Consider the following 72,089-nt stretch of genomic DNA (forward strand, 5'->3'; position numbering starts at 1 on the left):
ACAATCATTTAAGACAATCTACTAGTTCTCCATGAGGAAATCGTGAGTCTGTGGCATTTGAATCATGGCCACTCCTTTAAGAACTCTCCTCAGTTCTGTACTAGGGAAACACTGTTCTGGGCATTCTACTTCAGGCAGGTGCAGCTAGGAAAGTGGGACTCCCTGCCCTCTCATCTCCAGGTCTGGAGCTATAGTTTTACCCTAGGAATGTCAGGCCAATAATAGTTTTGTCCCCCCCGACTCCCACCTCAGCTTTCTGTTGCAGAGGTCTGTTCTAGGCAAGTATAGTGGAGGATTGGGTCTCCTTTTACCCACTCATTCATAGGCTAGCAGTATGTCTCCTGGTGTGGCAGGCTGAAATACTTGGTCCCCATTTGCCTGTATCTAAACTTGCTCCAGTTCAATGACAGGAGGGACAAGCCAAGAAAACTGAGGGCAAGCAACCATCCTACAGTCCATTGAGAGAGTGCAGTATCACTCTAGTAAGAGTATGCTTCCTTCCCCTACCTTTAATACAGTGCTACAATGATACTGCCCAAATGGAAAGGCAAGCCATAGGACTAAGGATTCTAGAGCTCTACAGGAGGGAACCAACTTTATTTTGAACAGAGCAAGGAGACTCCATGCCTAAAGGCATTGTCTAACATTGGACAGCTTGGGAGAAAGCAATTAAGAGGAGACTGTTAGCTCAATGATACTAGCAAAACAGTGGAGCAGCCAAAAGTTTAATTGAGAGAACCAGGAAAAGAAACAACCAAGAAGAGCCCAGAGCCCTCTTGGAATCATAGTCAACTCTGGGGGTTGAGAAGGTTATGCAGATGCACTAGGTTTGTATCCACTCAGAATCATTCAGAGCAAGACAAGAAAAATTTTTTCCACGCCACTCGCAACCCTATCAACACAGGGCTGAAGCCTCACTAGCACAAATGGCTCAAGCACACTCTCTAGTCAAACACTGAACAATAAACAACTCTAGCCAAGGGGTGACTCCTAGAAATCCAGGGTTAAAAATAAACTCACACTCAGCCCTGGTAACCTGAAAGACTATGTGAATGTCCAAGCTTATGTCCTCTGAAAAGGACCAGAGAAAGAACCTTTAAACTACTAGTCCCCAAGTGAATTTGGGGGGGGGGGGGAGGGGAAGTAAACTCCCTGATCTGTGCTAGCAGCCTCAAAAACATACATACATTCACAGTAAAGAATTAAAGTGTAACTGGGCAAATGAACTTAAGCATGACCTTTAACATACACATACATATATATATACACACACACATATATATATATATACACACATATATGTGTGTATGTGTGTGTGTGTGTGTGTGCTTGAGCCATTTGTGCTAGTGAGGCTTCAGCCCTGTGTTGATATGTATACACACACACACACACACACACACACACACATATATATATATATATATATATATATATATATATATATTTTACAGAAGAATGGCCTTAGATTTGAAACTAAAAAATTGTTACTAGAGATAAGGAGGGCCAATTCATAATGATAAAAGGATTAATCCTTTAAGAAAATACAACTATATAAACACAAATCCATGAGAGCTGCAAAATACATAAAGCCAAAATGAACAGAATTGAGATGAGTAAACAATATACCAAAATCTATAAACTGCAGCTAAAGCAGGGCTTTGAGGAAATCAAAAACTGAAAATGCCAATAATAAAAAAATAATAAAGGTTTTAGATCAATACCATAATATTCCATCTGAAGAAACCAGGAAAAGCAACACAAATTAAACCTAAACCAAGGACAAGGAAATAAATAATAAAGGGTAGAATGAAAATAAATTATATAGGGACTAGAAAACTAATAGTGAATATCAAAACCAAAAGTTAGTTCTTTGAATGACCAACAATATTGAAAACCTTTAGCTATATTGACCAAGGGAAAAAGAGAGGAGATTCAAATTAGCAAACTCAAAGATGATGAAGAGGACATCACTATAATCCCCGCAGAAATAAAAACAATATAAGAAAGTACTATAACAATATGCCAAAAAAACTTACTAAAGCAAATCAAGAAGAAATAGAAATCCTGAATACACCTATAACAAATATACAGATTAATTAGTAATTTAAAAATATACAGATTAATTAGTAATTTAAACTCACCAGTGAGTTTCCCACAAAGAAAACTCACTGGTGAATTCTACCAAACATGTAAAGAAACTCTTCAAAGGCATAGAAAGGGAATACTTCCAAATTCACTAAATAAGATAAGTATTAACCTTATATTAAAACCAGACAGATATATCATAAGAAAACTGGGGGCCAATACTTCTTATGAATATAGATGCAAAAATGTTCAAAAAAATTCTAGCAAACCCAATTCAGTGACATGCATAAGGAATTATAAGCATGCCCTGCTTTTTGAACGTTTGCATATGCCACTTAACTTTTTAGTACCTGTTTTTGCTGACTGAAAGAAATCCAAAGAGGATTTTACTTCTACAAAAAAAAAAAAAAAAAAAAAGGTCAAAAGCAAAAATAGTGTTAGCGTTTGTTTTTCATGAGCCGTCACTGAGGCAGTGCACACCCAGAGCAGTAGAGTAACTACACCAAACTCCTTTCCCAGGAACTACACTAAGCATGTCAGCATCAAGGTGCCATAGCTTTGAACTGTGTCTATGAGCATCTGTACTTTATCTCAATTTATTTTGTGCATCTGTTAGCAAGATGTGTCCTAAGGTACCAGAAGAGCCTAAGAGAACTTGTAAGGGTGTTATGCTTAGGGTTAAACTGGACATAATTTAGTGTGTTGGTATGATTTGGTAGGTTAGTTTTTGGGTCTGGGAATGCTCAAAACTTTTCCCACATATATTAATGATATATGCTTTTTCACTCTATGCTATTTCAGCTTACAAAAGGATTCATAGGAATGCTTTTTAATTGATTAATTAATTTTAAATATTGTTGAAAGTATTACATATGTCCCCTTCCCCCTTTCCTGCCCCCCATTGACTATTTTGAATAACAGGGGAGACCTGCATATACTATGACTAAGTGAGATTTATTCCAGAATGTAAGATTGGTACAATGCACATAAAGGAATCAGTGTAACACACCACAAAAATATCATATCATAAAGTACAATAATACCTAATCATGTTAATAGATGCAGAAAAAACATCTGACAAAACCTAACATACTTTCACAATTAAGACACTCAATACAGTAAGAATAGGAGTCTATACAAAGGTGCCCACAGCTGACATCATACTTAAGGGTGAAATACTGAAAGCTTCTATCCTAAAATCAAGAGCAAGACAGGAATGCTCTTGATACTTCTAACCAATATTGTGCTGCAGGTTCTAGCCAGGGCAATTGCTTTTTAACAAGAGTGTTGAGATCATTCAATGGGCAAAGACGGGTCTTTTCAATAAATGGTGCAAGAAAAACTGGTTAACCACAGGCCAAAGAATGAGTTTTAACTTCTTTCTATATCATATACCATGGATTTAAATATAAAAACTAAAGCTATAAAACTTAAGAAAATAAGAGAGCATGGTGAACACACAATACAGTGTACAGATGATGTGTGTGGAATTGTGCCTGTGAAACCTGTATAATTTTGTTAACCAGTGTCACCCCAATAAATTCAATGAACTAGGAAAAATGTAAAAGAAAATAAGACAGTAATCTTTGTGATTTTGAGTTAGGTAATGTTCTGTTGAATATGACACCAAAATCACAAGTGACAAAAAAAGAAAGAAATATATCGGACTACATAAAAATGAAAGCCTTTTTGCTGCAAACTATACCATAAAAAAAAAAGAAAAGTGGAAAACACAAAACAATCCCCAAATGGAAAATATATTTGCAAATTATATATCCAATAAGAGACTTATATGTAGAGTATATAAAGATATATTCTTATAACTCAGCAATAAAATAGATAACACAATCCTATATAATAAAAGGCTAATATGCAAATCGAATGAATGGTGTAACGACTGGTCACTATGATGCACACTGACCACCAGGGGGCAGACGCTCAATACAGGAGCTGCCCCCTGGTGGTCAGTGTACTCCCATAGGGGGGGCGCTGCTCAGCCAGAAGCCGGGCTCACGGGTGGTGAGCGCAGCGGCAGTGGCAGAGCCTCTCCTGTCTCCACAGCAGCAGTAAGGACCCCTCAGGGGATGTCCACGGGGAGCGGGCCTAAGCTGGCATATGGACATCCCCCGAGGGGTCCTGGACTGTGAGAGGGTGCAGGCTGGCCTGAGGGACCTCTCTCTCCAGTGCACGGATGTTGTGCACTGGGCCTCTAGTTTAAAAATAAACTATGTTTCTAGCTTTTATAAACCTGATGCTTGGACATCTGCCCTAGATGTATATGCTGGATATGCCATATTCTAGACAACTCAGTTACATACCTGAATCACCTGCCTCTCTCATCACCACCTGGAACTCTTCCTCCCTGGGGTGTAATTTTTAAATACATGGCAATCGATATAGAGTCCATACCTTCAACTACTTCCTTTATCATACACCTGCCCTAATCCCCCAGTACCAATAACAGAGACGGTTCCCTATGGCCCAGAGCCTGCTAAAATTATTCAAACTAGCCAATTCAAAGCTTGCTTGCCCTACTGTATCAGTTTCTTTCTCTGTATATTGCAAGGAAAGTTCTTGCTCACAGTTGCCTCCTATTTCCTCTCTTGACTCATGGCGACCTTGGTGCTTCCCCACGTGGCCTTTCCCACCATAGCATGTCCTCTCATCTTGAGAACTGTAATAAACTGTCTTTTTAATGACAATCAGCTCCTGATCTATGGGCCTTACTATACCTCACATTTTATGAATACAGTAGATTTTAAAACAAAAAGTGAGTCAAAAATTTGAATTAATATATCTCTCAGAAGATATACAAAGGGCCCAAAACTCATACAAAGGATTCTGAATATAATTATTCATTAGAAAAATTCAAATCAAAACCACAATTAGATGGCTATAATAAAACTAGTAGATGGCTATAATAAAAAAAGACAAGCAAGCAAGTGTTCACAGGGATGTAAAGAAAGTGGACCCATCATACAATGCAATGGGAATATAAAATGGTATAACCACTATGGAAAAGAGTTTAGCAGTTCGTCAAAATATTAATCACTAGAGGCCTGGTGCATGAAATTCATGCATGGGGGGGTGTCCCTCAGCCCAGCCTGCACTCTCTCCAATCTGGGACCCCTTGAGGGATGTCTGACTGCCTAAATGGGCAGTCGGACATCCCTCTCACAATCCAGGACTGCTGGCTCCAAACAGCTCGCCTGCCTGCCTTCCTGGTTGCCCCTAACCGCTTCTGCCTGCCAGCCTGATCACCCCCTAACCACTCCACTGCCAGCCTGATTGATGTCTAACTGCTCCCCTGCCAGCCTGTTTGCCCCCAACTTCCTTCCTCTGCCAGCCTGGTCACACCTAACTGCCCTCCCCTGCAGGCTTGATCGCCCCCAACTGCCCTCCCTTGCAGGCCTGGTCCCTCCCAACTGCCCTCCCCTGCTGGCCATCTTGTGGTGGCCATCTTGTGTCCACATGGGGGCAGCTATCTTTGACCACATGGGGCACCCATCTTGTGTGTTGGAGTGATTGTCAATCTGCATATTACACTTTTATTAGATAAGATAGGGGCCTGGTGCATGGGTAGGGGCCAGCTGGTTTTCCCTGAAGGGTGTCCTGGATCAGGGTGGGGGTTCCCTTGGGGCGTGGGGCAGCCTGGGCGAGGGGCCTGTGGTGATTTGCAGACCAGCCATGCCCCCCGGCGACCCAAGTGGAGGCCCTGACATCTGGGATTTATTTATCTTCTACAGTTGAAACTTTGTAGCCTGGGGTAGAGCCAAGCCTTCTGCTTGCTCTGTGGTGGCAGTGGATTTATTTATCTTCTATAATTGAAACTTTGTAGCCTTAATCGGAGGCCTGGGCCGGCCAGGGTGTGCGGAAAGCTTCGCTTCCTCCATCACCGGGGAAACCCAAGCCTCCCTCCTGCTCTCTCCGTGGCCGCAGCCATCTTGGTTGGGCTAATTTGCATACTCGCTCCTGATTGGCTGGTGGGCGTGGCTGGTGGTGTAGCAGAGTGATGGTTAATTTGCATATTACTCTTTTATTAGATAGGATAGACTTACCATATGACCTGGTAAGTTCATTTCTATATCTACCCAAAAGAAATAAAAACACATGTTCACACAAAAAATTGTACATGGATGTTCATAGAGGCATTATTCATATTAGCCGAAAAGTAGAAACAACCAAAATATCTATCAACTGATAGGTGAATAAACAAAAGGTGCTATATCCATATAACTAAATATTATTCAGCCATATAATGAAATAAAATGCCACATGAACAAACATTAAAAATATTATCCTAAGATACCACTCATATAAAATATCCAGAATAGGCAAGCTGTATAGAGACAGAAAGTAGACTAATGGTTGCCTAGGGCTATGGGGAATGGTGGGAAGTGGCTGCTTATGGGTATGGAGTTTGTTTGGGGAAAAAAAGAAAATATAAAACTAGATTGTGGTGATGGTTGCACAATCTAAATGTTAGTGAGTTTACTAAACATGAGTTGAATGCTTTACATAGATTAATTGTATAATATGTGAATTACACCTCTCTATAGATATTAAAATATTACAGAATCCTTTAGCATCTGAGTGAAGATGCCAAGTTTCTAGCTGTAGATATTAATTTGATAGGTATTTGCGCATGAGGAAATAGATGTGAGCTATCAGAGAGTGGCAAGAAGGTGAAAACAAGGGCTCAGTTGACTTTCTTCACTTTGCTAATTCATCAAAGTGAGGGATTTTTTCAAGCCTTGAATGTCTTCCTCACTAATTCTAATGAGTACAATTTTATTGTATTTATTATAATTGCAGTTGCTATTACATGTCTATTGTTAATAGCTCACTTTTCTGTAGGCTTTGCTATTTCAGTTGGCTTTAAAAGTGCCTTAATGGTATTATAAAGGTGGGCAAGATGATTAGCCCCCATTTGCAGACAATGTGCCTATTTGGGGAGTAGAGGAGAGAAAAGTAGAAAAGAGGAGAAGAGAGGGAGTAATAGAAATAGTAATAACTTAATAACTCCACTAACATTCTTTTATGAGTGTTTTCTATGCTTTGGCAACCATCCAATGAGCGAGATATCTGGTAATTGATGCTGGGGCAAGGGGAAAATGGAATCAACCAAATCATTAGTAACTTCAGTGACCAAATTTCAAACATAATCATTCCCCTTTTTTCATTTATGTCAGTTTATAAATGCAGAACTGTATCTAACAAGAGATACATTAAGTAATTTGAGTTTTATAATAACGAGTAAACTAGTATTTTTTTATTCATTGAAGGTATATTATTTCCTCAAGGACAGTTTTCAAGAGCAATAGATGCATCTGAAATGTCAGCTGAGTACACAGTAGCAGGTCCTCACAGGGGTGCTTTCCTCTAAGTAAAAATGCTGAAGACCTTTTGAATAGAATTTCAACTGTGCTTTAATTAACTCGCCTGAAGAGTACAAGTATAGTTCAAATAAAGTCTAGCAAAGTTGTTTAGGTATGTGTTTGAAAGAGCAGCTAATAATAAAAAAGGGGAAACCAACAAGACACGAGAATTTCACTTAAGGCAGTTAAAAAGTTAACCACTTGACTGCATTGATGTGGAGCATCTCACAATAGCAAAGACATCATCATGCCTACTTATTTGGGAATTATTCCTCAGATTTCAGCTTTTATGTTTTTCTTCTCTGTTCTCACCCAGCTCCCTAAATAGTAGACAGAGATTATGTGAAAGCACTCAAGTATTTTGAGATCCAGAAATCTGTTAGTCCGCAATAGCAAACCAGAATTTTTTGAAGAGGTGGACAGATAAGGTGTAATTTTAAAAACATATAGTATATTTATAGTCAGGGAAAGAAAAAAAACACACAAAAAACTACTGTTCTTGTAAGAGAAATTGTCAAGAATAAAGCTTAGCAATACCTTAATGACCAGGAGGCACATGTAGGAGATATTCAGAGTCTTCATGAAGGGAAGGCACTTAGATCAGAATACTAGAGGGCATGGTTTATGAAATTCTCAGTTTTATGTAAAGGGACACATGTCTTCAGAAGTTTGGAAACACTGATTTAAATAAATTACCTCTTGATTTATGAATATTGTAAGTTTGAATTTTCACAGGCCTTTTCCCCTTCAAGCATCTGTATAGAGAACACACACATATATGCATAGATACATATTTTAATTGTGGTAATAATTTAATTGAGAGAGAAAATTTTAAAATTAATTTACAACACTGACCTCCATTTTTCATAAAGAATTTCCAGTATATGTTAGGATATTATAATCATTTAAGACTATGTTAAAGGCCAGTATTTTCTATCCCTTCCAGTGGGGAAACATGTCTGGTTATTGGAAGATATTTCCATATTAGATCATGAATCAAAAATAACCATAAGTACCTGTCTTATTCAACTGCTTACATCTGCTCAGAACAATACTTTAAGTAACTCAGAATGGCAAGACTGTGATTAATGAAAACTCTCTAGAGGAAATATGCCTATAGCCTCAACTATAACTTATTGCCTTCACTCTATAAAAATTCTCTTTATATGTAAGTGGAATCACGGTTGATATACTGCATTTGCAGCCCATTTCTCTTTATTCTCTCCTCATGGAAGATAGAAATTTATTCACTGGCAACCATCTTTCAAATGATATCTATTATACATCACATTTCATTAAAAAATTTAGAATTAAGGAAGCACAAAAAAGTATTATTAAAACCTCATTGGCTTTGGGAAAATCCATATGGGTTCAATCTATAGGTTCTTCACTTATTAACTGTGTTAATATTACTCAATTAGTCTCTTGGTAATAAATGGTGGTAGTCAGATCTATCTCAGGGTTATTGCAAGGATTAAATGAGAAAACAAATGAAGTGTCTAGTACATCAGAACTATGCATAAATGATAGCTTTATCAATAGTATGGAGCAAAATTGATAAGGATTTCATAGACACTCTGCTTCCTCTCTTCTCATGAAGTAGGTAACTTTTGTCTAACAACCTTCAGCTCATGGATGACAGTCAGTCCTAGAACCTAGGCCTCCTGACTCTCCCCTTCACCAGCCTCCAAGGGCTTTCCAGTTCACAGAGGAAAAATTTCCAAATTTCTTAGCAAGTCGTAGGTATTCTAAGTGAGCCTGACCTACCTGTGCATGCTTATTTCCTGTTGCGCAATCCACATCTCAGTTTGGAGAATCACCCTAATATCTCATAGGATATCAAAACCTCCCAGAACTCCCAGACCTCCTGGCCCTCCCTCTTCCAAGCCACCCTGTGTTCTTCACAGCCTTCTATCATAACCCGGCAACTCTACTGTATCGGCTTGTTTTTATGTCGGCATCTCTGTAAACAAGTTCTTGCGGAAAAGCAGTACAGTTGGTGGCACTTCTGTTTCTGCTTCTGTTTCCATCCTTGAGATGATTTCAATGGAGAAATTCAGGCCACTTTGAAAGTGATCATTTTTGGTGTGAATATTCAGCAACAGCTAGGAGCATTCCAGTAAAGTCTTCTGAACAAACACGTATCTCTAAGCATCATGGGAGGTAGGGGGCCTGTGACAGTTATTCAAATAATTTTTTAAGTGGACTCAGATGATAAATATTTGCTCTCTTAGGAATAAAATGATTCGTTGAGTATATTATGCTCAACTGGGGATTGCCTCTGCTGTTTACTTCTCATCATATTCGTACTTGTTCTAATTGTTATTACTTTACTTTTATCTTTAATAAACATACTGTGTGTGTTTTTAAATCTTTCTTGTGTATGTAATTGAAAAAGTATACTTTTTAGTATGCCCAGTAGCATGCTCTAAATTTGTGACCTGTTATATACATCTCAGACCTACTTGGTAGCTGTTCTACACAAGCTTTGTTTATGTTAGGGAAAGTCTCTTTTTTTGTTGTTCTTCAAATCTCTTCTCTCTCTCTCTCTCTCTCTCTCTCTCTCTCTCTCTCTCTCTCACACACACACACACACACGAGTCTTGGTTAGTATCTCCCTCTTCACTCTGTTGAGCTACTGAGATGCTACAGAATGAATGACAGGAAAAGGAAAAAAAAAAAACTAACAAAGACCAAAAGAAAGTATGACATGCAGATAGAAGAAAAAAAAATTGAAAAGGAAAAACTGTAAGCAAAAATGAAATGAGTGAGTGGCAGGACTGAATTCTGAGATGTTGGCATAGATCCCAAAAACTGTCCAAAAACAAAGACCAAAATAATATAAATGTTTGGCTGTGAGCTCCACAAGGAAAGGAAATCAAGGATATATCAACTATATATCAAAAGGGCCCTCTTGCTCCAAAGGCAGGTAGACAAATGTCCATAACGTCTGTTCTGAGTTCATATAATTGAGCTTGTCTGTGTGGATATGTGTGTGCAGACAATTATGCTTAACTTTCTGATAATTACTATTATTTGCAAAATATTGAATTCAGGTAATCAAAAGATCATGCTCAGATACTTTTATTTCATGGGGCAATTGTTAGGCTCACACTCAGGACCTAATAAGTAAGCTAATAATCTGGTGCCCTTTTAAAATAATCTTTAAGCAATTTTCTTTCAAATTGACTTAGTAAAGATGGAGAGACACCAATTTTCTATTAATAAATATTGTATTCACATATAAATTTGCTTACTAATTCGCTTCCAGTGACTGCCGTAAAAAAGGCAACATGTACTCTAATTCTTGAGGTTTACATTCCACCTTCAGTTTGCTTTTCTGAACCAGGTATGTTTGGGAAGAAGCACAGTGAAGTGAACAAAATTTAGATAATAAAGAAAATCACTTGTTCCCAGTAAATAGCACTATGCAATCATTGTTTTGTTTTAGAACTTTAGCTGCTGCTGGCTGCCAAGTTCAGGTGACTGTCTACCAGCTAGCTTCAGAGTTGGCTGGCAAAGAGGGTTGTTTTTTTAAAAAATAAATTTCCATTCAGGGTACCACCACTTTGGTGGGAGCAGGACCAATATTCATTTTGCCAATAATATAAGGAATTGCTTGTGGAAACCTGAGTATTTTGGCACAGTATATTTGATTTATTCCACTGAAGTTTTAGAGCCCCTTACAGATTAGCACCCCTGGTGAGAACCAGCTGGTCCTTAATCCAGTTTGTCCCTCACTCAGAGGGCATGTGCTGTTCACCATTGTGCTGGACTTCTTAGCACATTAGACAAGGAAGAGGAGTTGTAAAGATTGGAAAGTGAAAAAACAAAATTGTCAGTATTTTTAGATGCTGTGCTTAGCTAAAGACAAAAAAATCCAAATGAATCTATGCAAACAAGTTCAGAGTTTAGCAAGGTCATAGGCCTAATGGTGTTCCTTTATGCCTTCAACCAGGAAGGATAAAAACTAATACGATCTTAAAAAGGACACATATGTAATACTTCCAACAATAAAGAATTTAAAACAAGCAAACATACAAACAAAAAAACTAATAAGATCATTCCATTCAGAAAGCAGTAATGTAGCCAAGAATGTTTATCAAAACATACAAAAAAGGTCTTTATGAGAAATTTAGAAAATAGACGGAAAGATATCAAAGATCCATCTACATAAAGTGGATTATGCATAAGGATGTTTATACTTGGTATCCATTATTTCCAATTTAATCGGTAAGTATAATATAATTCCAAGCAAAACCCCAACTTTTTCTAATGGAAATTTGCTGATTCTAAAATTCTTATGGGATGGTAAAGGGTCAAGAAGTACTAGTGATTTAAAAGAAAAATATTAAGAAATTAGCATGAACTCTAAGAGTAATAAATATATAATAGGAAATTGTGTTAAAAATTAAAACTGTATTGTATTGCAATAGAAATAGACAAAAAAATAATTGGACCAAATTAAAGAGCTGTAAAAGAACCTCAAGTATAAGGGAAAGGATGAAATAATAAATGGTGAAATTATGCAGAATTATGTCTGTCATTATAGAAAATTTAAATTACATTTCTCTCTGTTACAATTTTCAAAAATACATTCCAGATTGATGAACCCCTAAATGTAAAGAGTTAACCTTTAGCCTTAGCTCTTAGGCCTGCAGACTGAAGGGTCCCGGGTTGGATTCTGGTCAAGGGCACATGGCTGGGTTGTGGGCTCAGCTAATCAATGATTCTCTCTCATCATTGATGTTTCTATCTCTCTCTATACTTCTCCTTTCCTCTCTGAAATCAATAAAAATATTTTCTTAAGAGTAAGCCTTTAAAACATTTAGAAGAAAAAGGACAGACTTAGCTTATGACCTCCGCATAGAGAATAACTTTTGACAAAGACACAAAATGCCCAATTCATAAAGTAGAGCATTGATAAATTTGAGGGCATTACAATAACAGTTTCTTTATGATTAAAAAAGAATGCACAGACTGAAAGAAGATATCTGCGGTGCATACAACCAACAATGATTACTGTTCAGAATAAATAAATCAATAGATGTATAAATCATAAGGAAAGGACAACCAGCCAAAGAGAAAAAATCAGCAACAGATATGAACATACATTCAATTCACAGGAGAAAATAATTCATGGGCCCAACAAGCATTTGGAAGGTCCTCAGCTTCAAGTGCTCATCAGGCCCTCCCCGGGGAGAGTGGATTCCTTCATTCTGTATCCATTTCTCCCTTCCCATTTGGAAAGGGGAGAAAGCTAAACATACTTTTAGACCCTCTAGCTGTGAGGATTCCAGATGGAAATTAAGTCTGTCTCTAATTGTACCCAGGGGAGGTTCCAAAGGCAGAGAGAAGAGGGGTTCATTTTCCCTGTCCCTTCCGGCTGCTTTTGCTGGCACACGGTAGAGAGAAACGCGATCCTGCTTGAGACAGACTTCCCAAGTCCATTCTCTAGCCGCCTGGGCTGCGAGGAGTCCTTGCAGCGGCTGCAGTGGTACACGGGACTTTTTGGTTATGACTTTCTGGTCACTGATTGGCAGCTATGGAGTGTGTGATTTCAACTCATGACTTCCAGAAGTGGCCTCGGAATTGGTAGTCGCCTAAAAGGGCAGTTCTGCTTTGACCTGAGGGGTCCTGATCTCTCTATTAAATCTCTTCCTTCTCAATATACCTAGAGAGTCTTTTATTTTTCCTGCACTGAACACGGATTGATACAACAGATACATGCTAATTAAAAGTATGTCAATTTCACAGGCCTCCTATAGACAAAAATTTTAATAATGTCTTATTAATAATCACCAAACATTGCTGAGGAGAGTTGGAAGTAGTGTGAATGAGAAAGCTATCAGTTGTAATTTTTAAGATAAAAAATATTGAAAACAGACATTAGAGTTTAGTGAACAAGGGCATAGGTTCCAGTTCTGGGTATAGAATTGTTCACATCATGGCTCCCCTGCTCATCTGGACAAGTCCCTTGCTGTAAACTTCAGTATCCCCAGCTCTAAGATGTAGAAAATAATACCTACCTGTAGAGTGAGAATAAAATGCAATAACAAATATTATTTCTTGGGTCTGAAACTCCATAGTGGTTGATATGATTAGATTATAATTCTACAAAATGAAATGGAAAATGATAAAAATAAATGGGGGAAAATGGAGAAACAAAACAAAACAAAACAAAAGCAACCTTCGGATATATTAGAATTTAAGAGGAAATGAGAAATCTATACCTCCTGGCCTTTTAAACTGTGGCCAAAGAAAAAAGATTACCCAACCTCTTAATACATAAATTATGTTATAATTCCTCACCAATCTATCCTAATATATAAAAACCCTGGGTCCGTCACATCCACAATGACCTGAGGCTCGACCAACTGGAAGTTAGTCCTGCAGTCAGCGCTGGGTTGTCATGGTGACCTAGCACTGGCTGCTGCGGCTGCAGGCGTGGTGACCCAGCACTGACTGCTGAGGGGGCTGTGAATCAGGCCCGGAGAGAGGCCTGAAGAGCGAAGCAGGGTCTGATCTGTAGCCTCTGTGGCAGATGTTGATCAGTACTTGCCTCTCTCTTTCTCTCCGGGTCTGGCCAGCAGCTGCACCTCCATTTCTCTTCAGGCCTCCACTGGGGCTGCTGATCAGCCCTGCCTTTCTGATCAGGCCCCGTTGATAGGCCCAGAGACGCTGACTGGCATAGAAACCAACCAATCAAAACCAAATCTGGGTCAACTGTGAGGAGCCAATGGCTGCCTAGGAGGCGAAGCTTTTGTCGCTGACTGGCATAGAAACCGACCAATCAGAACCAAATTGGCCGGCAGAGGAGGGCCGTTGGGGGCGAGATCAGGCCGGCAGAGGAGGGCAATTGGGGGTGAGATCAGGCTGGCAGGGGAGGGCATTTAGGGGTGATCAGGCAGACAGTGGCAGTTGGAGTCAAGATCAGGCCAGCAGGGAAAGTAGCTAGGGGCAATCAGGCAGGCAGGCAGAGGGGTTAAGGGCGATCAGGCATGTAGGCATAGGGGTTAGGGGCAATCAGGCAGGCAGGCAGAGGCAGTTAGGGGCAATCAGGCAGGCAGGCAGGTGAGCAGTTAGGAGCCAGCGGTCCCAGATTGCAAGAGAGATGTCTGACTGCCGGTTTAGACCCAATCCCCTAAACCGGCAGTCAGACATCCCCCAAGGGGTCCCCAATTGTAGAGGGTGCAGGCTGGGCTGAGGGAACCCACCCCTCTGTGTATGAATTTAGTTCACCGGGCCACCAGTTTATTATAATCATCACCCCCAAACTGTACCCCTCAGGCTTTTTGTCTCAGTGTCAGCTTGTGGCCACTGCCATTGAACTTCATGGGATGGGTGCTCTGCTGGTCCCACTCTGGCCATTGAAAAAAGCACAGATCATTCAATTTTTCATAATATAATTCAGACAAAAGAAAGTAAACAGGGCTTGCTGAAGGCTTCAGAAAAAGATATATAACATACCAAACAGCGTATACCTACTTTAAGCTGTATTTCTTAGGACTCCTATATTCATAGCAAAAGTCAGAGCCCTTGCATTACTGCTAGGAGATCTTCACACAGAAGGAGTCACCTTCTCTCACCATCAATATTTGCAATTATCTCCACCCAGCAAAGCTCAGGCCCAATTCTCTTGTGGCCTCAGAAAGTGAATGTTCATTTCAGTTTTGCTCCAGGATGATTGTGGGAAATTTTAATTTATTTCAGGGAAAATTTTATACCCCAAAATTTTTGTTTTAATCTCACATTTGTTAATCAAAATGTTTTATACTGCTAAATTTTCTGATATTGAACTACCTTTACATTCCAGGATAAATAATTTTTGGTCAATGCATTATTCTTAGAATAGACTGCTGTGTTAATTTTATATTTATTCCCATAATGAAATTATCCACTAGTTAATCTATTCTATGACATTTTTGCCTAATTTCATATAAAATTACTAACCTCAATATTTTTACATAATTTGCCATCATTTTCCATATTGTGAGCCAAAATGTAAAAGAGATTATCTGTTTTGTGATGGTTTAATAGATCTCTTATAAAATCACCTTTGTTTGATGTCTTTTATAGGAGTTGTCTTTACCACCATTTTGCTTTCTTTTACTATAGTTAATCCATTCAGAACATTTTTATTAATTTATATCTCCCTAAATTTTTCCTTTTATCTAGACTTCCACATTTTTATTGAGTAATTTTGTTTATAATAATCTCTTATGAATTTTAATAAATCTATTCTCTCTAAGTTATTTCCTCTTTGCCATTCTTAAGGTTATTTATACTTTCTCTCTTGATTAATTTTCCAGGGATTTGTCTACTTTGTTAGTACTTTCAAGGATTTTTTTTTTAATTTGTTGGTTATCACCATTGGCTTTTGTATTCTATTTCAATATTTCTTCTGTTTTATATTTGTCACCTTTCATTTTATTTGGATTCATTTTATCTTCCTTCTGAGAGTATCTTGAGCTGAACAGTTCAATTAATTTTTTAACCTTTCAAATTTATTAAAATCTTATAGATGGTATTTTCATTGTCATTCAGTTATAAATGTTTATCAGTTTTATTTAGGTTTTCTTTTTAATCCTACAGTTATTTGTAAATGTGCTTAATTTCCAAATGGGGAGGCTTAGTGGTTAGTTGACCAGTTTTCTGAAAAAGACTTGAAGTTTTACAAACTGTATTTACTCAAATAATATTTCCTTCCATTATATGGTTTGTCATATGATGGATATGATGAATATGGTCCATCATAATTTGGTCATACTAGTATAATACTCCATAATGCCAATGTTCTATAACTTATATAATCCTCCTCCTAGCATTAGACTTTAGCTTGCTTTGCTTTGTTGTTAAAATTAATGCTTCAATAATTTCAGATACAATACCTTTTTTTTTCCTACTGGGGAAAATGCAGTTGGATATTAATAAGGGGAAATCTGGGAATGAAGGTCTTCAGTAGGGAAAATATTTAGGACAGTATCCTAACACAGGATTAAACGGGGGATCAAATGCTGTCAGCACCAATAAAGGAATAATTTTCTCTTTCAAAGAAGAGGAAATTAAGGGAATTAAGTATCATCAAATGTAGTAAATCATCATGATGACGGAAGGCAAATCAAGTAATGCTTTAAGTTCAGCACAGCAAGTTGTACAAATTCGTAGTATTCCTGCTTATGAAAATGGCTTCCTGGTCTCTCTTAGATTTTTAACACAGGCTGAGTGACCAGTTGCTGCTGTTTTCAAGGCTTCAGCAGTTAGGACCATTTTCCCCAAGCATTTCACACCTCATCAAAGCATCAGGGCAATGAGGCATGGATCTCACCACCTTTGGAGACCTCTTCACTCCTTGCCATTCCCCAAGGCTAAGAGTGTGAATCCTCTTCTCCTCAGAGCATTTTCACTCCTTCCAACTCCCCCTCCTTGAGGGCCTTTAAAAATAATAATTAATTTGTTTTGTTTATTGTATTCTATTTTCCTTTTTAACATTCATACCTTTGCAACAAAACAATGTAGATCTTTATTCTGGAGGGAAAGATTCTCTACTATTCTTCAACAGTTTACAGCAGCCAAAAACACCAAAATGCACGTTAACTTTTGTTTATCCTTAACCTTTTGCACTCAGATGTTGAGTGTGACGGTTATTGAATGTATCAATAATTTGAAATATAAAAAAAATCCAAATAAATAAGTTTGTATGAAAAGAAACTCCAGTTTTGTATTCTACTGCCGCACTTTGTAAAATCTGGGGTATTTAAAAAATTAAAACCCGAGTAGAATAAAGGAATTGAGAAAAAAGCAAGAGAGTGCAAAGGGTTAATAACTCTTGCAATATCCCATCAAGAAGCTGCTCAATGTCACCTTTCTGAGTGTCTCAGTGAAAATGTAAAGACAGCCTATGTCCTTGCTAAAGTCAAACTCGGGATATTTTGTTGATATTCTTTGCCTGAAAGGAATCTCTTACTTACCTCCCTCTGTTCTGTGTAACTTTGCCCAGCTCTGACCTGGAGCTTTGCCCAATGTCTACAGTCATCTATGGCAGAAACCGTGGATTTTAAATAATGTTTCCCTTCATGAGGGAGCTGAGAAAACAACACCATTGCGGCAGGTCGAATGTGATGTTTGTGCAGGTAATATTAGCGTTATCCTGGGAGGAAATTTGAAACGTGGTGGTCTCCTGAGTCACTCAAGTTAACATTTTAGCAGATTCAACATTAAAGGGGATTCAGGAACTATTAAGGGAGAACAGAGTGCTGCTGTTCTCAGGGCCTCCCTGTTTTCGGGAATTTTCTCTCTGCCTCCATGATCACGTGTCCTTCCTGGATCTATAAAGATGATGTAAAGATAATTTTAAAAGAGCAGTATCTAAATGAAAAAAAAAAAGATAGGAAAAAGAGATGATTTAAACAAAGTTGACATCAGAAAAAGAAAACAAACAGAAATGTAACTTAATGGAATAAAGCATAATAATAGAAAAAAGGTAACATTTTAAAACGTTGAAGAACAAAACAAACTAAAATAGCAAAATTTTATAATCTTATTTCAGACAAAAAAGTTAAAAAGGATACGCACAAGCAATTTAAAATTGATAACAGCGAAAGAAAAAAATGAAATTACAAATGAAAAGATTGAGAACAAAAAAATAGAGTGAGTAGTAAAGTGTTTTAACAAGCAAAATTTGTCTTCAACACTCAGAGCCCCTAGAGATGCTCCCTGCCTTGTTCTCCATCTCCTGGGTCCTAGGTAATGTTTCGTCTTGGTTGGCAGTGTCTTCGTAGGGACACCTTACCATTACATGCGGCTTCCATTCTTTCCAGGGATCTTGTCAGGACTGGTTGCACAGCAGGTTTTATTACATCGACTCTCTGGTTTACAGACATGTCTGGAAAAACAAAGTTTTTGTTTAAATTGAATGCCCTAGCCTGCCACCACTACTTTGTCATCTCTCTGATGCCCCCGAACTATCAGGTTCTGTATGATTGTAAAAAGGAGGGAGAAGAAATGGCAAGTCCTTAGGAAGGTGCTCTTGGGAGAAAAACCATGTGTCATTGCCAAGAGGAATTTGCCTCTGTGAATGCCTTGAGTTTCCCACCTTGAATTTCCAGGACTCTGGTGAGTTTTGAGGAGTATATGTTTGCAGGGGAATCCTGAGGGCTGGCTTAGTGTTGGGGGCTAATCTCAAACCCTAAAAAAGGGTGCCCTGGAGTTGACTGCAGCCCTGAATTAGTCCTGCAACTCCATTGCAGTCCCAGTTGTACTCAGATGATGGCTGCTGAAGTAGCTGGTATCCATCATGCCTTCTCCTCTAAATGTATGCCAGGAAACATAAAATCATATAACTAATACAAACAGCCTCAGGACAAATCCCACGGAGCTCCCTTTCCTCTCCAATTGCTGAGCCCAGATATGTCCAACGCAGAAATTCTGGAGCCACCATATGCTCCAGTAAAGCAGCGATGCCAACCACGGTGGCCATGGCATGGCCACGTCAGGGGATCACAGTACAGTGCCCATGCCAGAGCTGGACAGCTTCATTCTCTGAAGTGGCCTCATTTCTTTTGATAGCAGAAAACAGCAATAGCAGGAGTGACAAAACGCATATTTACATATTGGTACGAAGTGGAGAAAGTGAAGAGGGGCTGTGAGTATGCATGAGACATCTTCCTCGGACCCCAAGGCATAAAGAATGTAACTTAAAGTGACAGTAGCTTGAAGTCTACAATTGAGATGAAATCTGACATACATTGCACATCCTGTATTTATCCCTCTGCCCTCAGTTCTCCAACTCTCCTTAAGATTTTATTCTTAGGAAATTGCTCTCTGCAATGAAGTAATATCATCTTTTCCTTACTAGTTTGCAAAGAAAAAAGAATGTCATACTTACCAATTACTTGAAGAGGGTCCAAAAGATTCTAACAAAAATGATCAGGATTGTTAAAATGAGAAATTAGAAAAGTTAAAGGAATTAGAGCGATGTGTCCTTCAGAAAAGCAGGGATGCCTTTATAAAAAGTTCAGGTATTTCCTTTTTAGTCCTGAATGAGAGTGTTTGATAAGATAAAAGGGGGGAAGTTAAGGAATGTTAATGCAGTTGGGGGTGCCTTGAGGGATGATTCTGTAGGGAAAAAAACCACAGTAAAAAAATAAAGCACCTACAGAAAAAAGTGTTGGTGCTGCAATTCATCTTTCTGTATTAAATAATTAAAACCCTACATTAAATTCAAACTCAAAATTTAGAGAGCATTAGATAATATTTGAAATTTGGGGAGAGGATTATACTATTACTAGGGACCTACTAAGTAAGGGCATGGATTATTTGAGTCTTTGTGGGCCTGCAAGAGGTACTATAAAGAAAGATCTCTAGATAAAAGCAGGGAAGAAATATATTTCTAAACTTATTTCAGAGAAAGTGATTTGATATATGTAGAAAAATATATGAATACAACATCTGGAAAATAAAAAGAATTCCTGAACTGACATAAAGTTCATAAGCCTTGGGCTTAGCAAGCCTGTCTAACTTCTTTTTAATATAAAAGAGAAAGAAACAGTCATGGGAAGTTCTTCCTTAGGCAATTATGTATTTCACATGGCTGTTAGGCAGCTGTCAGTGTTGGTAACGACACTATGAAATGGATATCTTAAATGTAAAAAAAGGCCCTGTTTATATTGATAAGGAACCTCCACTAACCAACGGAAAGAAGCACAATAATGAGAAAATATATGAGCAGTGAACCAAATATACACTTCTTTCTCAAGCAAATTCTGATACAAATAAATGAATCTGAATTTGTAGTAGAAGATAAGAGATAATATCAGCTTTGAGTCTAAAGGAGGTGACTTATCCACCCACCTTGTTATTTATAACAATCCATGTGAGTTCACAGATGAAGATTTACAACACCACCGTTGTAATTAGCTAGTTATTAATAACTAGAGGCCCAGTGCATGATTGAATCATGCACATGTAGGGTCCCCTACACGCTTTCGCTTTTCGCGGTGGAGCTGGGTGCCTGTCCGCTGGTGCACCAGGCCTGGTGCCGGAGCAGACAGGCACCCAGCTCCCCCACTTTTGATGGTCCACGGCCGCTGAGGGGGGCTACCCTGCTGTTGAGAGGCACAGGGGGCGGGACTCCCGCCCCCTGTGCCTCTCAATGGCCAGATCCGTGGCCGCTGAGGGGGGCTGTCGCGGACACCTGGCTACCCTGCTGTTGAGAGGCGCAGCTGGGTGTCCGTGGCAGGCCCCCTCAGCGGCCACGGATCTGGCCATTGAGAGGCACAGGGGGCGGGAGTGTGCCTCTCAACAGCAGGGTAGCCCCCCTCAGTGGCAGGGGATCCGTGCCTCTCAATGGCCGGATAGGCCACCCCGAGTCCCACCCCCCAGCCTCCCGCCGCCCAATCATGGGCGTAGCGGAGTGATGGTAATTTACATGTTACTCTATTATTAGATAGGATAGGAAAGGAGAAAAAGAGAGTCCAGACATTATAAGCATGGGCATTTGGGCAGCTTCACCAGGGAGCTGCAATTTCACACGCCCCAGGGAACCACCAGCCATTCCCTGCAGGTCACTGGGGGAAAGGATCCAACAAAGGAGAGATGGGAGCATGTGCAATGAGTCATGGGACACAGGGAAAATGCCTGTCTGTTAAGGCTGGAAAACCAGGGATTGGCTAAAGTAGGCAGGGCCATTGCACGCCCGTGAAAATTTAGGGAATGCATAATCCCCCCTAAAAAAAGGAGTTCATTCTCTTGATTCTCTGGTTCCCTTGGCTTTGCTCCTACCCATGTTCCCTCCATGGTCATGTGGCCCTGGGACCCCACATGCAAAGGACTGTTGGACTGCAACTGGGAACACAAACTAAGTTAGCCTGATGCTGGACTGGACATTGCTTTGATATGGAGCAACAATTCTGGACACTGGCTCTGATTCCAGCTCTGCTGAAGCCACAGTTATCCTTTTCTCTTGGGGGGACCAAGAGAAATGAGACCTTGCAAGCTCAGGGGTTTGATTCCACAGAAATGAAGTTTTCTACAATACCTCATTCTCCCATGGGGGTCCTTTGGAAGTTCCTATTTCAGCGAGATGCCAAGAATCCCACTTCCACCAATAATATTTCCATGTCATCTTCCACATGCATTAGGCAAGAAATAGCATCAAATGACTGGCTTGGAAGATACGGTGTGAATCAAGCTCTTGCCTCCGCAGACAGGTGAATTTCTGCATTAGCTAAGTTTGTCCATCCTAGTTTTAAAGAGTGCCATTGTTACAACTCTGAAATTCCTCAGTGGTGCATCCCTACTTCAAGAGTTCTCCCATTAGTCTAATTGAAGTGTTAACATGTATAAATCAAAGGTATTTTCTCCATGAGAAACAGGCTGGTCTTTGTGGTTTATTTTCTGTTTCCCATAAGAAACAGTGACAAGTCCTATAATCTTTTGTCAGAGTCCCTTTAACCATGTTCTTGTCTAAATCACCTCCACATTCATAGGATCTCATGGCTTAGAAACTTAGAAATTTTCAAAACTATGACACTGTATTATGAAAGGGCTCAGGGCAATATATATATATATATATATATATATATATATATATATATATATATATATTATTGATTTTTTTACAGAGAGAAAGGGAGAGATATAGAGAGCCAGAAACATCGATGAGAGAGAAACATCGATCAGCCGCCTCCCACACACCCCATCCTGGGGATGTGCCTGCAACCAAGGTACATGCCCTTGACTAGAATCGAACCTGGGACCCTTCAGTCCACAGGCCGACGCTCTATCCACTGAGCCAAACCGGTTAGGGCTCAGGGCAATATTAATAAAACAGATAGTGTCTTACAATTATGCATTTGGGTATTTTTATTCAAAAATGCTACTTTGCTGGTCAAAATGAACTATCTTAAAATAGGCTAGATAGTATCCATGATGGTTGGTTAATAGATCAGGTTACCTGGGAAAGAAGAATCTTTTTAAAAAAATATCCACATTCTCTCAAATACATAACACTGAAAATAGAAATGAGTTCACGAAATACTTTCTTATGTCTATACACAGGAACAAAGTATTAATGGGAACCACAGTGAACTCTAATAGTAAAAGTGGGAAAGAAACAAAATGAATAAATGTTCTCCTTCTTTCCTCTTGTGGTTTTATATTCTTTCCCCTCTCACTCCAGGTATTTCTCCCCTCAGAGTCCACTGTCTGTCACTGAAGCCCTGTCAGAAAACATGGGCAAATTCAGTTCAGAGTGCACACCCCAGCCCCGACTTTCTCTCTTACCTATGCCACCTTGAGGCAGCATGACAAATCGGCACCAGACAGTTGCCTCGTTTCAAGGTGGGAAATGATCATATGCTGTACGTATTCACTCATGTGGCAGTTTAATAAAATTCTGGAGCAAATAAGATTGAGCGTTAATTTTGTATCAAGTGGCACGTAGCTATGTCCTCTTTCCTCTCCCTGGGCTTCAGGCCATGGCCTCCATTTGCCCATCAGTTTGCCCACTGCCCTCTTACACAGTGCTTGGCATTGTGAGCCTATGAGCCCCACATCTGGTGCACTGACCTTCCCCTAGTTTGCCAACATCACTCATCTGATTCCTTTACATAAAGATCTCTTCAAACGCACCTCTATGATATGACTTTTATTTTCCTCATTAAATAAAAATGAAGATCCTCCTCAATGAATGGCATAGAGTAACTCTTTATTTCCAGATCTATTGTACATTATAACTCTTAATTTTTTTTTTCATTCTGTTTGCTTTGTGATTTAATTTCAGCATATAACCTTACAGTGGCTTATTATCAGTTTTCTCAGCCTATTGTCATCTGTTTTCAATTGTAGACTTTAAAGAGCAGCAGGGAGTGTGTCTGTGAACTGCTCTGCAGGGTGTCCAGAATAGCATTACACAGAGGTCCATGTCGACTGGATGTTCATTAATGACAGTGTCCAGGAGGTTCTGCCTTCCCAGTTTCCTCTCTTATGAACTGTCTACTAGTGGAAGAGTGTTTAGGAAATTTTTGTGTTAGAGTCTAATCAGAATGCCACAGTACTGTTTCACTCTTTGTGCCCTGCCCTATAGTGGCTCTGGCATTCCAGTGAGGGGCAATGGAGAGAGAAAACCAATGTTTCACATAGGCAATGGTATAGAAGATTTAGGACATAGTGTTTTATTGGTGTGTCTATTTGAGTCACACCTAACAATCCAATGAAAAGAGCCCTTCCTTCCTTTTTCCCTTTCTCCTTTCATTCCTTTTTTCCTTCCTTCCTTCCTTTGTTCTTCTTTCTTTTTTCCTATCTTTCTTCCTTTCTTTCTTTTTCTAGACCCATTCTGCATTGAACAATTACAATGGTGAAGATTTTTATATCACCAAAGACATAATTACATGGTGAGTGTAAGAAATAACAGTTTGGTGCAGGTTTATATGGAAAATGTATTTTCCATTATTATTTCAAATACCTTTCCTCACCTTACCTTGAAAGAAAAGCTCTTTCAAAGAGCATTTGGCTTTTTAAAATTTTTATCATCTATCTGTTTAGCCATCACTCCCTGGTATATGCATACTGTGAGCGAACAGAAACAACCCTTTTTGTTTCTCTTGAAGATATCTAAGTAAAGTTTCAAGTAGCCAATTAGCTTTTTGACCTAAGCTTTGTTGGCTGCAGAAAGCCTGAATCCCAGGAACATTTGGTTCTCAAGGCATTTGGATCTCGTAAGAAAGACTCAGTGCCAGCACCAATCAGAATGGCTGCCAGTTGTTATTCTTCTTCACAACTGGCGGCCATTCCCAGCACTGTTACGGAGCTGTGATCAATCTCTGCACCTGTCTATCAGTGGATGTTCATAGAGAGAACGGTGTGGCTGCATCTGCAGATACCACACGGAACCAGAAGGGAGAAAGGAGGAGGGAGAGTCTCAATCCCCAAATACATACAGTGAGAAAGGCTACAGGGAGAGAAAAGGCAGGAAAAAATGCAACAGCTAGCTTATGTCATGATACAAAGTCAGAACAAAAGAGGAAACCAGTGACCTATAATAGCATGCTTATTGTTGGAATGCTCAGTTTCCATCCCATGCATGAGCTTAGTCCTTAATTTAACCCTTGAACAGATTATCTCAATGTTTCATGGATATGTCTTGTCTTTGCAACAATACCTGAAGCTTGTTATCAAGAGAAAGAATCTGAGAATCCTTTATTTATATACCCTATGTGGTTAGAGTCCTTCTGTGTCTATAGTTATGTGTGAGTGTGTAAGAATTTAACATGTTGATTGTTTTATATATAGTTTGGGTTTTTTGTTTGTTTTGTTTTGGGTTTGTTTTTGCAAATCTGTCATCAAATTCTTTCTTAACAAACAAGGAAACTGAGCAATCATTTTGAAAATTAATAAAAGAAATTGCCATATGTCTTTATGCAGGAATCTATAAAGTGGTGATTATATATACCTGTATTTTATGTTTGTAAATATTATAATTCTTTCTCAGAACTTGGACTAGAAAATCCTAAATGAATTCTATGACTTAATTTAAAAGTATTGCATTTTTTATCTTTACAGATGCATATATGTATGTCTTTTATACATTTAGTGTGAGCTGCAACATATGATTTCTGAAGCCCTTTAATTCTATGTTGAAAGCTGAGTTCACATTGCATAAAATTTCTGTTTAATTGCCCTGCAATGAACTTAGCTCCTCAGTGCTTCTCTCTGAGTGAGCTTAGAATGCCTTACGTAGTCAATCAATAAAGTTAGCAATTTAATGTCTCTGCTCTTATTTTATAATGCTGTTTTATAAGTATTCTTTTCAACTTCTGTGTTCAATAAAATTCTCTTGAATAAATGGATTCATGTTAGTTTAAAAATGAAAGAGGAAAAAGCACTTTCTAAAATCTAACAAGATGTTTGATATAGTTGAAAGATCAAACAGTCTGAAAGAAAGGGTGAAAACACAGAAATATTTCAAGTTTATCAAAACATTAAATATATTCCACGTATGTCCAGGGATCTCAGCCTTCTCCCAGTACCAGTTAAATCAGATCAAGCAATAGACATTTTTTGGGGGAAACTGTATATATAGGGAAAATTATCTATATCTATGTCTGTCTTTACATCAATATTTCTTATGATTATGGCCATATGGATTTCTAAAGGGAAAAGAAGAGTACAGAAAAATATTTTGGAACTATTGCAAGTAGAATATTCAGAGTACATATAGATAAATTATTTTATTTAATTCACCATATCTGTAGACTCTCCTGTAAAAATCCAGCCTCAAATAAATATTACTATGAAGTGAGCCTACAGCTCAGTTCTTCATTTGATAAAACTCAGTCCAAAAGAAGTTAAGCTATGAATTTCTTCTGCAGTACCATTTGCTTTTATCAAGTCTTCCAGAGCCTAGTGCAAATGGAAGCAGCATTGTTCTTAATAAAGTCTCACCATTTACAGAACATTCTGATATTTTTTAACAAAAAAGAAACTAAACCTTATGAAGACTTGGGTTTAAGTTGAAGATAAGAGTTGTCCTTTTTATAGAATATTCCTTAGGTCATATGGGAGAAAAGGGAGGGGGAAAAGCAAGAGATAATCTTAATTGGATATCATTTTAAGAGATAGATATCAATATTTCTGTTTCAGAATTTAATTTTTTTACCTAAGTAGCAAAAAACATGAGCTCTCCCATTAAATTAAGAATCCCACAATTTATTTGCTGTTCATTAAATACTCCAAGCATAGTCCTGAAACAATTACAGCTCCATCATCATTTCTCTCAATAATCCAGGGAGTAGAGGAAGCTTCTGGGCAACTTGGTGAAGTCAGTACCTCCATGACTTTCTGTGCACACACTTCCCCCTTAGTGATCACCTTTAGAGTACTCTTCATGGGCAGCCCAATGACCAAGATAATGCTCTTATCTTCCTCAAGGAGTGTTCTCCCACCAAAACTGGTTCCTTTTATGTCTCAATCCCTTAGAACTCTTTGAGAAAACAAAAGTAAACTAATAAATTAACTGGATTTAAAATTGGAGTGGTTCTAAATGGTTTTATTTGATGCTTTTCCAGATAATCTATCCATTACAATAGTAGAGTAACTACCATGGAGATTTTAGGTATGCTGGCAAGACAAGTGAGGAGGTATTTGGAGGCAAGAATTTTAGTACCTATGAAATCAAAACAATAAAGGAGATCACTCCTCCAAGGAGTCACACTTTTTATATGGATGCTGAGCCTTGAGGAAAGGCAAGATTTACCAGTCCTCAGTCTTTGCTGATTATTCCAAATCCTTATATAACAGCAACAGCCCAGTTGACTATGACCAGCTATACTACCATTCTTAGAGTTTAGAAGTGGAAGGTTCTCCAAAATATTAAAATCAAAATCTTACTAACAAGTTCTTGATCTCCCCCTGCCTTTGATTCCAATCCTATAAGCTTGAGTTCCTGCCTTCTTACTTTGTCCTGTGAACATTTTAGCTTCATTTTCATCACTTAAACTGGCTTGCTGGCAACTGGCATCAGAGGTTTGCTAAAAAAGTGGAAGATGAAAGAGCAGAAGACTTTTGTATGCCTTTGATGCAGAGAAGGGAGTTTTGTACACCACCGCAGGTCCATATCCTGACAGTGAGGAAGCATATCTCCATATGGCATTGGATCCCTGCTGCAAGTAGAATTCTAGAAAATAAGATAAGGGATAGAAGAGACAGTCACTTTTGCTGTAATGTTACCTATATTATCTTCTTACTGGAGTTTAAAAGTGATGTGTGGAGATAAAAGCCACAGAGTATGATGTCATGAAGACACCATAACTACTTTTAAGCCAAGTCAACTTTTGCAATGACTCAACATATCTGATTTTAGTGTCAGTGAAATGTGAGATTATCAAGTTGCTTTTTATTATAAAACTAGAGGCCTGGTGCACGAATTCGTGCACGGGTGGGGTCCCTAAGCCTGGCTGGCAATCGAGGCCTATGGGGGGCTGGCCAGCTGCGGGGAGGGACCCTGGGAGGTTGGCCGGCCAGCCCTCCCGATCAGGGCCATTGGGGGGCCAGCCGGCCAGGGGGACAGGCCATGGGAGGTTGGCCAGCTGGCCTCCCCAATCATGGACAGTGGGGGGGCCAGCTGGGTGGGGGGGACTGGCCACGGGAGTTTGGCTGTGGGAACGCACTGACCACCAGGGGGCAGCTTCTGCATTGAGCATCTGCCTCCTGGTGGTCATAGTGACTGGTCGACAGGTCATTCCGGTCATTCAGTTGTAAAGGTTGCTTAGGCTTTTATATATATAGATGAGTTTGTTTAAAAAGAAGCCAATACTCAATCTGAAAAGTGCAAAGGAGAGAGGCCCGAGTTAAATGAGATATTCATTTACTAAATTTCTGTAGAATACCTACTTTGTACAATAAATATGACATTTGAGTGTTTATAATGAGTTTTAGATACACTATCTTATTTAATCCCCAAAATAGCCCTATAAAAAAATCAAGTTGGGTAATTTGCCAGGACTCATAACTATTTAGAGTATACTGATGTATAAGATATCTTTCTTGCCTTCAATAATTTTCATTTTGAAATATCCCACTTAAAAAGTATAATCACTGAAGATGAGTTATGTAGAGTCTATATTCTATCCTCCACAGTACTTGGAACCCAATATATATTCAAAGAGTATTTGGGGTAAGAATAAAGTAATTGATATGACAACATCTTGAAAAGAGTGTCAAGTGCTTTGGAAAGGCATTTGAATTAGTGAAGAATCTCTGGTTGGAGGTTCAATGAAGACAAGTAGGAGTCTTAAGTTCAACTTATTTTTTATCTTCAAATTATTTAAGGTCCATTTTTTAAAACTATTTAAAGAAAGTGGAACTAATTTAAAATGCTTTTGATGACATTGCTTAATTAAAGCATCATTAGGTTACTTATTTTCAAATTTCTGTTTGTTTTTTTTTTACTTGAGAGATAAGTAATCAGACATTTTCTATTATAGGATAATAAAGATCATAAACTAAATATAAAATGACTGGAGGAATTTTAAGTATAGAGACCCCCTGGCTGGTGCGGGTCAGTTGGTTGGAGTGTGTCCAGACACCAAAGGGATTCAGTTTTGATTCCCGATCAGGGCACATAGGTTGTGGGTTCGATCCTCAGTGTGGTACATATGGGATTGATGTTTCTCTCTCATATAGATGTTTCTCTCTATCTCTTCCTCTCCTTCTCTCTCTCTCTCTCTCAGATCAATAAAAAGCATATCCTCAGGTGAGGATTAAAAAAAAGAATAAAGAGCAATTTAAAAACAACATAAAATTATGTATCAAATTTTTGGATTCTGTTATTCTCTAGCTTTAAAAATGTGAAGATAGTTTTCTTTTATAGAATAAATTCAATGTCTTAACTTAGTATTTAACTCTCTCTACAATCTAACACCATTATTCATCACCAAGCTCAAAAGCTACCTCTCCTATAGAGTCTTCCTCGATTCCTCCAGAGATTAATTTCTCTACACTCTTTGGCATAGCTCTATTTCATTTAATATATATTTTACAACATTTAATATAATACACTATCTTGTATTAGAGTTTTCTGTGTTGTCGCCACTTTTTATTTCTATTACAGCAACGAACACAAACAAAATAGCCAAGAAATGTTTGTTTAATTACAGCAACCTGGAGATGAGTAGATGTAAAACATTTTTAAATATATGATCCCATAAAAATATAACTATTGACAGTCTATATTAATGTCATATAGAGTTTGGATTACTCCAATGAAGAGAATACATCATTCAACTATTCTTTTTGGGAAGACTCTTTAGAAATTCACAAACCAAACTGATTTCAGTTTAACACCTTTATGTTTTCACTTTCAGATAAAGACGCTAACAAGAAAAGAAAGGGTCATATGGCACCCAAAAGCTTCAGGAAATAGTAATAACAGTGAACCAGAATTACCTACAAACTGAGCCATAAGCCTCTGATTACCTAAGAATGTGGTCAGAGTGTGATACAGAGATACATCTGAACAAGGTGAAAGGATAAAATTGTAGAAAGAACACTTAAATAGAATCACTACAGAAAGGAAATGACAAGAAGGAAGCTCTACCATGTCATTTTTCCCCTTCTATCTTGGGAGTTCATGTTTTGAACAACAGTGGTTTCTGTAATAATCAATGAAACAGGTTCTCACTATTGGGCCCCTGCTGTGTGGCAAGTCCTGTTAGATTTCAAAATCACTGAAAGGTTTGACTGTAAGGAAGATGTCATTCAGGCTCCATAAGATAACATGGGAATAGGATTTATTGAAACCAATGCTGTGATCAGAATCACTTCTTTTATTAAAGATTGCTAAACTAAATACAGCTGCATTCGGCAAGCCCCGATATGTAATAAAGTTTCATTGATACCTAAGAGGACAAAGAGAGAAAGTGTGAGAATGAACTCTTGGATAATTTTTAAGGGACACCTAATACCAAAACATTCTCTTAATTTTTACCATAAATTTCGTTTCCAATAAAAACACGACAAAAGTTATTAAAATATTTAAATGGCCTGATTTTGGCATTGACTTTTCCCCTTTCCATTGGCAGCTTTTCCACATTATGCCTCCATTTTTATTTACATAAAATGAGGATAGTATCTGCCAACTATATTATAGCATTGTAGTGAGACCGAACAAATATACATGTGAGAATAATAATTTTCAAAAAATACACGAAAAGTTATTGTCACTTATACTGTAATATATTATTCAAATTTACTAATGATCCGAAAAAGGAGCTAGAGAACAAAGCGAGGAATGCCATTTAGAAATTATTTATTTCTCACTTTGTCTAGAAATAACATTATAAAGAACGTGAAATATAACCACATCTATAACTCTTAGGGGTTAGAAAAATGAGCTTTATCCTGACCCTAAATTATGAATCAGGCTATTTAAATACTCGTTCAAATTATTTGGAGAGGGGAGAAAAAATAACCTTCACCATTTGGCGTCCCATTACATAGGGAAGGTAATATGGTAAAGATTCCCGTTATATATGTGAGTGAATATTAAGTTTAGATGATTTCCAGAAAAATCAGACCCTATGTGTCTTTGAAGGAAATAAGAGAGACATAAAATATTGAAATCTTTACTTTGCCAGAGGAAACTAACCTTGTGTTTACACATCAACAGAACATGCTGCTGATTTTTTTTTAAAAGCAGGTAAAACAGGTACTTAGAATTGTTAAAGGATAAACAAAAAGAAGCTTCTTTTCATTGGACTGATTAACTGCTTTGTTTCCTTTTGCTTTGTTTCTTAATCCCATCGATTAGTCTTGTGGCATAAACGGAGTGAACTTGCTTTAGGAGGAAAGAGTGAGTGTGTTTGAGGGTATGGCTGAGGTACAATCTATGATTTCACTCTGCGGGGGAACAGGACCCAGTGGGTCTGTGAGATACTGAAAAAGCAAGGCAATTGCGCCAGCATAACAAAAGATGGAAAGAAAGACAAGCAATTGCCTGAGCATTGTCTTCAGTAAATTAATGTGGAAAAATAAAAGGACACCAGTTAAGAAATGGAGGAAGTACCATAAATTTTAAGGGGCGGTCATGACCCTCCTCTTTCATTGCAATTGTTACATTAATTATTATGTGTAGTGCAGTAAAAAATAGGATTGCATAATTTATCATAAACTGAGAAATTATTGGCATTATCTTTTTTTTTTCCCTTCCATTGGGAAGGTTTTGTTTATTGTTGTTTTTTACCTATTGTTTCTACTTTACAAGTTAATAAATGTGTGAGGATTAGATAATATCTATAAATGCTGGAGGTCTTCCAATATAATACAAATATTGTTACAAGATACATTATATACACCAAAGGAAATGCACATATTAAAGCAAAAAAATAATCTTTTTTGGGGGGGTTGGGTGGGGGGAAGACTTAACCTCAAAGTCTTGACTTCAGAATAATAGTTACCTTTTATTTAAGTGTATCCTCTTGGCTACAGGAAGGGTCATTCAGAAACACTCAGATGAGTTTGGAGATGACGCCTCCATTGATCTTGATGATTTAGGGAGGCGGGTTCATCCCTTCTTTCACGCAGGATTATCTTTAATGATTTCCAGGGAACCCAAGTGCATCCATGCGGCGGCTCCCTAAATCTTTTGCTTTAGGAAATAACCAGCCTGAGTTCTTGGGCTAGGCTCTGGAAGAGGCAGACACATCAGGATTCTCCAGCGCACTAATTGATTTAGCAGCCGTTTAAAACAATGTTGAGCATTGTCAGAGATGTTCCTTTGAGGTATTAAATCAAGTTTCCCAAGATGGATTGCATGCTAACCACATACTATCTAAAAATCTCAAGGGCTGTTTATTGTTCTGCAATTTATGATCGCCTTGTTAGAGGATTGCACATCAGCTTCCCTCGAGCCTAGGAAGAAACAGAGACAAACAGCATGCAAACTATATTGAACAATTCATTATATTATATTGTAGAAACCTAAGCACAGTGTGGAGATAACCCTTTTATGCACGTTGCCTTATTGAACAGTAATCACTCTGTAATGCTTTAGATATTTAAATCATATTTATAATAACACATATTAATGTAACATCCCTCATAAAGTTCTCGAGGCATTTTATGGGGCATATAAACCATGGAAAAATACAAAATTTTAAAATGCAGATATACCTACCCTGGGATCTTTGAAGCAACCTAATGAGGAAAATATACAAAATCCCAGGCTGACAGTTTAACTATTTAAGTAGCATATAGAATAACTCAAACACATTTTAAGATATTGCTGGTTACGAACTCATTCTTTATCTAAATATTTGGCCAGGTTGTATAAGTGCTTATTTTCAGTTTTACTGTTATGGGTCGGAAGAAAGATTAAAAATGTTTAGAACATTTTCAATCAAAGCTTTCAAATTCACCTGCTTGAAAATCAATCACTGATTTGGTTTTATGTATTCTGTAAAATTACATTTTTAGAGCAGTGGGATTAATTTAAAACAAATGAAGTTATTTATCTTGGCCTGGCTTGCCTAGATTTGGTATAGTGCTGTGCACTTATGTGTCCAGTAGATAAGTCCATATTTGTTGTTGACTGATTAATCTGTGTATCCTCAAAGAAAGGAAGTGGGGAGTCTTGGGGTTTCATGAGGGAATTCTATACTTTTTACAGTATGGGAGTCTAACTTGACCTAGTCTAAATTGGTCTAGTTGCTTCACTTGAAATTTTCTTTGAGGTTTTTTTTTTTTTTTTTTTTTTTTTTTTTACCATTTACTGGTTAAATATAGAACTGTGAAAAAGTTTGCAATCAACCTAACTATGTACACGGCATTATTTAATGCTCTAGTTTCTTTTTCTTTTCTTTTATTAAGCATTTTTAAACTTATAATATTCAAAACAGAAATAACGAGTGAAATATTCTCATTTATAATTATACTGCTTTCATATGAAGGAGACATACAATGTTTCATTTCTAAAACGTAACATGTTCATAAGTCAGATGGAGGAGAGAACGTGAGAACAGAGCTTTCTGACTGTAGGCCAGTCACACCTTTAGCAGTGATGCGACCACCCACAGCCCTTCCCTCCTCCTTCTTGCTTTTGGTTTGATCCTTTGCATGTCCTCTACCCAGTGGTTAGGAAGACAGCGAGTGTTCCAGGAAAGGCATAGAATAAACATAAGGTGACCAACTCCCAAGTTGTTCGGCAGTTATTCCAGGGTCAGAAGCCGTTCTTTACAACATCATCTGCAGCACATTAATGCAGCTTAGAATGTTTCACATGACGGAAACATTATAGTGTGAATAAGTGGTTTCCTTTTTGTTGGGAAAGAATGGAATCCAGCAGGAGTCAGTTATTAGCATTGACATTCAATTGTTTAGACATAATGAAAGTTTTCTCCATGGTATCCTGCTGTCTGGTTTTGTGTTCTTAATTTTTAACAAAGCTGTTAAACCCAGAAGTCTGCTCACCAGTATTGCCATACTGTATTTAAGTTGAAATGCATACAAAATTCTTTTTATGAAAACGGGCCTTTCTGAAAATACAACTGAGCTCAGGTCTAACTGCAAAAGAAAGATTCTTTTCTTAGGAAAAAAATAAGTTGCTCTACTGTTTTAAGCAGAACTGTCTAGACCACTTACTCCTATTTTTGTAAGTTCTGAACTCAAATCTTTGGAGTCAAAGCATAAAGCAACAGAAAAGATTAAAATATTTTCAGAGGTTCTGGACTTAATCTCAGTTCACTTCTGATCATCATTTCTATACAATTCCTGGGAACGAGTACCTATTGTATTTGCTGTGAGTCATGAAACAACCATGCATTATGGGAGCTTCTGTGCTAGGTGTTGAGAGTCAACAGTGAACACAGAATCCATGACTGTATGTGTTTTCCAGTGTAAGGACTTTCAGCTTCCAGATGATTAGATGATTTGGAGGTAAAAATTTATATATATGACCCTTGAACAACATGGGTTTGAATTACATGGGTCAAGACACAATTTTTTTTCAATAAATACCAGCAATACTGAAAATGTATATTCTCTTCCTTATGATACTCTTAATAACATTTTCTTTTGTATAGCTTACACTGTTGTAAGATTATAGATAATCATAAAAACATAATATGCTAATTATACCAGATGACCTTCTGGACGACCTTCCAGAGGAAGCTGGGGCTGTGAGGGAAGTCCAGGTCCTGGGTGTCAGAGGGAAGCCTGGGTCCCGGGTGCCAGAGGAAAGTCGGTGCTGGCAGCCAGGGGAAGGAAGGCCTACTCTTGCACGAATTTTGTGCATCGGGCCTCTAGTATAGATTATAATACATATAGCATACAAAGCATGTGTTAACTGAATGTTTTTATAGTTAACAGTAGGCTCTTAGCAGTTAAGTTTTGGGGGAGTCAAAAGTTACATGTGGATTTTTAATTGCACCCCTAAGCCCCATGATGTTCAAGGGTTAATCGTATGCATAATCTCCAAAGTATTTTTACGCCTGTATTTTTATAGCTTTTATCAGTAAATCTGATAGAAGCCTGATTTCTTATTTTAAAACAGTTGATTAACTTTCCCCATGCACTTATAATTGAGAGCACTTCAAATAATGTTACTTGAATTAGAGGGAGTGACACTCACTGGGTAATTTGCCTATGTATGCATGCTAAGGGTGCTAGATATGCTAAAGTTCTGTGGAAGTCTCCCTGATAGATTTCAAAAGTTCTGGCTACTTGCCAGTCAGAGAAAGATGAGTATCACATGACCTCACTCATATGTGGAATCTAATGAACAAATAAACTGATGAGCAAAATAGATCCAGAGGCAAAGAACCATGGAACAGACTGATCATTTCAGAGGGAAGTGGGGATTCGGGGGGGCCTGTAGAGTTTAACTGGGGAACTTATATTCATAAATGCGTAACCCATGGACACAGACAATAGTGTGGTGAAGGCATGGGAGGGGCAGGTGCAGGGAGGAGGGGGTCAGTGGGAAAAAAGACAACAACAAAAACACAAACAAAGAGGACATCTGTAATGCTTTCAACAATAAAGATAAATTTTAATACATCAATATATTTAAATGTAAAAAAAAAGAAAAGTTCTGCTGTTGCTCTTACCCCCTTGAAAATTTCACCCAACAACTACTAGAGGTACACAACTGTTCACTGAAAATAAATCAGGGAGACTTCTGATATGTGTTTTCGTCTGTGCTGATAGGATGTTCATAGAATGGTGATTGATTAACAAATTAACTGCCAATCGGTCTTCACACTGTAACTTTTGTTGAAGGGCTCTTATTAGTGTCTTTGGATCAACACAGTGTCAGCCTCCTTCCTTTATCACATGACAACTTTTAGAATGTTTTAACTAAATTGTAATGTCCTACTGAGTCCTGTCTCTGTGAGACCAAATCCATTAAGTCTTAAGAAAACATGCATCACTTGATGTGGTTCTGAGATTTCCCAACACACTAGTCACTTGCTTCTCTCTGATCCAATTCAGGTACCTCTACATTCCTCTACTCTGGTAAAAATTCTCCATCCACTAAACAGGAATGTCTGCCAGATTCCTTACTTTAAGAATATTTTGAAAAAATATGAAATGATGTTAGTAAACATAATTAACAAATTAACTGCAAATCAGTCTGAGGTAGAGCATCTCCTATATTGTTTCCTATTTTGTCTGGAAATTTTCCATAAGTGTCGTAAAATAATTTGATCAATATTTTCAAAAAGTTATATAATTATGGTTAAAATGCGGACTCTGGAAGTATACTTACTGTGTTCAAATCTGAGCTTTGCTGATAACTAGCTTGTAAAGTTGAAGAAATTGATTAATTTACAACTTTCTGAATATGTAAAATGGGGATGATAAGAAATTTTTCTAGTTCATTTGGTTGTTGTGAGAGAATTCCAATAAATGAGGTAAGGTAATAAACACCCACATAGGAACTGAAATACCGTAAACACTGTAAGAAATTTTAGTGACTTTTATTAATACTGAGAATACTTCCAGAAATGGCATATACCATGACACCTGATCCAGTTAATCAAGTTCATTTTTGTTGTTGTTGTTCTGAGTATAAGAATTAGAATATCGGGGTTTATTTTTCCAGACATGATGTCTAAAATGATGTGGGTCTGCTAAGTCCTTTGTGAATCAAATTATGATTTACTTTGACACTTGGAAACTCTAACTCTGTTGAACTCTGAATTCTGAAGCTCATTCCAAAGCTTATAGCATAATTGTTTTAAAATGCCATTGTCCCAAATGTATACAGATCTGACTCATATGTCTTAAATATATCTAGTTCTTTTTTACAAGACTGAGGGTTTTAGAAATATATTTCATTTTTTCAAAATATTCTTTGAGTTTAAAATGAGGACTATGGCAGTCATTCATATGTAGGAGGTTGGGAAACTAAGGAATTAAAGGCTTAAGTAGTTGTGAAAGACCATTCTGATACTTAAAATGAAGAATGCATATTATAAAAAGGGTTTCCTGTTTCCTGTGGAGTTTGAGTACTATTGCTCCTAAAACTAATTTGAATTAAAAAAAAAATCATATATCTCTCATCAATCCTGAAAGATGGGCTTATGGAGGAAATGAGCAAAACATCAGGTAAAGAAATAAAGTAATTGGCATTGGTTAAAGCTGAAAGGAAATAGGACACAGGCTGCCAAAAATACAAAAAATAAATGACATAAAAAGTACTTAAACAAGGGCTATTAAAATATCGCCAGTAAGAGCGAACACAAGTGAAAACTGAGTGTGAAATTTGTGTGACTTTGAAGTGGCCAAGATATAAAATTCTTTTTTTTTAAATCTCTTTCATATAAAAGAAGAAATTGGGCTGCCAAGTCATGAAATCTTGCAAAAACATATTTCAACCAAAAGCCTGTTTGCCAAGTACATTTTCACTTGAAGATAGATCAGCATGTCCAGATGACAGGGATCCATGGGTATTAATGTAAATGGCAAGTAACAGTTCTAAGCTCCTTACAACTATATTTGAAGTCTCATCTAGTCACTGAGTAGTCAAGGAACTGTCTTCTTGGCTGGTATTTCTTATTAATCTTGCATAATAATTATTTAAGTAGAGGATCGATTTAGGGCCACTTACTGATTGTCTGAATAAAAAAGCTAGAGTTTAAGTAATCCAGAGACCTCACTATTCTAAATATTTAGAAAGCCATAATATAGCATTTTTAAATCCGTAACATAACATACATTGGTAGATTTAATCTTTGTTTATTTTAACATCCAATACCACTGTTGCTTTAACTAATCTAATTTGCCAATTCAATCAAAAGAACCAGTTATTTCTTATGTGGACACATATAGGATGTCCCCAAAAATATATACACACACTTTGAATAATTATAAAGGCAGTGTTTATTAAAATACACTTCATTTTCAAAATTGAGCTATCAGCTGTTAAAGTGTGTATACATTTTTTGGGGGGACACCTGTAAAATAAATACATGTCAAATCAGGTGTTGCTTAATTTTGAGGTTCTTAGAGGACATATTATTTGAGCCTGTGTTGATGTAGCAAATCTAGAATAGAAGAACCATAAGACTTTTCTTGCGACTTTGTTTTGTCAATTTGAGTGAGCCACTTTATTTCATTTAGTCTATAAAATGCCATATCAGTCAGGATAGGCTAAACTTGCTGCATTAACCAATATTATTCTTTATTGTAGTCACTCAAGGATTCAGCCTTATGGAGGTCCTATTTTCATGCTTTCATGATTGCTACTAGAGAAGAATAGTTGCTTTGGCAATTAAATGTTTCAGTCTGAAAGTGATATATGTTGCTTCTACTTAGATTTCATGAGTTAACACAAGTCACATGGCTATATCTAACTTTAAAGGAGTTGAGAAGTGTAGTCTTATTATATGCTGGAAAGTAGAAAAACTAGTTATTTATAAACTAGAGGCCCAGTGCAAGAAATCTGTGCAGGGACGGGTAGGGTCCCTAGGCCTGGCTGGCGATCAGGACTGATCAGGTTCCCTGCCTCCCCGCCTCCTCCTTTCCTCGCTCCCTCAGCACCACACTGCCACCGCTGGTCACCCGCCACGTTTCGCGCCGCCCCCTAGTGGTCAGCACACGTCATAGCGAGCGATCGAACTCCCAATCTCCTGGTCGAACTCCCAAGGGGACACTTTGCATATTAGCCTTTTATATATATAGACTAGGGCCCCAGTGCATGAAGTCGTGCAACTTGAAAGGAACTGTGGGCCGCGAGGCTGCGGTAGGCACAGGGTCAGGTCTCAGCCCATCCTCTGTGCCCCCACCCAGCCCCTCCCGCCATACCCCTGGTCACCTGTCTGCTGGCGGCCCCGCTCCTGCTGCTCCCATGCGCTGACGGCATCAGCCCACTCGCACCTGCTGAAGGCGCGGTTGGGACCAGCGCTGTCAGCAGGTGTGCACGACAGCTGCTGCTCCAATCGCCTCTCAGGAACATGGGGAGGTGGGGAAACCCTGAGGGTTGACTGGGGCCAGCAGCCACCGCTCGCACCTGCTGATGGCGCCGAGCAACCAGGGCCGGTGATGGGCACCGGCAGTGGGTGTGAGCAGCGGCTCTGGCACTGGCAGCGGATGTGAGCAGGGCCGGCACTGGTAGCAGATGCAAGTGCCAGGCGGGACAATGGCGCGAGGAAGCAAAGAATTTTCAGTAACTACCAGAGGCTCGCCCTGATGACAGCGACCAGCACCCCACCTTGGTGTGGCGTCCCCGCTCACCTGCTCCACCATCCCGCCATGGCTGACGCCCACTTTGTTCCATGCATGGCCCCTGGTGGTCAGCGCATGTCATAGCAACCGGTTGTTTGGTTGTTGCGCTGTTCGGTCTATTTGCATATTAGCCTTTTATATATAGGATAGTTGTATTACTCTCTGGAATAAATGTAATTACTTATTTGAAAATACTTGGGATACAATATAATTAATCAAAGATTATAATTTGTTTATATATATATATATATACACACACACACACACACATATATATATATATATATATATATATATATATATATATATATATTAAAAGGAAAAGAAACTGAATATTATAAGAATGGTATCATGTGAAGTAGAATATTCCAATATGCTTAATTACATGAAAGTTCAGATTTTATTATAATTTTACAACATTCCTGTGGCCAAAGACTATGGGGGTGCTTGAGGCTACCTAAAAGCACAAAACACCTTCATGTTTTAAAATTAAGGTATAATTTTAAATTTACAAAGTTAAATTTTTTAATTTAAGAACACTAATGTTAAAGTGGAAAAATTGAAAAAAAAATTTAATTTACTTGTATCTGCAGTCCTATTTTTTAATCTTCTCAAGAGTTTTTTTTTTTTTTTTTTTTTTTTTGTATCTGTGAAGTAAATTTGAGAATGGAAATAATTCAAGCAAAGGTTACTTTTGCTTCATTTTCTTGCAGACAGAATTACCTAAGTAATTACTCCCTCAACTGTCAGATTAAGAGGTTATGTTAAAGTCTACCTTTACTAGTCCAAAGTTCCCTGAGTCATTCAATGAGGGCCATTCAGGAAAATGGAGTCCCAACCCCATACAGTCTTAGGGTAAATTAGAGAAAAAAAATTAGTCAGAGGTGCAGTATTTAAAAAGAAGAAGACTCGCTTTCCTTAGTTTGGAAGACATCCGATTTCCCCGATTTCCGTCCTTCCAGTTTCCAGGGCAAAGAAAGCCCCAGACCTGTAGAGAGAGAAACAACAGGCATCTCACCCAAAGAGAGCAGCCTCCACAGTAGGTGAAAGAAGCCCTGGAGGCCGCGGAGAAGTTGCTCTCCACCCAGTCCTTCCTCTCCCTCCCCCATCCCGGGCGGAGGACTTAACTGAAACGTGTTCTCAGCTGAGTAGGGAGAACTCTGCCAAAGCAAACTCTGTGCGTGTAGGTTCTGAACACATTGCTAGCAAGGCGATTCTATTCAGTGAGATGCAAACCTGGATCAATTCCATGATGTGTGACTTGACTGAATCCCTAATTCTCTCTACATTAAGGTGACCAGATTTTAACATTGGTAAAGCGGGACACCATTGACGGGAGGGGGGGGGGGGGTTCTTGATTAAAAATTTGGTCTATATGGAGCAACAAAAATTTTCATAGAATGCAAAAATAGTATTGTAATATATTTTTTTTAAATTTCAACATAAGTACAATTTACAAATGTAATAAATAAAAAATTATGTATAGTATCATTTTATTCTTTGGCATATTTCTCATTTGAGTGAATTTTTTTTAGTAGATTGCTGTCGTTGTTTAAAAGGTCATGAATTTGCCGTAACGTAAGTCGTAAGTGTCACTTTCAAGGCCGGCGCTAGACTTTTTGCCGCCACTATAAAATATAAATAATACGAGTACTGTCTGCTAAATTCAAGAAAATTTATGTATTTATGAAATAAATAAATAAATAAATAACTTACCTAAATTATCTGAATAGCTGATTTGTAATGACATCACTTGTTTAACTAGCTTACTAGCACGCAGTACGACGTGTATCGTCTGAGAGACAGTTACAAAATGTTTTCGTCGTTGCCAATCCCAAAATGCCATTGTTCATTAAGTCCAAACAATGGTGGTTGAATTCTAACAACTGATCAACAATGCGAACTTTGATAAGCAGTTCTCAATAATCAGTTCTCAACTATTATTTGTTATTATTAAAGTTTAACATTATAAAATTAACAAAAATAATATAAAACTCATATCCTGGCTAAATAGCCACATGGCCGCCGAAAACCGTATATTCCCTTCCCGTTCTCCCATCGTTCCCTAGCTTGTCATGCATTCTTTCCAAAAATCACATCGGGACTTTTTTAAAACGCTGCGGGACGTGGGACAAATTGTTAAAAATCGGGTCTGTCCCGCCAAAAGCGGGACGTCTGGTCACCTTACTCTACATGTCCATTTCCTCATCTGTAAAATAGTTCAAATATCACTTGCCTCTGCACCTTGCAGGATTCAGGGGGAAATCAAAGGAGATGATGTTTGTAAAAGTAAGAAACCTGCAATGATAAAAATCAAATCAATGTCTGATTTATTTTCTCTGCCCTCAACCTCTATTTTCTTTCTATACACAGGAGATGACACTGCTTTGTATGGCACCATCTAAATAGGAGGCCCAACACTCAGGGTAATGACAGATGAATTCCATTCTTCCCTCCCCACTCGAGAAAGCACAGCATGATTCAGGTGAAATAGGAGTGATACTATCAGAGGAAAAAAAACACCCTGAATTCCTGTAAATTAATTTTAAAAAGTAAATAATTTTTGAATGTGGAGACCTGTGTTTAGAAAAATCACTGTGGCATATCTTACAATAGATTCTAATATGTCAAGGGATCCGGACTGGCAAAAAGCCACGTTCGCATTCACCTAGGAAATAGGGCATGCTCACAGATTGGGGGTCACACACTCCCTTTGTTGTGGCATAAGAAGGTGGTATTTGTAACATCCTTCATTGACTCCAGGGGTGAACAGCAGCAGAGGGCACGGTGGTGATGATGCGAAGGCAGCATCCCCACAGGCGGCAAACACTGACTCCTAAGGTAGTCAGCGATTGCCCACACAGAACAATCTGGCAGGTCTCATTACTGGTTGAATAAGTGATAGGGTGTTGGAGAAAACAAGATGGATAACAGGCTTGTGTGTGTCAGATTGCAGGTACCACTGGAGCCCTCACAAAGGGCATCAGTCATAAGAAGGGGACAAATGACAGAGATATTCACCCATGACTTTCCACATCATTTCCCCAACACTTCCTCATCTCCCATCAATTCCAAAACACACACACACACACACACACACACAAAACAAAAACAAAAAAAAAACAACAACACAAAAACAAACAAACAACAACAACAAAAAAAACAGGCTATTTTAGATCCTACCCTGAATGGAGTGTTTCCCCATTTGCATCTTGTTGTTGTACTTTTTTCCTGTCTAGTCATAATATGCACCAAAAACAACATGTGAGGACAACTTTGACTTAGGATATACCCTGTGGCTTGAGCACATGGTTCATTATAGAGCTGCTAGCAGTCAGAGGTTGGCACTCTTACTTAATGGAATAACAGATAGAGAGCAAGAATAATAGCTCCCTTGTCTCTCAGTCTATTAATAGTGGAGCCATTAATATTGCAAAATGAGTGGTAATAAAAATATTTTAAGGGGGGAAAAGCCTTTGCAATAAATGAACGTTTATAACTAAAATGGTTGCTAGAACATAAGTCTAATTCTTGAGAAAGCAGAATACTAGTTTACTGGATACACGTATTTGTTATTTGGCATTATTGTTTGTTTATTATGTTATTCTTCCTTTCTAAAAATGACGGCTAGTCATTTCCCTCTTAGCATCAATGTCCAAAATATACATGGCAACTCATGACCTAGGAATATATTTATATAGCATCACAAACGTTTTCCATGGCAACAAGCCCTGTCAAGCTGTCAGATGCCACAAGACAGACTTCTGAGCAGTTCCCAAACAAATATAATTCTAATATAGAAATGAATAAGAACCCTGCTTTTGTACAGTGATATCTAATATTAAACCCACAAACATACAGGACTACACACCAAAATATAAAAAATAAATTTAAAAAGAAAATAAATTATTTATCTTAACGATGCATGCTAGATAAACATCGCCTCTGTGAGAAATAACATGTCATCAATGTCTAAATTCCATTTACTTGGACTGTAATTTCTTTTCAGAAGATTGTGACCACTGTCTTGAAGTTATGTTGAATTTTCTCAAGAAACCCTATTTTATGAACAGTGAAAAATTAATAAAAGTTTTAGACATTCAACAGTCAACGCAAACACTGTGCCATTGATATTTCCCTAATGAGAATTATAAAGACTTAAAATTGAGGTAATAAGAAAGACAAAACTTTGGCTTTTTATTCCACCTCTCCCATACTCCCTGGTGGCTCAGAAAGCCAAGGAGTAAAACATATGTTTATATAGAATTGTAGTCTAGTTATTTGGCAGCAAGATATAGATGGATAGGTAACAGGTACATGGATGAATGAATGGAAGAACATATACACTGAGTGGCCAGATTATTATGATCTCTGAATGCGTAATAATCTGGCCATTCAGTGTATGTCCTATATAATAAAAGGCTAATATGCAAATTGTCCCCTCGACCAGGAGTTCAACCAGCAGGCAGGCCAGCCAACTGCTCATGTCCCCTCTGACTGGCCAGGCTGGCCGGACCCAACCATGCACAAATGCATGCACTAGGCCTCTAATACACACACACACACACACACACACACACACACACACATACATATATATACTGAGTGTCCAGATTATTACGCGTTCAGAGATCATAATAATCTGGCCACTCAGTGTATATCTGTCTCATGGCTAAATAACAGATAGCTGTCATTAATCTTAGGATAATACAGTATGTTTTAGTCAATAAGTTAATTATTATACCAGTTTTGCCATTGAGCACACTGGGGACATTCATGCATTCTTTATTCAGCTTTTGTGAAAGTTCAGAGTAAAATCTACCAGTATGAATTCCATGCGCTAGAAGATCTTAGTTCTACAGCTCAGATCACCTAGATTTTTGTCCTGGTTACACCACTGTTTTGATTACTTATTGCCATAGAACATACCATCCTAAAACTCAGTGGCTTAAGAAAAATCAGATGTCGTGATTCTGTGGGTTGGCTGGGTTGGTTAAGCCAATCTTGAGGGTGGTCAGCAGGTGCTGCACTCAGCTGGGGGAGGTCACTGGCACTGGGACACTGGGTCAGCTGGACTTTCCCTCCATGGCGTCTCAGGGCCTCTCCCTCTCCATGTGGCCTCTTCACGTGGCCTCTCCTACAGAATAACCAGATTTCTTAGTGGGGCTTAGGGATTCCAAGAGCATAAAAGCAGAAACTGCCCAGTCATCTCAAGGCTTAGTCTTGAAAGTCGTGCAGTGTCACTTGTGCTGAGTTCTAGTCATTGTAGTGAATCTTAGATTGGGGAGTGTGTGACTATCAGAAGGTATGGTTCATCGGGGGGCACCTATGTGACAAGCTACTTTATGTGACCTACAGAATTACTCCCTCAACTGTCAGATTAAGAGGTTATGTTAAAGTCTACCTTTAATAGTCCAAAGTTCTCCGAGTCATTCAATAAGGGCCGTTCAGGAAAATGGAGTCCCAACCCCATACAGTCTTAGGCTTCTTTTATTTTTTACATTGTTTAAAGTATAACAAGTAGTTGAACATATGTCTCCTTTTTTTCCTATTGACCTCCCCCCGCCCTCCTACCCCCCGGCACATCCCCTCAACCCCCGCTAGTGTCCGTGTCCATTGATTATGCTTATAAGCATGCATACAAGTCATTTGGTTGATCTCTTACCGCCCCCCGCCCCCCAATCCTCCTCTGTCTTCCTGTCGAAGTTTGACGGTCTGTTCGATGCTTCTTTGTCTCTGTATTTATTTTTGTTCATCAGTTTATGATGTTCATTATATTCCACAAATGAGTGAGATCATGTGATGTTTATCTTTCTCTGACTGGCTTATTGTCTTATTCGTAGGCTTATTTTCAAATCCACCTGGAACAATCCTCATTTGTGATAGAATTGGCAGGCAGCTCAAATTGAGTATGTCTTAATCACGACCTTCCTTTCCTATCTCCTCTTATCCCTGCAGTCCATATTTCAATGGCTGGCACTCTACTTCCAGTTATCCTTGTCAGAAATCTGGAAATCATTCTTTTTTTTAAATAAATCTTTATTGTTCAGATTATTACAGTTGTTCCTCTTTTTTCCCCCATAGCTCCCGTCCACCTGGTTCCTACCCCACCCTCTGCCCTTACCCTCCCCCGCACTCTCCTCATCCATAGGTGTACGATTTTTGTCCAGTCTCTTCCCGTACCCCCCCCACCCCTTTCCCCCCGAGAATTGTCAGTCCACTCCCTTCCTATGCCCCTGATTCTATTATATTCACCAGTTTATTCTGTTCATCAGATTTTTTATTCACTTGATTTTTAGATTCACTTGTTGATAGATATGTATTTGTTGTCACTTTGTTGTTCATTGGAAATCATTCTTGACTCCTTTTGTCAATAACAGCCACCAGTCAGCAAGTCATAACAATACTATGAGGAAAGCACCATCAGCATACCCATCTTTCAGATGAGGAAAATACTGAGAGGTTATCATCTGCCCAATAGCATAGACGAGTAAATTCTGGAGCCCATGTTCCTAATCATGATGCTATACAAGACACTCCTGGCTCCCCCAAATTATGAAAACATCTGAACTTACACAGTGAATACAAATAGTTGTTTTGGTGTTGTTTTTAAAGTACAGTATACACCCTTGGATTGTTTGTGTGATAGATAATTTGTAAATTTTTCAATAATAGTGTAGCTCTAGGAAGATGGCTTTAAGAAAAGGATAAGTTGCCCATCTATTATATGAGGGATCTAATAGAAATTCTCTTTTATGAGTGAGGAAGACTAAGATGTTCATGTCAAATGATTCAGCTCAGGGGAGCTGGCACCAGAATCATGTGTAGAAACTGCTAGCAATGAGTAGCTAATAATTAATTAGCTGAACGAACTGGACATATGGCACACGTTAAGATTATTCAGCAGGCCATGATGCTGAGGTCAGACTCTCAGTAACAGGGTTGATCTGTTACTTTGTATCTATTTCCTTTAAAACTTCAGCAGAGAAATGAGAAATGTTAGGTGAGGATTATGTGCTACCAACTTTTAACTAAATACTTTTAAAACTATTTTTAATACAGTGTTTGTGTTGGGGGCACAAGATAAGGTTCTTGAGACACTTGAAGTATATATAAAGGCTTTTCTAGAAATAAGGGAAACTATTCGTGGAAACGTCTCTTCTCCAGAGAGTGAAATAAATCAACCAATTACTATTTAAAGCATGTGAATAATCCCCTCTTTCCCCAACTTTTTCAAATTACTTGTTATGACTCTGGATATTTTTCCCACTAATTTACACTGCAAAAAAAGAAGAAAAAAACACATTGGCAAGTATATGGATATTTTCTTTGAAGCCACTGAGCGAGCACTTACAGTGTAGCTGATCACACTCTTCCCCTTCTGGTATTCTGGCTGCTGTTGGACCATAGTACCCTGGAGGCACCATCCCTTGGGACTGGGAAGACATTTCTTCCATCTTCGGTGTGTCCTGAGGGCATACATTAAAGACAATTAGGAAACATCACACAGACCCAATACACACTGATCTAAACAGTCTCTACAAATTCATGTGTGTTCATTTCACTCCAAGATTGGCCAATTTGATGAGTCAACATCCCTCAGGCCTGCCCTCTCTCCATGGTTCCCAATTTCATCCAGTCTAAATATAAACGACTATTTGGTTTATATTTCCTCCTGCTCCATCCTAGTCTTCTTTGGGCATTTCCTAAATCGACTACATCTAAATGCACCTATCAATTTGTATTCAACTCCTGTAAATCTATGTCAAAAATACACATTAGTAACAATGAAAGAAAAGAGATAGGGAAATATTAATACCCCTCTTTCTGGCCCAGAAAGTGTGGAGCTTTTTTCCCCTCACAATATATTCACCTAAGGCCATGCCGTGAGGGGAGAAAGGTTGATTAGGATGCTTTGGTCTGAGGCTCAGCACAAGTTGTTCCCTTTGCTACCCTCTCCCAAGTGACCCACTCAGAGCCCTTTCCTCATGACAGCGCTGGCCCCGTCCACAAGAAAGCATGCCCGTCTTGCTTCTGTATAATGCATAGTTCACTTGTGCGTTATTCTAAGAGATCTGAGTGTCCTGAGCTTATTTTTATAAAAGTGGAAACACTTTAGGAATATATTTCACCCAGATTCTGAGTCCCCAAAAGGGATAATTTTAGAGATCCTTCAAAATTCATCCTTCTTCGTCTTTCTTCAGAGCCACTGCCTCTGTGTCTGGCATCATCTCCCATGTGGGTCACTGCAACCTGTCCCACTTCCCTAACTCCCTGTCCCACTTCCCTGACACACACACACACACACACACACACACACACACACACACACACACTGGCTGCCAGAGTAATCTTACTAAGACATAAGCCTGACCACGGCATTCCCTGCCTTAAAAATCTCCACTGATTTGCCAGTCCTTGTTGGATAAAGTCAAAACAAAAAGCGGCATGGGCTCCCCAGTCTGTTTCAACCTTTACCAATCATATCCCTATCCCTTCCCTTCTATCTTATGTTCAGATAGGCCGAGCAGTTCTCCAAAAACATCAAGTTCCTTTACACCTCTTAGCCTTTGCACACACTGTAATCTCTGTCTATACGCCTTCCTCCCCTTCTCCTCCCAGTGATCTCCTGCTTATCTTTAAAGACCCAAACTACAGATCCAGAGACAGAGAAGCATCCATCAGACCGTCAAACCTCAGAGGGAAGGTAGGGGAGGGTGGGGATAAGGGGGAGAGATCAACCAAAGGACTTGAATGCATGCATATAAGCCTAACCAATGGACACAGGCAACAGGGGGGTGAGGGCATGAGTGGGGGGGAGGTTGGGGGGATAATGGGAGGATAAGGACACATATGTAATACCTTAATCAATAAAGAAAAATTTTTTAAAAAAAGACCCAAACTAAGTGTTACCTTATGTGGAGCCTATCCCAATATAGACAGTGTAGCTACTGTCCGCTGCAGTACCAGCTTAGACAAATATCTTCTAAAGCGCATGCCACACTGAATCTAGCTCTCCCCACTGGGCACCAAGCATGGAGGTTGTATCTCATGTATCTTTTGGTCTAGATTAGTGCCTGGTAAGAAGAAAGCACTTCGGATATTCATTCATTCATTCGTTGAATAAATGTGGTATAATTTCTGGTTTACTATTGAAAAACATATTAAACATAGTCTCTGCTATCAGAGATTATAATGTAGGTGGAGAGAGAGACACAAGAGACACAAATAAATGTGCAATTACTGTCTCTAGTATGTGCTTTGATAGAAAAACAGAGCACAAGAGAGACCATGAGGAGTGGATGGAAGCGTTCATTTAGATGGGGAGAGGGGCGGGGAGGACATCTCTGAGGGTGTGGCCTTTACCTTGGGCTCTGAAAGGTGGGTGGAAAGTAGCCTAGAAATGAGGGAGGAGAAGCATGTGCGAAGGTCTGGAAATTGGGACAGGCTTGTGAAAGGAATTGGGAATAGGTCCGTGTGGCAACAAGGAGTGAGCAAGGCGACTGGGTGTGCGGAGGCCTGGGGGACAGGCAAGGCCAAATCGCAAGGAGTTTAGATTTTATTGGAATTTCACTGGGGGAAGCCGTTATAGGGTTAATGAATGTTGAAAGTAAGTTCCAGAAACAGACAGAGAACATTACCATTGGAGTGACAAGAGGTTTTCTTCCTGGGGGATCCTGGGTGAGAGATTAATTGAGCTAATGCGAGGACGGAGAGCCCAGAGGAGGGACGCGTTTGTCACTCATCCTTACAGAAGAGAATTATTGACAGTTCCCTTTGGAACAAGCCGACTCTATTTGTCGCCAAGAGCTACAGTTTCAACTGTTTGAAAAGTTATTAGATCACTCCCTTATGACTGAGAAAAACATGGAATATGTCCTCACAGGAGTCATGCTCTGATTAAGGACCAGGCCGCAAGTGCTGTATAACAAATGTGTAATTGGCAGCACGCTAGACAACTTCACTTGGATTCTAAAAGGCACCTCAAACTCAATCTGCCTAAAACTGAAGGAGCCATTCCAGTTTCCCACCTTCCCATCACCACCTGCGTCCATGTGGCCCTCCTGTGTGTTCCTTCCCTCAATGCCTGGCACGCTCCTCAATCCCAGATGTCAGCACTGACACCTTCCTCTCCCTCACCACCCAGAACCAATCCATCACCAAGCCCTGATTATTTTACTTCCTAAAAAAATCTCCAAGTCTGTCAACATCTCTCCATCCACCCCACCACCACACAGTTCCAGCTATTATCATCTCCTTTCTGGACCTCGGCATTAGGCGACTAAAGGATAGACTAGAACAGACTAATAGATTTATTTCCTGTTAATTTTTTAACCCTCAAGCTTATTCTTTTTTTTAAGTGTTAGAAATTTTATTAAAGTTAAAATTCCACAAGGTCATATTTATACAAATCAAACTGAAAAGAAAAAGTCCAGGCATACAAACCATCATCTCTGTTAATGTGCCACCTTTTGTCTCCAGATGTCAATAAATGGATGTGTTTTAATGATACAAAAGATCTTAAGAAAGTCAACTCCACTGTTCCTTTGTAATGGGTAAAAAAACAAACAATTGTCTTCATCATTTCATGAAATCCATGTTAAAAGAACCCTGTCTTGGTTCCATATTCAAGCTTGTTCTTTGTACAGCAGGCAGAGAAAACTTTCCTTTTTTAAAAATATATTTTATTGTTTTTTTTTACAGAGAGGAAGGGAGAGGGATAGTTAGAAACATCGATGAGAGAGAAACATCGATCAGCTGCCTCCTGCACACCCCCTACTGGGGATGTGCCCACAACCAAGGTACATGCCCTTGACCGGAATCGAACCTGGGACCCTTCAGTCCACAGGCCAACGCTCTATCCACTGAGCCAAACCAGTTAGGGCCAGAGAGAACTTTTAAAATACAAATGGGCACATCCCCACCACTGGCATTGTTTATGGCAAACTTTGGAAGAACAAAAGTTTTATTGTAACTTTGGATGTCCTAACTAGCTGATCTAGATTCTGCCTGCTCTTGATTTTGTATACCTCTCGAGCTTAACCCTGTGATATGTTTCCCGGACCCTCTGTAAGCCTGCCTTCTGGCTGCCTTTGAGTTTCATGTGGGCATCTTGCTTGATCTTTCCACCAACCCTTTCTACACAATGCTCAATCCACTTGAAAAGACTTCTCCATTCTCTGCCTAACACACACATTCTTCATACACATTTCAGCTCACCCATAACTTTACTAAAAGAATCTTCCCTCACCTCCCTAACTATTGCAAGGTCCCCTATAATACATTGTCAGGGACTCATGTGCCCATCTTGGATAGCCCTCACAATAGTGAATGGTTAAGGTTCCTCTCTCCAGCTCTACTGTAAGCTATACAGAGCAGGAACCTCATCTTCAATGGGGCATGAGTGTGTTCTTGAAGGCAATGGAGGCCCAGAAGTAGAAAAGCATTAATTTCTGTAATTGTCAGGGTCCCAACAAGAAGCAGATGGCACAGTCAAATAGAAGAGTGCATGGAAGGTTTATTTCCAAAGGCAGTATTTACATAGGCAAAGCCGAAGGCAGAGGGCATGAACACTGTTGACTTATTCCACATTGGTCAGCATCCAGAGCAGAGAGCAGGATGGAAAAAGATGGAGAGTGGATCTGCAGAGGCAATGGAAAATCTATCTGATCTGTTCATACTAATATAATTATACTAGAGGCCCAGTGCATGAAATTCGTGCACAGGAGGGGGTGTCCCTCAGCCCAGCCTGCACCCTCTCCAATCTGGGACACCTCAAAAGATGTCCTACTGCTGGTTTACAGGTATAGGGCCTAAATGGGCAGTCGGACATCCCTCTTGAAATCCGGGATTGCTGGCTCCTAACTGCTCACCTGCCTGCCTGCCTGCCTGATTGCCCCTAACCACTCTGCCTGCCGGCCTGCTCACCCCAACTGTCCCCTGCCACCAGCCTGCTTGCCCCCAAATGCCCCCCTGCCAGCCTGATCACCCCAACTGCCCCCCATGCCAGTGTGCTCGCCCCCAACAGCCTCCCCTGCCTGCCTGCTTGCCCCCAACTGCCCCCCTGCTGGCCTGCTCGCCCTCACCTTTCCTCCCCACTGGCCTGCTTTCCCCCAACTGCCCCCATGCTGGCCTGCTCACCCCCAACTGCACCCCCCCACACACTGGCCTGATCACCCACAACAGCCATTCCATCCTGGCCTGATCACCCACAACTGCCCTCCCCTCTTGGCCTCTAACCACCTCTTCCTCAGCCCCACCACCATGGCTTTGTCCAGAACAGTGGTCCTTAACCTTTCTAATGCCGCGACCCTTTAATACAGTTCCTCATGTTGTGGTGACCCCCAACCATAAAATTATTTTTGTTGCTACTTCATAACTATAATTTTGCTACTGTTATGAATCGTCATGTAAATATCTGTGTTTTCCGATGGTCTTAGGCTCTATAGCAGTGGTTCTCAACCTGTGGGTCACGACCCACAGGTTGACAACCACTAGCGGGGTCGCATAAGACCATCGGAAAACACAGATATTTAATTACGATTCATTAACAGTAGCAAAATTACAGTTATGAAGTAGCAACGAAAATAATTTTATGGTTGGGGGTCACCACTACATAAGGAACTGTATTAAAGGGTCGTGGCATTAGAAAGGTTGAGAATCACTGGTCCAGAAGAATGTCCGGAAGGTCTCCCAATCTAATTAGTATATTACCCTTTTTTTTAGCATAGATAGGGGCCTGGTGCATGGGTAGGGGCCGGCTGGTTTTCCCTGAAGGGTGTCCCGGATCAGGGTTGGGGTTCCCTTGTGGCGTGGGGCAGCCTGGGCGAGGGGCCTGTGGTGATTTGCAGGCCAGCCATGCTCCCATGGGGTGAGGGTCCCTGCTGGTGGGGCTTGGCCAGCCTGGGTGAGGGGCTGAAGGCTGTTTTCAAGCTGGCCACAGCCCCTTCAGGGTGGGGGGTCCCGCTGGAGTTCCTGGCCAGCCTGGGTGAGGGCGTGAGGGCTGTTTTCAGGCTGGCCACACCCCCTTCAGGGTGGGGGTCCCCACTGGGGTGCCTGGCCAACCTGGGTGAGGGGCTGATGGCTGTTTGCAGGCTGGCCAAGCCCCCCAGTGGGGACCCTCACCCAGCGTGGGGAAGGGGCTTTTTTTTTCAGCACCTCCTTGAGCGGAGGCTAGGGCCGGGTGGAGGCAGGTATCTGGTATTTATTTATCTTCTGTAATTGAAACTTTGTATCCTTGAGTGGAGGCCAGTGCCGGCCAGGGCAGGCGGGAAGCTTGGCTTCCTCCATCGCTGCGGGCAACCCAAGCCTCCTGCTCTCACCAGCTCTGTGGCTGCCGCCATCTTTGTTGGGTTAATTTGTATACTCGCTCCTGATTGGCTGGTGGGTGTAGTGGAATGATGGTTAATTTGCATGTTTCTCTTTTAGTGTAGATTCATACTCACAGGCTACTAGTAGTGTTATCTCTGGTCATTTAGGGTAAGTCCATTTATTGTTTATATCCTTCCTTAGACTAAAAACTCAAAAGACTGTGGAGACTATGTCAGACAGTACATGGTTGTATCCTTAGCACCTTGCACATGGTCTGGCATATAGTATATGCTCACTAAATAAATAGATAAATGAATGAATTGAATGAATGAGTGAATGAGTGAATAAAAAAGCCAATATCTAAGATTTTTCTCTATTAAAGGCAGGGTTGTCAAAGGATGACTGAAAAGAGGATATGTTTTCTAGGAGAAGACCAACTGGTCAGTAGAAATCACAGGGACTGCCTGAGGAAGTACAATGTCTTCAAGATAAATCAGCCAATGCAAAGGTATCCCCATGTGGGTGGTCTGAGGATGGTACCTCAGGTTCCAAGGATTCTAAAGTGGAGCAGTTCCCTCAGGTTATTGAAGGTGATTAATCAATATTCCTAGTGGTATATTAAGAAACTATAGTATTTATAGTTAATGTGATGTCTATTGTCAGTCTTCTATTAATTACACTTCCTGCCTACTCATTCTGGCAAACAAATCTGTCTTAGGGACTCTGGAATGCCCAATAGGTTATATTTTGTAGGTTGCATGGTTGGGGTGAAGGAGTGTGTGACAGCATCTCCCCACCCCCACACCAAGCCTAGTTCTTTATGTGCTCTCTCAGCAACCTGGTTTGCCTAGTGCCGTCGTCAGCAAACTGCATCTCGCAAGCCACGTGCGGCTCGTTGGCCCCTTGAGTGTGGCTCTTCCACAAAATACCACAACCTGGGCGAGTCTATTTTGAAGAAGTGGCGTTAGAAGAAGTTTAAGTTTAAAAAATTTGGCTCTCAAAAGAAATTTCAATCGTTGTACTGTTGATATTTGGCTCTGTTGACTAATGAATTTGCCGACCACTGGCCTAGCGTATTAACATATCCTGGTGTTGAAAGCACAATGTCTTAGGAAATCCCTCCAGCCCAGGCAGACTGGGAAAGCATGCTTTATTACCTCAGTATAGAAGTTACTGAAGTATTTTTCAAAATATGATTGATAAATACAATTACTGCTACCCACTTCTCTATTTTGTTTAGTAGAGTTTCCATTTTTATTATATGTTATAGTCTTAGAGACTATATATTTTTTAAATATTTTTATTGATTTCAGAGAGGAAGGGAGAGCGAGAGATAGAAACATCAATGATGAGAGAGAATCATCCATTGTCTGCCTCCTGCACGCCCCCTACTGGGGATTGAGCCTGCAACCTGGGCATGTGCCCTGACCAGGAATTGAACTGGTGACCTCTTGGTTCCTGGTCAACACTCAACAACTGAGCCAAACCCAGCTTGGCTATATTTGATTTTTAATCATTTAAAAAAGTTTCTAAATAATACTATCTAAATAATAATAATGATATTACTGGTATTTATTTCAATTCTGCAATATATTAATATCCTTGTCAACCAAGATCAGGAACTTGGGAAGAGCGTGAGTATCACATGAATTGCAATCTTTATTATTTCCCCAATGTTATTCCTGGCATAGGAACAGTGTCCAGAATCTCTGAAAGTCAAAGGTGAGTATGCTGGGCTTTGAATGGAATTGCTCGCAATCACATTTTCTTATAGACTGCAAGGGGGCAACACAGATCTAAATTTACCCTGTAACTTTCACATGCATCAAAGAAAGTAAGCAACAAATTATAGCTATGCTTTGCTTTATTCAAAGATTACTGGTGGGTGGAATCCTCAAACTCAGAGAAAAGGAAAACCATATGGGTATAAGATGGACTCTGTGTTAAAAGTGGATTTCTTTTCCTGTAATAAATTGCTCTATAATTCATGGAAATACATTTTTTAAAGTTTCTCTAGGAAAGAACTATTACAGCTTGCCCACTGAGTGGGTATGTGGTGAAAGAAAGCAGTGAGATCTTGAGCAGTTTTTAAGTTGCTTTTAGCCTTTGTGAAATGAAATATGCCACATTGAAGTCTACATATGTGAATTCAGTTCCTTGAGTCACTTACTTCACCTCAGAGTCGAGAATCTGTCCTGCCTGATATGAACTCATTTCAAGAAATGCTGAAGCAGCATAGCCTGCCACAGTCTGAAGGGAGCTCATGATATTCTTTTTGGATGTCTGTTTGGGTAAATCTAGCTGAAATATCTTGGGTATAAGCCAATGTGAGTCCTAGATCTAGAACATAGCAAAATGCTAAGTGTTAAATGTTCTTCTGAATTTCTATTCTAATTGTGAGTAGTGTTCTTCATTACTATTTCTAAACTTTTGTGTCTAATGAACATCAAATAACACCCTTCCTTAAAACCCCCAGAGCAGCTTAGTTTAGTGATAGGTGGCATGACTAAGAGAAGTTATTCATGGTCATAAACAAGGAGAAATCATTTTGATATTTTACTCCTGATTAGTTAGAATGTAAAAACTGATTAATCAATACTTGAATTGTGACAATTATCATATTAATATTAATAATGAATAGCATTGTTGGTTCCTTACTCTTAAGGCATTAAAAATGAGACATTATCTCATTTAATCCTGACAGGTGGATAGGTGCTACTTCTATTTAATAGACAAGTAAACTTGAGTCATGGAAAGATTGAGCCATGCAATGTCACACAGCTAGTAATAAATAGAGATAAGTAATGCAGACAGTTTATGTCTAACAGAGCTGTCTTAAATATTATCTTCTACTCAAATAGATAAGTAGTAAAACTCCATTGAAACCACACACTTTTTTTTAAGCTTAGCTGGTATACCAGGCAAAGATAAAAACAAACAAACAAATAAACAAAAGAGAGTACTTTTGAATAATTGAGGACAATTTTCTAGGCATCCCTCAGGCCATAAGTGGAGCCTTTCTCATATAAAATAGAAAGGTTTAACCACATAACTTCAGCCTCCTTCTTGGAAGGGATATGCAAGTATTTGATCACCAAATATTTTACAAAGGCCATTTTGTGACTATGTTCACATTGGAAAAAAATGCCTTTCTCCACAATCACCTGCATCCACATTGCTTTGTTCAGGCTCACATATGACCTATTTACATTAGAAATAATAAAATCCTATCTAATAAAAGAGTAATATGCAAATTGTCACTCCAACACACAATATGGCTGCCCCCATGTGGTCAAAGATGGCTGCCCCCCTGTGGACACAAGGTGGCTGCCACAGATGGCCAGCAGGGGAGGGCAGTTAAGCATCAATCAGGCTGGCAGGGGAGTGGTTAGGGAGTGATCAGGCTGGCAGGCAGAAGCGGTTAGGGGCAATCAGGAAGGCAGGCAGGCGAGCATTTGGGAGCCAGCAGTCCTGGATTGTGAGAGGGATGTCCGAATGCTCATTTAGGCCCGATCCTACTGGGATTGGGCCTAAACAGGCAGTCGGACATCCCTCGAGGGGTCCCAGATTGGAGAGGGTGCAGGCTGGGCTGAGGGACACACTGCTCCGTGCACGAATTTCATGCACCGGGCCTCTAGTTTGGAATAATGCGGAAGGCATTTACATAGTACAAGGCAGAAGTTCTCTACACTTTAAAGTTCTGTATTATATCTTTTCCTGTTTCCTTCCCTTCCTGAACAGGTCAAGCCTAAAGCCATTAGGTGTGTCAGAACAAGGTAGATGTCATGAGGCAATAGAGATGTAGGAGTTATGAGTGAGATGTTGGATCCCAGATGAGGCGAAGGGGGCTTGCAGTGGGGAGGGCCCTACCATAGCAGGTTGGACACCAAGCAGGATGAAGAAGACATCTATGCTTGGGAGTGGCCTGGCATGGTGTTTCAGAAACCAAGTAAGGTGTAGAGGGTGTCCAAACACCCTGGCTTGGCACAGGATGAGGAGGGCACGCATGCAGGGGGCGGGGAGGAACTGACAGCAGAGCGAGGAGATTGGTTACCTACCGGGGACTGACCAACAAAGTAAGCGGGTAAATAATAATGGAACCAGGTTTCTTATTGTTGGGAAAGGGTGTTAAAAATATTGAAAGTAAGATATTAGAATAAACCCTGTGTTTTACGATTAGATTGGAACAGCAATTTTCAACCATTTTTTAAATTTCATGATACACAAACTAATTACTAAAATTCTGCAGTACACCAAAAATATATTTTTTGCTGAGCTGACAAAAAAATAAGTATAATTTTGATTCATTCACAGTGGATGGCTATTGTTGTGTTGGCTCTTGTCAATTTTTATTTGACAACCTAAGGGAAAAGAGGTCAGTGCCACTGACTAAATAGCCAGGTATTGCAAGTTTTAACAATTCTGCAACACACTGTTTGAAAATCGCTGGGTTGGGAGTGTCTGTGTGAATGCATGAGATGGGTAGATAGATGGAAATATAGGTAGGTAGGTAGGTAGGTAGGTAGGTAGGTAGGTAGGTAGATAGATGGATGGATGGATACCCCCAAATATATATGCATGCATATGTTCTCCAGGTTTATCTGACAGGATCTGGGAACAGCACATCTCATAGCAGTGAGCACACTTAATATTTTAAAATAAAGCTTTTATTATACTCACACTTTAAACTAAAATATCAGCTCTGACACAGATTCCTCACTAGCTTAATATATGCATATCAAAGGACACAGAAACAGATCAGAGTTTGAAGATAAACAAAACCGAGAAAGGAAAAGGGCCTAAACCAGAATCCCAGCAGGACACTCTGAATCCCAATGCACTGCTCAGGACACTCTGAATTAAGGGTTTTTCTACTAATACTTTAATGTTTAGGGATTTATAGTTACTGGTATTTATCCTATAAGAATTTGGTTGAACTGTTCAAAATTTACTTAATAGTAAAGATTTATTCTTCTCAACTTATTTTTTTGTTGTTGAATTCTTGAAGTCCTGTATTTAGAAGATGTCAAATTGTAGCGATTCAGTGGTCCTTGCTCTTTTGATGAGCAAAAGATAACATGCCTTCACAGAAAGATCTTTAAATAGAAAAATTTATTGTCAGGTGTTCAAGCCATTGAATTTGGTGAAAGCCCAACCTGCCTTGTTCACAAAGCCTGTGCAGAAACTTTAGATAGGAGTTTAAGTGAAATGTAATGTCATTAATTTGAGGGAGAAAAAACAGTTCACTTTCAACTCAGTCTATTTTTTAAAAAAATTTATCCAATTAGGTCATTTTAAAAATTAAAAGTATTGGGTGAAATTGGTTAATAAGATTATATAGGTTTCAAGTGTAGAATTCTATGATACATCACCTGTATTTTGTATTGTGTGCCCACCACCCAGTCACATCTTCTTCCGTCACCATATGTTTGACCCCCTTTATCCTTTAGTAGCCCCCCAGCCCCTACCCTCTGGTAACTATCATACTGTTGCCTGTGTCTATCAGGGTTTTTTTTATTGCTTGTTTACTTGTTGCTTTCAGTTTTATATCCCACAGATGAGTGAAACCATAAGGTTCTTAACTTTTTCTGTCTGACTTATTTTGCTTAGTATGATACTCTCAAGATCCAACCATATAATTACAATGGCAGTATTTCATCTTTTCTTATGGCTGAGTAGTATTCCACTCTATATATGTACCACATTGTCTTTATCCAGTCATCTAGTGAAATATTCTTCAGTTGTTTCCATGTCTTGGCCACCTTGAATAATGCTGCAGTGAACATAGGGGTGTATATATCTTTGCCAATAAATGTTTTCAAAAATTTCAGGCAGATACCCAAAACAGGGATGTTGGGTCATATGGTAACTCTAATATTAATATTTTGAAGAGCCTCCATACTGTTTTTCATAATGGCCATACCAGTTTAAATTCCCACCAGGAGTGAATGAGTGTTGCTTTTTCTTCGCAACCTCTCCAATACTTGAATCAAGACCTAAATATAAGACCTGAAACAAGAAATTACATATAAAAAACATAGGTATTACACATATGGACCTTGGTTTCAGAGAGGATTTTACTAATTTGACCCCAAGGCAAGAGAAGTAAAGGAAAACATAAATGAATGGGACTCTTTCAAACAAAAAAAAAAAATCTTCTGCACAGCAAAAGAAACTGCCAACAAAACAAAATTGCAAACAAATTAATGGGAGAAGATATTTTCAAACAACAAGTTCTACAAAGATTAATATCCAAAAAATATAAAGAGCTCCTACAACTCAGCACCAAACAAACAAACAATCTAATTAAAATTTGGGCAGAGAACCTGAACAGACACTTCTCCCAAGAAGATGTACAAATGGCAAACAGATATATGAAAAGATGCTCAATTTCACTAGCTATTAGGAAAATGCAAATCAAAACTACAATGAGATACCACCTTACACCTGTTAGGATAATTATTATGAACAAGACAAATAATAACTTTTCAGTCTACTTTTAATCAATGGAAGAAGCACAATACACACACTCACACATACACAGTATGTATACTTAGAAGAAAAATGGAGTTGAGAGACTCTTGAGTTACCCAATTCTGTCAAATTTAAGTTAAAAAATGTAAATAGATGATTTTGCAAAGCTCTTATTTTTTACTTTGCGAATATTTATACATTTGAAGTAGTAATTTTATACAATTTTATTGCTAATGCAGAAAATTTAGATATTTTAAAAATTTATTATTTTATATCACCTATTTTGAAACCATTGTTCTTTAAAAGTAAATTTGCTTTCATTTCCTTTTTGATTTTCAATTCTTTCTCTAAAAACATAGGATTTTCTTGGTTGTTCTCTTTAAAAAAGAAATATCAATATGAGTTTTCAGAAATATGAAAGATACCAGTGTAGACATATGAAGTCACTGATATCTATACCCACAGCTTGGTGTTCTTTATACTAAAAGAAAATAAAATTTGGTTCAATGTATTTGATCTGCATTGTAGAATATAATGAAGTACCTATTGTATTTTTTTACTTTTATCTGATTTACTAACAAGAATAAGTGAACATTTCCCTTTAAAAGAAACTGCATTTTAAATAAGAATAATGTTTTGTATTTTTTTCACATGGAACTCAAATGCAGAATACTAATTTTACCAAAGGTGCTAGCTAGCTAGTTGTAGTTTCCCCTCCCATCTTTAACCTATAAGTGTCTTTCCTTGGCATTAATCACAAAGTTCCATGTATCTATATTTATAATTTTAACAGATACTTCATAAATATGGAATCAGGCTATTATCTTGATAATCTGCCACTTTTCTATAAATACAGAGATAGGGTAATTACCACTAGAACTATTTGATAAAATTCAAAAATAGATAAATAATGAATAAGTCTTTCATTCACTCATTAAAATTCAGAAAACAAAACAAAATATATTTAGCCATTATCCTTTGGACGAATTTGGCTCTCTGCCTTCAAACCACTACCAATTTCAGCTGGCATGTAAGGAGCATATTTGAATACTGCCCAGTGTGCGATGAACTGAACCAGAGACACTAGTCAATAACAGTCCATTAGCATTATCCAAATGAAGAAGCAAATTAAACATACATTTTTCAAACAATATAAAAGTTGACATGAAAAGCAGAAAAATCTAAAAATTTTAAGTGATGTTCAGTATGTCCTATAACCCAAGTTATGCTTTAAAATCGCAAGACAAGGTTATTCATAGGTATATGAATACAATATATTCATAAATATATAAGTTACTACAAATTCTGGTAGTATTGCAGGATGGCATGATGTTTATCGTTATAGTGTGACATGCCCACTAAGGAAAGCTAGTATAATCTCAGGTTGCATTAGTGTTAGAGGATCAATTTATGTGAATGAACTCCACTCTACATGATCCTCAAACCCACATATGGAATATGGTGTTCAACCATTCATTTTAGAAATATTAATTTTATTCTTGTTATGTTAGGGTACTTCATTTATTAGATGCATGTCTCAACAAACATTTATTAGGTGCCCACCAAATATGGAATAGGACCTGTGATGATTCTTGCAATACAATAATAAGACATTTTCTCTAGTTGTCAAATAAACAGACAATTTAAAAACCAGTATAAGGCTATGATGATGTTCAGCACTGTGTGTTACAGAAGTATAAAGGAGAGTACCCAACTAGCCTGTGAGGGGTCAAGGAAGAAACTCCACTGAAGAGATCGTTTTCACGGAACTTTTCTAGACTGCCATGTGCATGTCAGATTCTGGCCCTCTCTATCTTTCCCTGAGGCCAGATCTTGCAGTTTGAAATTGTATGTTTAATTGGGAATATTGTTTTCAGTTCCATCTCCTCCATTAAATTTAAATCACCAGGACCACACCTATTTTGTAACCATTGTCTGTTCATTCCTTGGAACCAACCTAACATGTGTTTAATAGCTGATGATGTCTAAGTTTAAACTCCAAGAAAAAGCAGAAGTGTGTTCAGTAAAGGAAGAAAATGATTCCTTTCTAATAGGTGGGGTGGGGAATACACTAACTAAGAAGGGTTCCTGGTGGCTAACTGGACTCAAATAATTTATTTTAAGAAGCAGAGCCTAGTAGCTATTTCTGCAAAGGAACCTGTTACACAAACTGCACTTCACAGTGAAACCTGTGCTTAACTGCCTGCCTCTGCATTGAACTTGCTGCCTGCACTGTGTTTCTACCATTTGAGCCAGCCCTTATAAAGGAATTCCTGGAATACTATTTCAACCAGTAGAACTGAGGCTTTCCCCATTCCATCGGAGCTGTACAGATCTGGCCAATCAGAGCAGCTCTATTGTGACCAATCAGGACACTGCCTTTTGGACCAATCAAATGGTGAGGATTTGGAGTCCTCATTTGCATGAGGATGAAGATAAGGCCAGGAGTGGGGACTTCTGTCCCTATAAGCTAGCTCCCCTATGGCTTCCAAAGCATACTTCCCTTTTCACAGTCTTCAAGAATGAAGACTGTCTTCCTGGCTGAGCTGAAACACTGAAGATCTCCAGAGCAGAGTGAAGCTAACCAGTGAGGCAGGACCAAAGGCACACACAGAGCAGAACAGACCACAAAGGAGCAGAGCAGAGTTGTCTAGCCTGTGAGGGGTTTGGGACCAGGGCTGCCTCACAGCCATGCTGTTTTCATGACCATGCTGTATCACAATTGAGCTGTCATGCACTGAATTAAGTTTTCTTCCTCACTGCACCCCAAAGTGGGGATTCCTGTTGGTGTTAAATTGGTGCCAACAACCATTAGTTGTCAACTTTAGGTGTGTTTTTTTCATAGTACTTAATTATCTGCTATAATATTCAGTTACTTGCTTGTGTGTGGTTGTCCATCACATGCTACTAGATTGTAAGCATCTTAATGACAGGAACTTTTTGTGTTATGTCCCCATCCTGGCACAATAGTTCTTAATGATTATTGTGAGAGGGAGGAAAGGAAGAAGGAAAAGAAGAAGAGAAAAAAAGGGGGAGGGAAAATGAATTAAGAACTGACTCTTAAATTTTTCAAGGTGGAAAGGGGACAACATTCTAGGGAGAAGACTTGTTATTAGTGCAGTGATCATATGAACAGAAAAAAAAAACTAAAGTACATTCAGAGGAGAGCAATAAAAATGGTGAAGGATTTGGAACACTAATATGCAAAATGTGCCAATGGAATTTAGACCTCTTTAATTTAAAGACAATTCTTGGTCTGGGTGTGGAAAATAGATTATAATGTAAATAGGCCAAGGGGCAAAAAAGCTTTATGAAAGTGCATTCCAATAGAATTCTATAAGTTAATGCATTAGAACAATGGAACTGAGTACATCATGACATATTCCAGTGGTGGACCAGGCTGGCTCAATAATAATTAGGAATGTTAGAGAGGAGATCACCACGTTATTTAGCCAGGAATCTACGGTTTCTTCCAGTTAAATTGGAATAGAATGAATCATGTCAATAAGTCTACTGGCTCTGATTTAATCAATAGAATTAGGACACCAGTTCTGAGGTAGCATTAACAGTTTACAATAGTTTATCTTATCCTCTTTTTTGTATCAATAAAGCAAGAGAAATTTTTAAAAAAATGCCTATAAAAATGATGGATCATTCCAGAGTGGTTTTCAACCTGAGGGCGGGCATTGGAATCTCCCAGGATGTGAGTAAAGTCATGTATAGTGTGTGGTTTAAAAAACACACAACTTAGATGGTTCTGATATGTTTATTGAGCTAGAGGTGTCCCTACATTTACTCATTTGCCTAAATCCAGGCTATCTTTTTTTATCCCGAGATTATCCTTTCCTAATGAGTTGAAGCTCTTGATACTGGAATGAGAGGAGCTTCAACCTCTTAAACTGTTTCATGTGTATTTCACTTTGGATAAGATTGAAAATGAACTGGGTGATAATGCATAGGAGAGTTTTTCTGAAATCACTTTTATTTTAGAACTAAAATATTATTCAGGCCCTGGCTGGGTAGCTCAGTTAGGCATTGACCTGATAGGCCAAGGTTGGGGGTTTAATCCTGGGTCAGGGAACATACAAAATCAACCAATGCATAGAGAACAAATCAATCTCTCTCTCTCTCTCTCTCTCTCTCTCTCTCTCTCTCTCTCTCTCTCTCTATCTCCCTCTCCTCTCTTTCTCTCCCTACTTCTCCATCTCTAAATTTAATCAGTAAATAAAAGAAAGCTTAACATGATTTGAAACATTTTAAAAGATTAATCATTATTTATGAGGCATTAATAAATTTTATTTTAGTTTATTTGGGGTTTTTAGCCTCAAGCAGAACAAGAAAGAGACAGGAAGAAATAAAGAAAAATAGCTTACCGAAAGTACTTCAATAAAATTAGAAAAAACTGAATAGTCTTATAAATGTTAAATCAAATGAATCAAAATAAAATATGCCACGCTCCCCAAAAGGAAAAAATACCAGGTCTAGATTTTTTTGCAAGGATGAGTTCTACTAAACAATCGTGGAACAAATTATTATAATCTATAGTATAAAGTACCCTAAAGTTAATAAAAAGAGCATAATCCCAATCTCATTTGAGGAGTCTAACATAACCTTGAAAAATATCCAAAGACCATGTAAGAAAGAAAAAACATGGTCTCAATTAGTATATAATTATAGATAAAAAATGCTAAAAATATTAGCAAAATAATACAGTGATGTATAAAAAAGATGATATATCAGGACCAAACTGGATATTTTAGGGAAATGTAACATTGGTTTCACATTAGAAATTGACCAGATTAAAGGAGAAAAGTTATATGATTATCTCAAGAGATGTAGAAAAAAATTAGATATAATTCAACATCTATTCTTTAGTATTTCTTAAATCTGAGCAAACTAAAAATAGAAAGGAATTATTTAACCTGCAAAAGAATATCTACAAATAACATATAGAAATCATCACATTTCATTGCAAAAAGGTGAAATCATTCTTTTGAACTCAGGACAAGAGTTCTTGCTTTCCTCAATTCTATTAACATTGTATTAGAGGTCTAGGCAGTGCAGTAAGGTAAGAACAGTAAATAAAAGAACCAGATGTGAAAAAGAGAAATAAAACTGTCATTATATAGAGATGATATGAGTTTGTACTTAGAAATCCAAAAGAATCATTATGGGAATTCATTAAAAGCTTACCCATGTTGTTGGATATACATTTTAAATACCTATTTCCATACCTCAGCAGCCAACCATTAGTAAATGTAATCTTTTAAAAAAGACACCATTTGCAATAGTTTGCAACAGCGTTTAAAAATAGAACCTTCCTCAAAAAACAATCTAACAACAGTTGTACAATTTACAAACATTATCCTAAAATTCTTTGACAATCTCTCATTGCAAGGGGAGGTATATGCCCCTCCCCCTGAATCTGGATTTTGTGACTGTTTGACCAATACAATCTAGTGGAATGATGCTGTGCCAGTCTCCAGACACAGGTGTTAAAGAAATTGGCACTTCCGCTTCCTATTACTTACAATGTTGGCTGTTAGGACTCAGTCACTTTCTGTGAGGTGCTCCATTAACCCCTTGTGCAGAGTCCCTGGCAAAGGCCCTGAGACTACATGAAGTAAGATACAGGGCAATCTGTATCTCCCAGCTGCTCATATCCTCCCTCCTCATGGCCCCCACATTTTCCAGCCTCAGTCATCATCTCCCACAACCACAGAGAGAGAGAGAGGTTGGGCCAGGACTGTCCAGATAAGTCCTTCCCTTCAAAAACCCTGGAAACAGAAACCATGAAAGGTAATGCAATGTTTGTGCTGTTTTGAAGTTACTGAGTTTGGGGATGATGCATTACATCAATAAGAGATCACCAGAATAATGTCTATGGAGAAATTTCTAAATTTTGCTGTCTAACATTTAGAAACATAAATGAGGATATAGAGTCAATGCAATCCCATCAAAATCTCAACAATCTTTTTGGTGGAACTCAGTAGATAGAGCGTCAGCCTGTGGACTATAGGGTCCCAGGTTCGATTCCAGCCAAGGGCACATGCTGGGGTTGCGGGCTCGATCCCCCCAGTAGGGGGCGTGCAGGAGGCAGCCAATCAATGATTCTCTCTCATCATTGCTGTTTCTATCTCTCTATCCCTCTCCCTTCCTCTCTGAAATCAATAAAAATATATTTTTTAAAAAAAGAACAAGATTGAAACTTTTCTTTTATAGAGCAACCATTATTTTCAAGTCATAATACTTAAGTCAGTGTGGCGTTGAAGCAGAGATGAACAAATTCACCAAGAGAAATAATTTTGGAAAACAATTCTCTCAGTGATGTGTTACTTTTGAGTAGTTAGTTGTTCTTATGAGGGGAGTAAAGTCAGGAAGAATCTATGTCACCATCTTGATGACAGTACTCACCAGAAAATTCAATGTAAAGGCTGGTTAAGAATGGCATAGCAATTTCACAGTTGTTTTATACTCTAGAGAAACTCTTATAAATGGGCACCAGGAGGCATGTAGGAGAATGTACTGTGTGAAATAGCAAAAATCTGGAAACAATGCAAATCTATCAATGGTAGAATGGTTAAATATATTATAGAAATCAAACATTGGAGAATATATACCAGTAGAAACATTAAGGGACTAAATCTGCTATTGATTGTTTGCATTGCCAGACCATTTACATAAAATTTTAAATCACGCAAAATAATTTTATGCTGATTTAGACATAGATATTTAACAAAAGAAATAAAATTCATGAGATTGGTAAAAAGAAAATCAGGGTTGTGGTTTCCTTGGGATGTAGCATTGAATGGCATTGGCTAGGGGCACACAAGTGTTATACCTCTAGGCCTGGTGTCAAAATTAATGTCCACAAAGTTGTTCAGTATATTATTCATTACTTCTTTACTTTGCCTTAAAAAGTCCATAAATATTTTAAAAATTTTAGGTCAGATATTGGCTGCTTGAAAATTTTACAATGCCCTGTACATGTGTGGATACCAGGTTAGAATGTAGGATATGTATTTCAAAGTATAAATGTTGATTTCATGAGGAAGTCAGATCATAATTTCAAGGAATATGTTCTGTGTTTTAGAGAGAGTTCAGAAGTTGACATTATAATCTTAACTGAAAGCAGACCTGTTAGCTTTATGATTCCACTTTGAAAGTGTCCTTTCCAGATGGCAGGACTAAAAAATGTCTGAATCTTAAGGGGAAATTAATTTTTAATAATCTCTTATAGATAGGTAAGATTAAGGCAATACAGGTGGGTTAAAAAATCAGGATCTTTGTCTTGATTCTCAACTCTGCAACTGTGAGAGTAATTGGAAAATATAGCTGACAACAACCTCAGAGGCAAAATGATGTACCTCTTTGTTTGTTTTTAAGATTCAAGATTCATGTTTGCCAACTCACTTCGGACTATTTATGCCAGGTTTATCTGCCTAAGATGAGATACAGGGATCCAGAGTTTTGTAGGATTGTCTTTACGAGCTCTCCAGTCTTTGTTTTTTTGTTTGCTTGATTGTTTTGTTTTATGTGAATAAAGAGACTTAAAAGGATAAGCAGGTGCAGATGTTGATTATATTATCGGGCAGAATAGTATTAGATGGGGGCCAATCAAAGGAGTAAAGTTTTCAAGTGGAAGAATGTATAGAGTAAATTAAAAATAAAGCAAATGGAGAGTTAATATCTTTGGCTGATGCCCTATATATTTTGAGGGGTTGGCATGTGATTCCTTTAAGAACATTGAGGTAGAATGGTTCATGTCATGGCCTACATGAAGGGGCAGCTTACATGCCAAATATTTTCACCCTTATTTTGCACCTTGATTGACAGAGCTCAGGGCTGGAAACAGACAAGTCATGTCCAACAGGGAAAAGATTAAGTCTATGTCAGTCATGAAATCTCTACCCTGTTCAACTCCCAGACTAGCCATCGTGTCAGTCAGGGAATGTTCTGCTTACAACTTTCCATGGATTACATAAACACTTTTTTCGTCTTATCAATCCCCATGATAATGTTAGTGGCAGAAAAGGGCACTAGGTGTTAGGCCTCGGTTCAGCAACCTGGGTAAGAATTCAGAGCCAAGACTCAAATGACAAGAGGTTTGTTTAGAAAAATCAAAGAGGTGGAAAAGTGAGCCGTAGAAGAAATGGGTTCAGGAAACAAGTTACAGCAGAAGTAGGGAGCCTTGGTGCTTAGGAGAACACAAGATACAAAGAACAAGGAAAAGGTGTCTTGAGGGGGAAAGATTTGAGGCACTGGGGGGGGGGGGGGGTCGGTGTGTAGGCACCCTGGGGAAGGAAGGGGATGCGTAAAGGCACGGGCTTGCTCCATAGAGACAGCCATTCTGGGTCCTCCATCCTGAGTGCTTTTATCTGGAGGTCTCAGGGGAGGATCTCAACAAAATATTCATCAGCTTTCCAGGTGTGCCCCCTCGTGGTTTCCACTGATTGATCGGCATCAGGGGGGTCTTTAGTCAATGCAGCTGGACCTAATGTCCAGCATGGGGTCACTCTCTCTGATTTTGCTGCTTCTCTGGGCCTGGAGCTGAAACCTAGCTGAAGCCTAGATGCTATCTTCCAGAGATTAATGCTTAAAGGAGTGGTTGTGCCAGGACTTACAGTTTTGCCCACTGCTAGGCACCTGGGGCTCTCTGCCCTGGTGACCCACTGTGCCTGGCCTATCGTTCTTACTCTGCTCATGCCTGTCTTAACTGCCCACTACAGTCATATTGTCTTTCTGTGTCTGTGTAGCATTTTTCTCTTCTGGAATCAGAACATCAGTTACAGAATTTTCTTGACACATGAGGTCTTTATTTTGCTTGTTTTTTTTTTTTTGATCATAATATCTCCATGTGACATGGTTTGGCATTTGCTCATGTAATAGTCTTCCATACAACTTTTATTTATTTTATCCAGATTTCTAAATATTTTGACAAGTTTATGCTGCTCTGATTCATTTATAACAACCTCTGCTCTGAGAAAGAATGCCTTTAATTAAGATACTAGCAAGTGAACAGTTCAAGGAAAATGTTGCAGAGAAACAAGAAAGGAATGCATAACGCCATTGTCTATGGCTCACTGTTGAAAACTGCAGCTTTTCCCCATAGAGATGCAACTTTTGGCTTCACTTTTGCCGTTAAAGACTCCAGGGCCTTCATCCAGCACTCTACCTACAAAAAATTGTTCAATGTGAGCAAAATTCCAGCAAAGAAAAAAGTTTACCTTGTATGTTGTTAAGAAGCCTATAAAAGTAAGATTTCAGGATTAGGAATGACTATGTTTTAATAAATTGCATGACTGGGTGCTAGCTGTCCCATTGCACAGGCTGTAGAATCAAAAGCATTCCACCCACACAGGTATGTTTCCATAAAATGAAACACTGTTTGTGGCAGTGTGATCATCTGCAACAAAATGAAAGCTTGTCATTTACACCGCCAGTGAAATGAGCATGCCAGGTTATTAGCTATTGAAATATGGGTGTATGGGAAGGCATGATTACTGAGTAGGAAGATCAGCACATTTCAACTCAGCTGTTTTTTAGAAGCATGTAAATCCTTAGTCAAGTGTTGCATAGATCCTCTTTCTTAGGTTTAACGAAACACATGTACAAGAATTTTTTTATAATCTAAAATAATGGTGAAATATGTAGATAAGGGAAAAGTGTTCCGATTATTCACGCACAGATGGAATTTCAGAGAGAAAGAGTTATAATTTAAACATAAAATTGAAGTTCATAAGAACACAAGAAAGACCACATTGGATCAAAGGCACTTTCTAGCAAGCCCGATAGTCTATGTATTTATCACACCAAGAGCTACCTAATGATTGCCACCAAGGATGTCATCTTTAAAAATCAGGACTTTCACATAATTAAATAAGCAATGTGCATATCAATGATTATTTGTTTACACACCTCTTTATTCTCTTTAAAAATATACATTTCACTACTAACTCTTATTTTAGGGAAAGTGGGGCTATGCTAATATATATCCTCAAGTTTATTCTAAAAACATCGTACAATTTGTTCTATTTGGATGTAAAGGAGCTTGCACATTTTTTAAAAAATATTTTTATTGATTTTTTACAGAGAGGAAGGGAGAGGGATAGAAAGTCAGAAACATCGATGAGAGAGAAACATCCCTCAGCTGCCTCCTGCACATCCACTGGGGATGTGCCCACAACCGAGGTACATGCCCTTGACCGGAATTGAACCTGGGACCTTTCAGTCCGCAGGCTGATGCTCTATCCACTGAGCCAAACCGGTTTCAGCAGAGCTTGCACATTGAATTGTTTAATAGCCTGCCCCCTATTTTGGATTGTCATTATTCTGTATAGTTTAAACAATATAGACATGAAATATTAAAAGAAAATGTGTGGCTGCTTTACTTAGAGAGATAGTTGATCATGTGATACAAGAAGTGCCTGAGAATTCGTGAGAAATGGTTTTCTTATTGTACTCAGACTGAAAGTTATGTTATTCCAATAAAGAATCAGAATAAACTGTAAAATCACAATATGAAGAGGAGGAAGATATGCAAGAGGAGGAAGAAGAGAAATAAGTTCGCTGTACCAGCAAAAGCAGAACAAAACAGAAAGGGATTCAAAGAGGAAATGGAGTTCATCAACAATCTTTAAAGATGGAGGGTGGCTAATGAAGATGAAGACAAAGAGAAGTATTACATGTAAACATTAAAAGACAGAGGGAGGTCATGCAGCCAATTTTTGGAAGGAAAACGATTGGGGAAATAATGGAACTTCAAGAAGCATCAGAAATCAGTAATGTCAATTATGATTTCTTCTTTGGTAACTCTGATTAATGAAAACTATATAAAAAGCTTTTTGCTTTGTGGTGTTCTCCCCGCTGAGACTCTCTAGGTTCGAATGTAGCTCCAAAGGCTCCTTCTCATCCATTTCTCTCACCTGGTTGGATGTCTAACTAGCATTTCCTGCACCTGGTTAGGAGTTCCTGAAAGAGGTTAGAGGGGGAGTCCCCAGGCCATAGCACCTAGGAAGTCTGGCACAAGCATGAACCAGTGACCAGGGAAACCCTGCTCCACCCTTCCTCCTTCCTCTTACCCTCATCAGAACTCCAAGAACATTTACCTGTAGTAGGTGGTCATCAACAAACTTAAGGAGAACATTGTTGGAAAAGCTCAGGGTAAAATTTAGATTCCAATGGACTGAGAAGAAATTGCACGGTAAGTAAATAGGGGCCATAATTATAAGAGTTTCTCTGAGAAATTTATAGGCAAAGAGAAAGATGAGACAGTAGTTCAAAGGGTTATCAGTTAGCACAGCAAGTGGACATGCTAACTGGAGATGCTTACTGGAGAATTTTGTGTATGGCTTGTGTGTTATCAGCTGATGACCCCTTTCCACTGTGTTGATTAATTAATGCGTATGATAAAAAATAATTCTGTGTGGTTATGCTGGAGAAGTAGCCTTCCATTGTTTTAAAGTGTTTTTCTGTGATCTGTAATCTATGCATAGCACTGAAATATTTATGATTGTTTAAGCAAGCAAATTTTTTAAACAGTTCATAGCCTATTTACAGACATTAGAAATACTTTACTCACAAAGTAAAAGTTGCAGTATTCTAGTAATACTTACCAAATTTTATTCTAATACCAACACGTGATCTTTTTCTTCTGGCTTAATAGATCAAAAGCATGTTGACTAGTAGACTTTAGAAATGGTCATTTGGTGTCACTCTATTCTCATCCTCAAAATTATTAGCATAGAAAACCATCGATATGGCATTATTATTTTGAATGAGATTTTTTTTTCCTACGTAGCCTTCACCTTGGTGTGATAATGGCTTTGTTAAATGAAAGAGCTGGTATACTTGTAGGGGGTGGTAAAAAAAAATTAAAAATGAACACTTAAAGTGGAAATATTAAATTCCTCTTTTGACAGGTTTTCCTATAACAAGGATGAGAGAAACTTTAGAAGCATAAGCAGGACTCTTCAGTGAGGCTTCGCATGGTGCTGTTGGGTCAGCGTGGAGCTAGTTACCTGGCTATCTGCCAAAAAGCCCCTTTACCTTGTGCTACGTACAGCCTAATGCTAGATAATATCTAATTTTTAATGCTAAGAAGTGGCATTTGATGTTGCTACTAGTGTCTGGTGGAAAGTTAGGGGCAGGAGGTCAGGAACAGTTTCCTGGGAAGTACTCTTAAACTGTTTCCTATGCAGTAGGGGCGGTGAACAAAGAGAAACCCCTGTAGCCACCATTTCCTTATCCTTCATAAGAATAAAATAAAAGGAAAAGATTTAACATAACCTGCTCAGCAGGAAACTCAACTTTACAGTTTCAGAGCAGCATAATTGGGTATTTTATATTAGTCTATCATATCCAGGCATTTCAAAAATAAAATAGGAACAGCTTTTAATGCAATCTGTGTTTACTGCTATGAGCTAATAAAATCTCATAATATTATTTTGTATTGCACTAATGGGTATTGCATTATAGGATATTAGTTAAATCACCCATTATTTCAGTATTTGATGTAATACTCATAGTGGAAGCATGCATAGCATAGTATGAGAGATCTGATGGGAACAAATAGGGTGCAGAAGTAAATATGGACTTTTCAAAATATACTTTAAAAATAGATTGGTGAAGGAAGGAGAGAGAGGGAGCCGTGATGCGAACAGGGCATTCCGTTACAGAAGACCTAACCCTTATGAGGGGGGAGGGATAGCTCCTCGGACTGCCGCAGTGGCTTGCAGCTTGCTCCAGTAAGTAGACGTCCTCAGAGGTGATGGAGGTTTGATTGGTTACAGCTTTATATCCTGAACCTGGCCCTCCTCAAGCTTGCCATCTTCCCTTTATGTCCTCCAATCTGAATAATGCATTTAGGTACTGAAATGGTGTCAAGCTCAAGATCAGATGGCCAATAAGTAATGGAATGGGGATTTTCATCTGAGCTGTCAGACACAGTGCCATTATGTTTTACTAGAGGCCGGTGCATAAAAATTCCCTCAGCCCGGCCTGCCCCCTCTCACAGTCTGGGAGCCCTCAAGGGCGGGAGGCGACCTGGCGATCAGGGGAAGGCGACGCCCCATCACACCTCTGCTGCTGCCACTGCCGGCAGCACAAGCCTTGGCCCTGGTTACCTGAGCCTCAGGCGGCCCTGGGCGGCTGGGCAGCCACCATCTGAGGCTTGCCTGTGCCTCGAGCCGGCCCCGGGCAGCTGGGGGGCTGAGGAGACTGGGGGACTCCGGAGGCAGGCGCGCCTTGCCACGCACTTGCTGCTCTGGTGGGGTTGAGGGGACTGGGCGCCGCCATCTTGTGGCTGTGGGTGCCGCCATCTTTGAGGATGGGGCAGTCAATTAGCATATTCCCTCCTTATTGGCTGTGGGTGCCACCATCTTTGAGGGCAGGACAGCAATTAGCATATTCCCTCCTTATAGGCTGTGGGCGCTGCCATCTTTGCGACAGCGTGAGGGACAATTAGCATATTCCCTCTTTATTAGATAGGATACTGCCTTCTTATCATTGTTTTTATTTTCTTTCTTGTAAAAACTATAATGTATAACTCTGTGCTAAATCAGAGACCATTACATACTAGGGCTACTCTGGATGGATGAAACAGGAGTCAAACATGTA

The sequence above is a fragment of the Cnephaeus nilssonii genome (assembly GCF_951640355.1).
Source record: "Cnephaeus nilssonii genome assembly, chromosome: 6".
NCBI lineage: Eukaryota > Metazoa > Chordata > Mammalia > Chiroptera > Vespertilionidae > Cnephaeus > Cnephaeus nilssonii.